The following is a 60,948-nucleotide window of genomic DNA, read 5'->3' as shown; positions in this document are numbered from 1 at the left end:
AGCTGCTTCTCCTGCACTGTGCGCACAGTTATCTGACTTGTAGATCAATGTCAAATGCAGTTACATGCATACAAGTTTGATAAGCAATACAGTAAAATGTGATTTTCCTGTGTTTTATACACACTACATGACCAAAAGTGTGTGGACACCTGTTCATCGAACATCTCATTCCAAAATCATGAGCATTAATATGGAGTTGGTCCCCCCCTTTTCTGCTGTAACAGCCTCCACTCTTCTGGGAAGGCTTTCCACTAGATGTTGGTACATTGCTGCAGGGACTTGCTTCAATTCAGCCACAAGAGCATTAGTGAGGTTGGGCACTGATATTGGGTGATTAGGCCTGGCTCGCAGTCAGCGTTCCAATTCATTCCAAAGGTGTTCTATAGGGTCGAGTTCAGGGCTCTGTGCAGGCCAGTCAAGTTCTTCCACACCGATCTAGACAAATACTTCCTGTATGGACCTCACTTTGTGCAAGGGGGCATTGTCATACTGAAACAGGAAAGGGCCTTTTCCCCAAACTGTTGCCACAAAGTTGGAAGCACAGAATCGTCTAGAATGTAATTGTATGCTGTAGCGATAAGATTTCCCTTCACTGGAACGAAGGGGCCAAGCCGAACCATGAAAAACAGCCCAATACCATTATTCTTCCTCCACCGAAATGTATAGTAGGCACTATGCATTGGGGCAGGTAGCGTTCTCCTAGCATCCGCCAAACCCAGATTTGTCGGTTGGACTGCCAGATGGTCAAGGGTGATTCATCACTCTAGAGAACGTGTTTCCACTGTTCCTGAGCCCAATTGCGGCGAGCTTTACACCACTCCAGCCAACACATGGTGATCTTAGGCTTGTGTGAGGCTGCTTGGCCATGGAAACCCATTTCATAAAGCTCCCGACATTGCTATTTTACTGACTTTGCTTCCAGAGGAAGTTTGGAACTTGGTAGTGAGTGTTGCAACCGAGGACAGATGATTTTTACGTGCTATTTGCTTCAGCACTCGGCGGTCCCGCTCTGTGAGCATGTGTGGCCTACCACTTCGCGGCTGAGCTGTTGTTGCTAGACGTATCCACTTCACAATAACAGCACTTACAGTTGACCAGGTCAGCTCGGGCAGGGCAGAAATTCGACGAACTGACTTGTTGGAAAGGTGGCATCCTATGACGGTGCCACATTGAAAGTCGCTGAGCTTTACAGTAAGGCCATTTTACTGGCAATGTTTGTCTATAAAGATTGCATGGCTGTGTGCTCGATTTTATACACCGGTCAGCAATGAGTGTGGCTAAAATAGCCGAATCCACTAATTTGAAGGCGTGTCCTCATACTTTTGTATATACTGTGTATTTCCACACTATGAGGTTGGAATAATACAGTGAAATTGTGAAAATTATGATAATGCTCTTTTAGTGCATGTGCTGTTTGAAAAGACTGCCTGAAATTTCAGCCTGTTTTGGTGGGAGGGAGTTTTGGCCTTCCAAGTTAAGTTAGTAAATAGACCAATAAGAAAGAGTTCCAAACCTCTCTGCCAATAACAGCTAATTTCCAGTTTTCCCCTCTCCACTTAAACCACTCCAGGACAGACCTAGCAAAATTTTTGCTTGAGAATCTGCTCTTTGCTCTGAAGCTATTTTTGATAATTTTTTTAAATTGAGAAACAATCACAGTTACATGCTGACCAAACCGGACGTCCGCATGTTGATGTTGTACCCCCCACACCAGACACGATCAGGTAACGCAGGTTGAAATATCAAAACAAACTCTGAACCAATTATATACATTTGGGGACAGGTCGAAAAGCATTTAACATTTATGGCAATTTAGCTAGCTAGCTTGCGGTTGCTAGCAAATTTTTCCTGGGATATAAACATTGGGTTGTTATTTTACCTGAAATGCACAAGGTCCTCTACTCCGACAATTAATCCACAGATAAAACGGTAAACCGAATCCCTTTCTCGTCATCTCTCCTCCTTCCTCAGGCTTCTTTTTTACTTCTTTGGACTTTATATGGCGGTTGGCAACCAACTTTAACGTGCATTACTACAACCAACTGGAGTGTGGACGTCAGTTAATCTTTCAATCACCCATGTGGGTATATGCTCCTAAACACCAATGAGGAGATGGGAGAGGCCAAACTTGCAGCGCGTTGAGCAGTGTGGGTGCAATGATTGAATAACATGTGTTCATTTATTTTGCAACGCTCGCGGTGTGGTCAACATGTTACCCATTAATTATTTGATAGAGAAAAAGAAATCACTGCATTGGAACTTTAAAGCATAGAGAAATAATTTATTGAAGTTTTATGATATTTTTGGCATTACCCAGGCCTAATACACCAGGTTTCCATGCAACCATTTCATGCAGATGAATTACCTGATGCATGAAAAAAGTTGAAACTGGGCTGATGGAAATGCCGGTACAATTGTATAAATGTTGACAGACAATTTGTTCGTTAGACAGGGTATGATCTTTTTGTGTTGGTAAAACTAATTATGCTGGGAAACACTTTATGCGCAAGTATTGATATAATAACCACAATATTGAAGTGAACTTGGAGTCACTCAATGATACGTTTTGTGGTCCTCCCTCCCACTACAACTCGGGAAAGCATACAGTTTATTAGGCTACAGGTTAAATCATTTATGATGAATTTCACAGGGTGGTGAAAATGCACGATGATGAGCTTGATGCTCCTTTCCAATAAATCTCAAGGGTCTTATTCTGGTAACATGATGATCGATGCATGGCTGCAGTTTGACAAATAAAAATAATTATCCATAATGTAGGTGTCCTGTATCTGCGAAATGTTGGATAGAGTGCAGGTGCCAAGACCAGAGTGGGCACATTTGTGATAGAATTCAACAGTTTTTGTGACAAAACCATCCGTAGAGTTGAAAATGCGAGAGAAACCCATTCAACTTGTATTTTTTATTCGCTACATGGGAATTTAACCACAAGTTTTTTTTATGGGCACTAGTCAGCACGCACAGCCATTTATTCACAATAAGTCAGTTTGATTTCCCTCATTAAAATGCAAATCAATTTATAACATTTTTGACATGCATTTTTCTGGATTTTTTTGTTGTTATTCTCTCTCACTGGTCAAATAAACCTACCATTACAATTATAGACTGATAATTTCTTTGTCAGTGGGCAAACGTACAAAATCAGCAGGGGATCAAATACTTTTTTCCCACACTGTAGATGTCCTAACCGACTTGCCAAAACTATAGCTTGTTAACAAGAAATTTGTGGAGTGGTTGAAAAACGAGTTTTAATGACTCCAACCTAAGTGTATGTAAACTTCTGACTTCAACTGTGTATAAAGCCTTACCGCTTGCTGTGCAATACGAGTAGTATTTAGATTTCAATGACAATTTTTAATAAATGTATGAATATTCAAATATATACCATTTTTGATTTGGCTAATTTCGCATATATATATATATATTGTTGAACATAACATACTATACGGGCATATCAAAGTACCAGACTGGGATCTCTGATACCTTTGGAGTGATGATCCAATTTGTAAGCATTACCAATAGGGTGAATGTGAAAATGGATTCAAATTGGTCTCTTCTGTTGGTGATTTGTAGGATTTGCAATGATGAAAGTAAAAAGAGGGCTGTGATTGCCTATTATGCCAATTTCTCTGTATAAAATGGGTCTTAACTATAAAACTACCACTTATCCCACTCTGGAACTTTGATATGCCCGTGGAGTATATTATGTTCAATAATTTGGTGAAAAATTTGCTAATATATATTTGTCAATATTTGTTTTATTTAAATCCAAATACTATTTATATTACAGAGCAAGCAGTAAAACTTCATATAACAAACCAATTTTGTCTTTGTAGTACCTACAGATGAAACATTATGGGGTCTTAAAGGTTGAGTAAATTCTGTCCACAAAAGTCCCCACATTTGTATTATATGTAAATAGTTTGATTAATTAATGCCATAATGTAGCCATTTTGTTAGATACTTCTCCATATTAGCTGAAATATAATTTTTTCAAAGCCATTTTAGCTGTCACACTAGCTGTTCGGTCCAAAACAGCTTTGCACATGGTCTCCCTCCAAAGCATGAGTTGCTAGGCAACCTCCATGCACCTTTCTGGGCAGGCCTGGTCCCTCTGTGGCTAAAGCCAGTGTGAAAAAAGGTGCTAATAAATATTTGTGTTGTAAAATGAGAAATACTGCACTGACCCACAAAACAAATTTGCTAGATTCAGGATAGTGTTGTTAGAAAAGCAAGGAAAGTGAACGACAAAACGCCATGTAGTTTTATTGGAATTTTCAGCTGTTGGCAAGTAATAAATCTGCTAGCTTCTGAAATGAGACATGGTTAAGGCCAAAATGTAAAATGTTCCAACTTCAATTAATGATTAGTCAATTATGGTATAAGATACAAATGGGATCGTTCTTTGGTTTCTGCTACAAGACCATGGTGCTTGCCTACGGAGCTGTGAGGGGAACGGCACCTCCGTACCTTCAGGCTCTGATCAGGCCCTACACCCAAACAAGGGCACTGCGTTCATCCACCTCTGGCCTGCTGGCCCCCCTACCTCTGCGGAAGCACAGTTGCCGCTCAGCCCAGTCAAAACTGTTCGCTGCTCTGGCACCCCAATGGTGGAACAAGCTCCCTCACGACGCCAGGACAGCGGAGTCAATCACCACCTTCCGTAGACACCTGAAACCCCACCTCTTTAAGGAATACCTGGGATAGGATATAGTAATCCTTCTAACCCCCCCACCCCACCAATTTGTAAGTCGCTCTGGATAAGAGCGTCTGCTAAATGACGTAAATGTAAATGTAAAATTTTAAAATCCAATAAGTCAGGGTCTTGTTTTGTTCTAGTTTCGTGAGGAATCCCACCAAAGCTATCTGACCAGTCCAAATACAAAATCTTTAGAAAACTCAGTAAACCATGAAAACAAGTTTTGCTTTCTGTTAAAAGTTTTAATGTAATTCTGAAATACATTTGATATGACAATTTTACATACTTTTTTTTCTCATAACAAGTTATTTTTTTTTTGCCTCTTTTTGTAGCCATTTTATATTAAAGCTCAAAGCAAAAAAATAACATGATGATTGTTGAACCAGGCAAGACAGTAGGCTCAACAATACATTTCAGGGGAAGGGACTGGGGCAGCGGTGGGCAACTCCATTCATGGAGACCTGTACAGGCTTTTGTTTCACCAGTGTTCAGGGCTTATTCTATCATTCTATTCCTTCTTCAATTTTATTGTAAATCATTATGTGCAAATAACCAAAAGTCTCTAATGCCTGCACTCACTGCAGCTCTCCAGGTCCGGAGTTGCCCATCCCTGGACTGAGGGTTCCCCACCCAGACCTTTTAGCATCCCTGTGGTTTGTTTGGACTGGTGGACAGACCTCTATGGTTTGGTGACGGACAGCAGTGTTGTAAACACGTCTATGCCACGTTTCCTTGCCTTCCTTGAGTAAGTCCAGACCACTAAAATGACTCACTGCAATGCTGTGGTTCTCCAGCCCAATGTCCCTCAGCAATCTAAGCAGTCATGTCCTGGTCCCTCATCTCTTACATGTCTATAGGGCGGTGGAAGGGAGGGGAACATGTTGACATTTACCGTCTTTGTTATCCTCAAAACCTTCAAGGAGAAATCAAAGAAAAGTCCAAAAGGCTAAAATGTGTCAATGACATTTGACGGCACTATACTAAGGTTATTAGAATGATGCCTTCCATCGAGTTAATGCATTAGAGATTCGTTAAAAATATATTGCAGATAGTGGATGCTCTGACAACCGTACAAGATATCAGAGAGGAGGAGGAGATTGAAAGTGGTCTTTCTGTGGAGGGATTCTGTGATACACATATCAACAGGGCTGAATGGTACAGTACTGCTGTGTGTTGCCTGAATGGAGATTTGCTATGACGATGCTATGACCTTTTTAGCTTATCTATTGCCATGATATGACAGCATCTTTGCCCTTGTTCCACACATACTGGGTGATCGATATCAAAATGACTGGTAACGACGTGGGCATTGTTGAAAAGAGACATGTAGCTATTCTAGTGTTCCTCAATGACAAGCATCTTTCTCCCGATAGGTATGGTCCGTCTTTACATGTCTCTATTGCAGTTGCAGACCATTGGAAAGAGAGAGGATAGCTGGTTAAAAAGCCTATCCCATAAGTGGGAAACAATACAGCTTTCTCTGTTCATTTCATAAGCCTATTATGGAACACTCCTGATCCCTTACGCATCTCTGGCGCACCTACTCTATGACCACATCTCCGTTGTATTGGACTAATCAAAATAAGCAGCAAAGCCACTACTGTGAAGTATCAGCTAATGTATTGAAATGAATGACATGTTTAGAAGCCAATGCAGATGACATTATTATGAAAACATATTCCAGTCACAGATACAGTATGGGACAGGTGCTCTTGTACAATAGCGGCAAGGGCTCGTCATGTCAACTAAAGTTTCAGAACATCACCACTTGACTTCCATTCAAAGATGTACTGTTTTGATAGAATTCGAACGGAATATCAACATTGACTTGTATAGTGATAGGAACGGCAACAAAATAGCACCAGGTTATGGAACAACTACACCTAACTTAAAACAGAAAAAAAAGGTAGACATTTCGAGGGACAATAGCAGACATGACAACCAATACAGCAACAAAAATATAACATGAACAAAAGTGTTTATCTGTCTTACAGTCACTCCCCAGCAAATAACCATCAACAACCCCAATGTAAACAACATTCAACACTTCATCATTGACCACCATTTGCCATTTTATTAATGGACAGCCCAAGTTAATTTGCATTTACGAACATTTAAAAATTCATATTGACGGGAGAAATATAACAGAGAAGGAAAAGTGCTGAAGAACGTCGGCCCCTGGCTCTTTATACGGACCCAAAATGCCATACATTCATGTCTGAGCCCCATGTCTGGAGGAATAGTCCTATGTTTGTCGCTACATAAGCAGAATGTGAAGAATGGAGAGAACACAAACGTACAGAGCACACTACATGGTGAGGTTTCTACAGACAACGGTGAAGAAGAGTACAAAATAAGGAGGGGCATCCTTTTTATTTTTTTACACTTAAAGGCTGCTCAATAATATACATTACGGGATTTATACATTTTAACCAAAAACATTTCTACTTGCCTGTTTTTTTAATCTTTTTTTTCCAGTTTTCTTAGTGTGCTTTTTTTGTGTTAAAAATACATATTTTCACATGAAAGGCTTGTAGTACATGAAAAAGGATCACACTATAATACAACAGTTTAGAGATATGACTAATTCCACTGATATGAAGAAGAAAGGCTTAAAACAAGAGGAGCCACACTTCACTGAAGGAAATATAACTGCAGTCATCTATTCTCGTAGGGGATCCGTTTTAAATACACCAAACCAAAGCCACCGATTAACAGAGGAATAAAGAGGGCTCAGCACCAGACTATTGGTGAGAAACAATGTACTTGTAGTCTTCCAATCATGTGCGTGTAGAACCACCTGTTCCAATGCCTATAGCTCTTTGAATTAAAATGGCAGCATTTGTTGTTCTGAGAGTATATGTGCATTTTGTAGGGTTTTGAGGTCAAACCCATTTAGGATAGATGCAAATAACGACATGTTAGGAGAAACAAACTGCCAACACCCAAACCTAGAAGTTATTATATTGACCTTTCTCATGGTGTGAAAAAACATACGTAAAATATGTTTGCAATGATCGAGGTTGTTATAAACAATGTCTGTGTAACTTATTTAAAGCAAACCAAAAAATTGTAAACAACTAATAAAATTGGTTTATTCAATATATATTTGGGAAAATGATATCTTTTCAGATCCATCTAAAAATGTTTTATCTTTTTGAAACAAACAAATCTAACATCTATATTTAGGGAAAACTTTGGGGTCATGGAAAAAAACCTGTTGTAAAACTATCAAATCCAACTAGCTTATTTGCAAAAAAGGTTCATTTTCGAATGAACTTCAAAATCAAAGTCGATATATCAACTATCAATAATAATAATCATCATAATAATGAACACAGGTCAACTCCATTATTAAATGGAATTCTTTATTAAATCATTTACGTCAAAGCAGGTGTTTGCACAAGGGCTTCTATTTCAAATGATTTGTGGTCAAAAATAATTTCTAATGTAGACTACAGACTAAAAAACTAAGTGGCCAAAGGAGGTATCGACGGACTTAAAATACAAAATAAAACTTGAAGTGAGAGTTCAGACACTCTTCAATGACAGACAACTCAGTGAAATAAAAAATACTTTATAAACAATTATTTGCTAGGCAACTAGATCTTTACCTCTCTGAACAAAATACAAGCCCCACTGGATTTGAAGTGCCTGAGGTCTGTTTTCTTGCAAGGTGGATAAAGAGGTCCCACTTTTAACGGCAAGCTCTTTAGAATGTACTTACATCGGCAAGAGAAGAAAATTGCTTTCTCATTCCGTCTTGCAACGTCTCACTCATCAATATGATGAGCGACAATTCACAAACTCCAAAAAATATATATTTTTCAGTTCTATAGGTTAAAAAAACTAAAATAAAAAACAAACAAAAAGACCATCCATCCCGGATATACTGCGAATGCAGAGAGACTGAACTGCACAGAGTTAAGTTAGTAGCACCTGCATAGGATCCTTCCTGGAACTCCACTGTGACCTCTGACCATTGGGGAAATGCTGGACTGAGGTGTCCGTGGAGGTGCCTGTAGGGGTCCTGACTGCAGCGTGTGGAGGGGGGCAGGCGCTATGAGGACCCACTCCCGCTGGCCTGGACCTCTGGACCCTCTAGGGAGAGGAGAGACAGGCCTGGTGAGTGATTGTCATTGGACTGTTGTTTTAAATTACATTCTTGGACTTTTTGAATGGGCCAGATGTAGCTTGAATCAAATAAGACAAAATCCAAGACAATTGACAACATCCAATGAAAAAGTACAAAAGTAAAAAGTCCCATTCAAAGATGCCCCGATAACTTCCTTGGACCCCCAGATACCTTCTTTGGCACATCAGTGGGGGTGTCCAAGATCACTTACTTGGACTGTAAAATATGTTTGTTTGACAGTTAGGGGGCATGTCCAGGCGACCTTTTTGAACCCCGAGATAACTTTTATGGACCATCGATAGGGGTCTTCCAGATCACTTCCTTGGAACACCAGATAACACTTTTGGACTATCATTTTGTCCAGATATCATCAATTCACTTTTTTGAATAAATCACAGTAAGGGGTGTGATGAAAATTGTTATGTTTGTGCTTTTCTATTTACCAATTTCTATGTTCTATGTTTGTGCTTTTCTATAAACCAATTTCTGTGTTCATGCAAGTGACTGATTGAACGAATTTCGCAGTACGCCCAGAAACTTGTTTAGAGAAAGGGATATCTCTGTTTCAAGGTCTCAGCTTAGAGAGAAGCCTCGCTATCCAGTTGGGGTGTGCGAGGAAAATCGGTGGTACATATTATGAAGCGTGAGGGAAATTCCCGTCTGACCTAAAGATGACGAGACCCACCCAGACCAGACCCTTACTGTGAGCTGCCCAGGAGGAAACACATCATCGGCCCACAATTGAGGGATGGCAACTGATTTCAGTAAGTCAATTTAAAATGTATAAAAGTGAGAGAAAAAAAATCTATGAAATCAAGGCGAGTAACCCATAAAAAGATACCCATAATCTTCTAGAGAGAAGAATATTCAGTAGTTTTATGAGAAGACTAGTGTGAGGGCGTAACAATATCATGGAATGCCCCGCTGACAGCTGTCTGCAGGCATTTAGAAGAAACGTCTACCGCCACTACGAAATAACAAGATATTATTGAATACGGGGTGTTATTTATATGTATAGCAAGTAGTGACAAGAGAACCATTGAAGATGCACATGGGGTGTGTTTGGGAATAGTAATAACTGAATATGGATGTGAAAGTGTGATTGTTAGTAGAGGTCGACCGATTATGATTTTTCAATGCCAATACCGATCATTGGAGGGCCAAAAAAGCCGATGCCGATTAATCAGCCGATTTTTTTTTTTTTTTTTAAATGTATTTATTTATAATAATGATAATTACAACAATACTGAATGAACACTTATTTTAACTTAATATAATACATCAATAAAATCAATTTAGCCTCAAATAAATAATGAAAGATGTTCAATTTGGTTTAAATAATGCAAAACAAAGTGTTGGAGAAGAAAGTAAAAGTGCAATATGTGCCATGTAAAAAAGCTAAGGTTTAAGTTCGTTGCTCAGAACATGGGAACATATGAAAGTTGGTGGTTCCTTTTAACATGAGTCTTCAATATTCCCAGGTAAGTTTTAGGTTGTAGTTATTATAGGAATTATAGGACTATTTCTCTCTATACGATTTGTATTTCATATACCTTTGACTATTGGATGTTCTTATAGGCACATTAGTATTGCCAGTGTAACAGTATAGCATCCGTCCCTCTCCTCGCTCCTACCTGGGCTTGAACCAGGAACACATCGACAACAGCCACCCTCGAAGCAGCGTTACCCATGCAGAGGAGGGGAATCAACTACTCCAAGTCTCAGAGTGATTGACGTTTGAAACGCTATTTGCACGCACCCCGCTAACTAGCTAGCCATTTCACATCGGTTACACCAGCCTCAGCTTGGGAGTTGACAGGCTTGAAGGGGTGGGTATAATTTGTGGAACGTTCCAACAGGAATCTGTTCCAAAAAACGTAAAGTAAAAGGTTGCCAACCAACAACGCATACAAAGTAGCAACGCATACAAACCTAGCTAACTAGCTGCCAGATAGGCATCAACTCACCACGTAGCTTATTCTTAATGTTTGTCTATAGGCAACCAGAGTGAGGACAGACATTTTTCGGAATAAACGTGATGAGTGAAAAACGCAATGAAATAGACCACTCACTACCCGGTATCTTATTCTGCCGCTATACAACTTTGTATGCGTTGTTTTTTGGCAACCTTGTTATTTACGAAGTTTTTGGAATAGATTCCTGTTGGAACGTTCCACAAATTATACCCACCCGGTTTGAAGTCATAAACAGCTTGAAACACAGCGAAGAGCTGCTGGCAAAACGCACGAAAGTGCTGTCTGAATGAATGCTTACGAGTTATGTTATGTCAATGTTATGTCATAATTACGTAAAATTCTGGTAAATTAGTTCGCAACGAGCCAGGCGGCCCAAACTGTTGCATATACCCTGACTCTGCGTGCAATGAACGCTAGAGATGTGACACAATTTCATGTTAGCAGGCAATATTAACTAAATATGGAGGTTTAAAAATATATACTTGTTTATTGATTTTAAAGAAAGGCATTGATGTTTATGGTTAGGTATATTGGTGCAACAACAGTGCTTTTTTCGCAAATGCGCTTGTTAAATCAACACCCGTTTGGCGAAATAGGCTATGATTCAATGATAAATTAACAGGCACTGCATCGATTATATGAAATGCAGGACACGTTAGATAAACTTGTAATATCATCAACCATGTGTAGTTAAATCTTAACATAATCACTAGTTATCTTATAAAAAACTATCAGTTTAATGCTAGCTAGCAACTTACCTTGGCTTCTTACTGCCCTCACGTAACAGGTAGTCAGCCTGCCATGCAGGCTCCTCGTGCGTTGGATTGGATTAGTAACCGGAAGGTTGCAAAAACGAATCCCCCCTGAACAAGGCAGTTAACCCCCATTCCTAGGCCGTCATTGAAAATAAGAATGTGTTCTTAATCTGACTTGCCTAGTTAAATAAAGGTGTAAACCCCCCCCCACCCCCCCAAAAAAAACTAATAAAATAAAATAAAAAATATTTTAAAAAATTGGCAAATCGGTGGCCAAAAATACTGATTACCGATTGTTATGAAAACTTGAAATCGGCCCTAATTAATCAGCCATTCCGATTAATCGGTCGACCTCTAATTGTGAGATATGACATATTAAGCTGATTGAAAATTGGATAATACATGGATTTAAATTATTACTATTAAAATTGGAATAAGGATTATAAGATTGAAATGTGGATATTAAGCTGATGGAAATTTGGCTGATTGAAATTTGGATTATACATGGACTTAAATTATTACTATTAAGATTGGAATAAGGATTATAAGACTGAAATGTGGATATCAAGCTGATTTGAAATTTGGATAACAAGATTTGAGATTGAAATATAGCTATAAATTATTGAGTGATTGAGAGCTGTCAGGGGACTAGCTCATGTGTGAAAGAGATGAATGAATGCCCCAACCAGCTCTGTGAGCTGAGTTTTTTTATCTATAACGTTATCTAGGGCTCTGTCCACCACCGCTGTTGGATCTACAGGTAAAGGATAACATGTCTCATAAATCTCATCGGTAACATGTCTCAGTAGTGACGAGGATAACATCTCTCAGTAGATAACATGTCTCATTAGTAACGAAGACAACATGTTATCCTTGTTACTAATGAGACATGTCTCTGAGGATAACATGACTTTAGATTACATGAGGATAACATGACTCATCCGTGGAGTTTGATGGTATAACGTTATTATGTGTGTGGAGATATGAAAGAAGAGAGTATTATTTCCGAATAAGCTGTTAAATAGAACACTAGTGAATATTTAAACTCCTATATGAATATAACACTAGTGTAGAGGAGGAACTTGCGATGTAACACAAATGTATAATGGGTTATTAGAGAAAGAGAATATTTGTTTAATGGGTTACTAGAGATCTGATGAAGTAACAATAGAAAAAATAATAACATTTAACTTGCACAGCCACACGTAGACGTACATAAGTGGTGTAAAAAGTATTCTGCGAAATGTTCAGAGTGGTCCCTTTATGGATCATTTGAGTTATGATAAGGTTAAAGCATTGTACAGGACTTGACTTACCCCTAACAAACAAAAAACTAGAAATAGAACCAATTAAAGTTGAACATGATTTTCTGTTAACTAAACAATTTATTGTACTCCTGGAGTTTTCCTTGATATCCAAAACGATGAGATATTAAACCAATGAGTAAGCAGGCAAATTGAGGAGTGGGGGTCTGAGACTGTCTCCCAATCTATTTTGTCTCAGGTGCCAGAAACCTTATGGATAGAACATTCCAATGACAGTGGATTGATAGGCAGTGCTAGCCCAGTTATAATAACGGTTTCTCTCTCTCCTTCTGAATTGACCGATGTATTTTATAAATTTGGCACATTACATATGAATCTTAAAATAATCGATATTTAATAAGTGTGAAGCAAAAAGTGAACATCCAACAGAAATTTGAAATAAATATTAAGAGTAACATTGTTAGTGTAGACTAAAATGAAAACAATGCCTTCCAATAAGGAGAAATGTATGTTTGTTTTGTTTTCAACCTTGCAGAATGTTGTTTGAGAGTGATCCGTGTGTATTAGTAGCAGAAGATTGAGAAGGTCTTCCTATTGGGAGTAAGGGAGTCTAGTTGAAGGAAACATTGAGACTAATGAAAGTAACAAAGTGAATGGTAATTGGCTTACAGATAGACCTCTAATGATGCAATATCTTAGTAATTTTATTGAGCATTGGGACTGATTAAATTAGAGGCCGCTCACTCTTAAATGCCTGGTTCTATGCTCTCTCATCTATGCTCTCGTTCTATGCTCTCTGTTTGGGTTAGAGATAACCTTCCTGTGGAACAATAGATAGCTTTCAGTATACACTGAACTGAAACAGGCTGTAAGCGAGACAATGGGGAAATTAGGGACAGTTTGTACAGAACTGTATGTCAAAGCAACAAGTCAAAATGACTGATTACAAGAGAGGGGCTTTGGGATTGTTTACTTTAGAAAGCGTCTATTCGATGTGTCTGAAGTATAATTCTGTATACGACTGATGGAAAGTCCGATACCAAGTTTTTTTTCTCTTCATGTTTATCAATGATTCTGTATCTCTCACTTTGAAAGGCTTGCTAAGGCAAGTGCCTTAGAAGAGCAGTTTAAGGTTCCCGGATCCAGCTGTTAAGGGAGCTCCCAAATGAAGTAAGGCCTGGCCATTTTGTTTATTTTTAACCTACGATTTTTACCACACACACCTGTTAATGAATATTTGTTAGTGGTTAATAATCTGTTTGATTTATTGTATGGGGTCTTTTTATTTTGAGCTGGTTTTTGATATAAATATGAACTTGATTGAACAAAACATGCATGCATTGTATAACATAATGTCCTAGGGTTGTCATCTGATGAAGATCATCAAAGGTTAGTGCTGCATTTAGCTATCTTCTGGGTTTTTGTGACATTATATGCTAGCTTGAAAAATGGGTGTCTGATTATTTCTGGCTGGGTACTCTGCTGACATAATCTAATGTTTTGCTTTCGCTGTAAAGCCTTTTTGAAATCGGACAGTGTGGTTAGATTAACGAGAGTCTTGTCTTTAAAATGCTGTAAAATAGTCATATGTTTGAAAAATGGAAGTTTTCGGATTTTAGAGGAATTTGTATTTCGCGCCACGCCCATCATTGGATATTGGAGCAGGTGTTCCGCTAGCGGAACATCTAGATGTAAGAGGTTTTAAGCAAACATTAATTATGAATGATGAATAAGCTGAATCATGCAAATATAAGTATGTAAGGGAACTAACGGGACTGCCCCGTTAGAGCTCCTGACAGACGTTCAAGTTTGTTGCAACCTCTCCAGCGCGCTGACAAACAATTCTTTTGATTCTTTTAAGATTGACTGAGTGTCCCTGTGTAAGAATTTTCACGACAGAGGTCTTCAGATCCGTTTGGGGTGATTAGATCAGTTAGGGTAACAGTTAGATTAAAAGGGTTCTATAGTTTACCTGTGATGTTGGCAGTGGGTGTGAGCGATTCGTCCTCATCACTATCCTCCTCGTTAGACTGGGGGTGAGGGATGTGGCCGTCTGGAATGGGGACCCGGGGCTCTGGCTCCTGGTCTGAGCGGCTCCGCAGTGCCAGGATACGGTGATGCAGCGCTGCGTACAGCTGACCCGTGTCCTTAGAGCTCGCCTGGAACAGTCACATAACTAACACATCAGTACTATACAGAATGTCCTGGCAGTGTTAGATATACTCAACTCATCTATTACCATGTAATTACAGTGTAATTACTAGAGATGGGCAAAATATTTTACTATTCAAATAACATGACATTTTTTTAGATATCCGGAAAGTCGAAATTCAATCTTGGACCTTTCTGAATGACGCAAATGCACATGGCAGAAGTAAACAGCGGATATCTGCTTTTCTCCAAAGGTTTGGCTTGCAGCAACAGAGATAAGAAGTCTGATGATAGATGATAGAACTTATTCTGTTACAAAAAGGTTATCTGGTTAGTGTTTTGCATTGATCTATGTCAGATATTGTGGAAACTCTGTTAGGCGAGTGCCTGTAATAGCTATTTGAAGTGGGGAAAATTGCATACCGATGTCAGGGCAGCCTGGAGGGATAAATGCGCAGCAGTAGCTCAAAGTACCATTCAAAAAACAACATTCAAAAGTTAGTTTTATTAAATTAAGAATTTCAAATGTTATGGTATATCCTTGTAGATAAAAATGTCAAATGGATACATTTATTTAGACAAAGCTTTTTCATTGTCAAAATAGGTCTACAATTTTTTTCTCCTAAGAAGAACACTCAAGTAATCACACTAACGTCCGTTCGCATATTGGGATATTCCAATAACCGTGCGCATCCTTAGTAATTACTATGTAATAAGTAATATCGTCTTACTCGTACCGATATGAGGAAGACCTTGACCCCCTGGTCCTCAGTGTCCATAGCTGTGATGCGGACGCTCTTCTCGCTGGCTTTGTCTGTCTGCATTTGGGGCCACAGCTTGGTGTTGAGGATCAGACGCAAACTGCCCTGGGTCCTCATCACTACAGGGCCAGAACAGCACAAACTCAGGTCATACACAATGCATATAATAACCAATGTAATACATTCAAACGGGAGTTGCGTTTTGACATGATTTGATTCAAGTGTTATACCACTGCAATGACTGTACCTAGCCTGGACTGTAACGATCCCTCCTCTGTGGAGGCCATATCATTAAGCCTCAGTAGACCTCTGCCTCTCTCCACCCAAGACTGAGATGCTTTGTCAAACACAAACAACTTGCATTGGACCTGAGAAAAAAATAAGAACATTCCATTGTCAGATGAATGTTAATTGACGATTTCAGCCTATTTCCAACCCTGTCTGAGGTGACATGTAAACACAAAACTACTGTGGGTAACTTTACATCAACAACTGCTAAATGTTCTGGTGAAGTAAATTGAACGTTACTATAAATACACTAACATTGAACAACAACTAGAGCTTGTGCATACCTGTAGTACATTACTCTCCGACTCCTCTCCAGTTCTGACCTCTACCTTCTCTAACAAGCACTTCTTGGCTGTGGCTTTGGTGTAGGCCGCTGCCGACTCCTCCAAAGACTCTGTCACATTGGTATCTGCAAAGAGAACAACAAACCCATTTGAAAATGAACAGCGAACAAGGAGGACACGTTGGACACCTGAAAATAAGCCCGTCTCTCCTTTCTTGGATTGCCATTATTATATGGGCATAGTAACATGAATGTATGCATCTTATTTTCTCTGCCCACCTTTGTCGGGGCTGCTGTCCAGTGAGGGTGGCTCACATGGCGGGGTGGCAGGGGGATCTCTGCTGCTCTCTGCTGCCTGCTCACATTTCAGCGGACTCTGCAAAACAACAATGTGATACAACATGTTTTAACATAACTTTGTGGATCCTGTCTTTAGTTGGCAGGGGAACAAACGATAGAAAAAACGACAGAGATAACAGTTGAGTAGATTAGCCTCACAAAACAACACGTCTCACCAGGACACGATCCGACATGTTCTGTCCAAACACAAACTTAGCCCCGTCGTCGGTGTTGTTCTCAGCCTTCTGTAAGCTGGGTGGGAAACATACAGCGGAAAGGATGTTATATTAATAACATTATCAAATGGTGATAAAGTATTAGCCTAATAAAAGTGATAACTGATCATATCCATTGGAGCCAGAATCCATGCGAGACTAACCTGGGAGTGCTTCTGTACTGTAGGAAATAATTGGTTTCCCCTGATTCTGCTGACAGAGAGACTTTCTTTTCACTGCTTCCCTCAACCTAGACGAATGGGGGAAAAAAGGTACTGATCAGACAAATAATAACAAAAAGAACATAAAACTCACATAAAGCATGCAAGGCCACAAGAGGCTGCTATATTTAAGCAATAAGGCCCGAGGAAGTGTGGTTTATGACCAATATGCCACGGCTAAGGGCTGTTCTTATGCACGACGCAACGTGGAGTACCTGAATACAGCCCTTATATTGGCCATATGCCACAAACCCCCGAGGTGCCTTATTGCTATTATAAACTGTTTACCAACGTAATTAGAGCAGTAAAAATAAATGTTTTGTCATACCCATGGTATAAGGTCTGATATACCACGGCTGTCAGCCAAATCAGCATTCAGGGCCAGAACTACCCAGTTTATAATTTGATTTACCCACACCTCAATGGCGTGTTGTTAGGTATGAGGCAAAGCCCAGAGTATCTTTCAAATGTATTCCATATGACATGCACTTTAGTTAACTATTCAAGCCACCTTGGCTCGGTCTTTGACATTCTGACCAAATACAAATGTGGATTCCACAGGAGGATCTGTTCTCTCTCCATTCCTGCTCTCATCGCTCTCGCTTTTCTTCTCCTAGAAAGATGAGAGCAGCGAGACACATTCATGGAAATTCCATGCTAAATGTCCAAGAATAAAACCTTCCTTGTGTCCTGTTGTGTTCTCTGTTGTTGTTAGGAGCTTGATAACTATATAGGTTATTATAGGCCACTGTGGAGCCCTTCCAATCAGGAAACATGTAGCTAGCGTGGCACCCTTTGACCACTCAGCTTACCTGTGACTTGGCCATATTGTCTGTGGAGCCATCACAGTTCTCTGTGTTGTTCTGGGTGACTGGCAGACCCTCGGACGATCTGTTCACTCCATTCGTACCACTGTTCAAACCTATGAGGACCACAAGAGGAGAGTCAGGGACATTTCAGAAATGGCTAGATTTCTCTCAACAGATGTTTTGTCCAAGCACATTGAGATGAAAGAAAGCTGGAGGAGAATGGCCATCGCAGAACAGAAGGAAGTAGCAGAGCTGTTTGTCTGAGAGGATCTGAAGACTTTGAGGTTAAGCTTTCCTCAGTGTACCTACCGGTCAGGGTTAGTGATTTGCTAGGCGGAGGGGCCTGCAGTACTGCGGGTCGTAGTACGCTGCGGTGCTGCTCCTTGGGCTTCTGGCTCGGGACGCCTGCAACACATTATACTTGGCCTAAATATAAGGCTCTGGACAGACCAATGCCAGACAAACAAGGGCCATCTTCTTTCCAACTTATTGTGATGTTTTGTACATTGCTTTTGTGACTGAGTCTGTGTGCTGAAACCCCCGAAACACATTTCATATTTCACTCAATGGACAATAAAGCCTCTCTGAAATTGACAGGGGAGAGCAGCCACCTGCACGAGGAGCCTGTCCATGGATCAGGGTGGGAGGCTTCAGGCGAAACCCAACCGTCTTCTCCTCTGTTGACATCAGAGAAAGATGGAGAAAGAGAGGGAATATGAGATGGAAGTTAGGCCAGAACTTTGATTAAGGAGAAAAAGCAATCCATTCTTGTCATGATTCTTCAAGGGTCATTCTCCTTATCATACAAATACCAAGTAAATTAAAAAGGAGATCTTAAGACAACTATTCAGGAACTCACCAGGTTCTGAATCTGAATTATTTCCTGTCGGGGACTGACAGAAACTGGATGGCATGAACACATTGTTCTTAGAAACTGCAAGAGACAATGAGAAATAACATGAGTACAGACCCTTTCTCTACACACTAACAAAATAATATTTTAATTCAACAAAACGTACAATTACCTGAATGTGCGGGTGGGAATTGTGTTAGTGATGATGTTCTTTCTCTCTTGGCCGGGGGACAGTAACTACTCTCATCTTTATCAGAGTCTAGAGGAGACAGAATCAGCAAAGATTAGCAAAGTAACTACAATACAGTAATATAAGATGGACGTGTCATTTTTCCAAAGAACCATAACCTGCTAGGTTATCCTCCTCATCCTTACCTTCTCCATCCTCAGCACTGGACCCTTCTGCTGATCTCTGTTATGGGTATGACAGAAAAAGAGAGAGAGGAAGAAACAGACAGTCAGACACAGGAAACTGAGTGAATTATCCAGCCAGTGTGAAGCCAAGTCTGACTCATAGTGTGCCGTCACACTTCCAATTTTCAGCAGAGGTGTGAAAAGAGTCTCTCACCTTCTGTGCTTTATCTTCCTGGAACACAAACACAGGTGGGGCTATGGCAGGTTTCTCTGCAAGAGAAATCAGATGTCACTGTTGAAGATATAATTTCGCACATCTTTGGGCAAAAGCTTAAAGGGAAAATCCACTCAAAATCTAAAATCTAGTCGAAGGTCCCCCGGTACAAGTTGAAAAAAATGTAAGGAAGTATACAGCACCAGTCAAAAGTTTGGACACACCTACTCATTCAAGGGTTTTTCCTTATTTTTACTATTTTCTACATTTTTGAATAATAGTGAAGACATAAAAACAATGAAATAACACATGGAATCATGTAGTAACCAAAAGTGTAAAACAAATCAAAATATATGTTATATTTGAGATTCTTCAAAGTAGCCACCCTTTGCCTTGATGAAAGCTTTGCACACGCTTGGCATTCTCTCAACCAGCTTCACCTGGAATGCTTTTCCAACAGTCTTGAAGGAGTTCTCACATATGCTGAGCACTTGTTGGCTGCTTTTCCTTCACTCTGCGGTCCAACTCATCCCAAACCATCTCAATTGGGTTGAGGTCGGGTGACTGTGGAGGCCAGGTCATCTGATGCAGCACTCCATCACTCTCCTTCTTGGTTAAATAGCCCTTACACAGCCTGGAGGTGTGGTTGGTCCATCTGTTGAAAAACAAATGAGAGTCCCACTAAGCACAAACCAGGCGGGATGGCGTGTCGTTGCAGATGGCTGTGGTAGCCATGCTGGTCACCTACTCTGCATCTCACAAAGACATGGCGATTGGAACCAAGAATGTCAAATTTGGACTCATCATACTAAAGGACAGCTTTCCACCGGTCTAATGTCCATTGCTCGTGTTTCTTGGCACAAGCAAGTTTCTTCTTATTGGCATCCTTTAGTAGTGGTTTCTTTGCAGCAATTCGACCATGAAGGCCTGATTCATGCAGTATCGTCTAAACAGTTGATGTTGAGATGTGTCTGTTACTTGCTCTCTGTGAATTATTTATTTGGGCTGCAATCTGAGGCTGGTAACTCTAATGAACTTATCCACTGCAGCAGAGGTAACTCTGTCTTCCGTTCCTGTTGCGTTCCTCATGAGCCAGTTTCATCATAACGTTTGATGGTTTTTGACATTTTCCGGATTGACTGACCTTCATGTCTTAAAGTAATGATGGACTGTTGTTTCTCTTCACTGATTTGAGCTGTTCTTGCCATAATATGGACTTGGTCTTTTACCAAATAGGGCTATCCTCTGTATACCACCCCTACCTTGTCACAATACAACTGGATTGGCTCAAATGCATTAAGGAAAGACATTGCACAAATTAACTTTTAACAAGGCACACCTGTTAATTGAAATTCATCCCAGGTGACTAAATCAAATCAAATCAAATTTATTTATATAGCCCTTCGTACATCAGCTGAAATCTCAAAGTGCTGTACAGAAACCCAGCCTAAAACCCCAAACAGCAAGCAATGCATGTGAAAGAAGCACAGTGGCTGGGAAAAACTCCCTAGGAAAAACTCCTGAGAAAGGCCAAAAACCTAGGAAGAAACCTAGAGAGGAACCAGGCTATGAGGGGTGGCCAGTCCTCTTCTGGCTGTGCCGGGTGGATATTATAACAGAACATGGTCAAGATGTTAAAATGTTCGTAAATGACCAGCATGGTCAAATAATAATAATCATAGTAATTGTCGAGGGTGCAACAAGCACGTCCGGTGAAACAGGTCAGGGTTCCGTAGCCGCAGGCAGAACAGTTGAAACTGGAGCAGCAGCATGGCCAGGTGGACTGGGGACAGCAAGGAGTCATCATGCCAGGTAGTCCTGACTACCTCATGAAGCTGGTTAAGAGAATGCCAAGAGTGTGCAAAGCTGTCATCAAGGCAAAGTTTGGCTACTTTTTAGAATCTTAAATATATTTATATTTGTGTAAAACTTTTTTGGTTACTACATGATTCCATATGTGTTATTTCATAGTAAAAATAAAGATAGACCCTTGCATGAGTAGGTGTCCAATCTTTTGACTGGTACTGTATATGGAGAATGTTTAGTGCCAAAAATACATATCATTATTATTATTTTTTAATTTTTTTATTGGGTTTCCTGTTTATCATCTCTCGCAAACAAAGGACACAAATTTCCTTTGATTTTTTGGGGCGGACATCTGTTCCATTTAGTGAATCTGTTATTCAATGCTTTTGTATGGGCTAAAAGCAATAAGACCAAATAACATTTCTCATCAAATATTTATTTCTTTTGATACTTCAAGAGGTCTTAAAATTCTAAATCAAATAGCTAAATGATCCTTGGTATGACCTTAAAACAATTCCATATAGCTTAGTAGAACCCCCTACCCCAGGCATAAACAGGGCGTACACTGTAACGGATTAACCTTTATGATGACGTCTCTTGACATTGTCCATAAAACCCCTCTAATTCTATTCATGAGCCTTCTCTGTACTCCTAAATTACAAATATTACCAATTAGGCTTGGGCGGTATACCGTATACCGGGGTATTTAGAAAAGACACGGAATGGTTTTTCAATAGCGTCAAAACTATTTCCTTGGAAGATTTTTTAATCCATTTGAATATTTGTAGCTACTTTTTAAAATACTTTGCAGTCAATGTTTGTAATACGTTAGGAGATAAAGAACATTGTGTTCTTAACTTCACCTGTCACATTATTAAAAGGCTTACGGTAGTCCCCAGTCATGTGGTGTTTGTCTACAAGCACACAATGACGAAAGACCGGAGCCTTGTAAGTCACTCACTGGTGATCTACAATATACATACACAAAAGTATGTGGACAGTGGACACCCTTCAAATTAGTGGATTTATCAACACCCGTTGCCGACAGGTGTATAAAAATCGAGTACACATCCATGCAATATCCATAAACAATCGCCTTAATGAAGAGCTCAGTGACTTTCAACGTGGCATCGTCATAGGATGCCAACAAGTCAGTTCGTAAAATTTCTGCCCTACTATAACTTCCCCGGTTAACTGTAAGTGCTGTTATCGCGAAGTGAAAACATCTAGGAGCAACAACAGCTCAGCCGCAAAGTGGTAGGCCACACAAGCTCACAGAACGTGACCGCCGAGTGTTGAAGCGCATAGCATGTACAAATTGTCTGTCCTTAGTTGCAACTCTCCCTACTCAGTTCCAAACTGCCCCTGAAAGCAACGTCAGTGCAAGAACTGTTTATCGGGAGCTTCATGAAATGGGTTTACATTGTCGAGCAGCCACACACAAGCTTAAGATCACCTTTCGTAATGCCGAGCGTTGACTGGAGTGGTGTAAAGCTCGCCGCCATTGGACTCTGGAGCAGTGTAAACACTTTCTCTGGAGTGATGAATCACGCGTCATCATCTGGCATTCCGACGGACGAATCTGGGATTGACAGATACCAGGAGAACGCTACCTGACCCAATGCATAGTGCCAACTGTAAAGTTTGGTGGAGGAGGAATAATGTAACGGGGCTGTTTCTCATGGTTCGTGGATCGGGCTATTTCTAGTGAACGAAAATCTTAACACTACAACATACAACATTCTAAACGAATCTGTGCTTCCAACTTTGTGGCAACAAAGCATGACAATGCCCCCGTTCACGAAGCGAGGTCCATACAGAAATGGTTTGTTGAGATCGGTGTGGAGAACTTGACTGGCCTGCACAAAGCCCTGACCTCAACCCCATCGAACACCTTTGGGATGAATTAGAACGCTGATTGCGAGCCAGGCCTAAACACCCAGCATTAGTGCCCGACCTCACTAATGCTCGTGGCTGAATGGAAGCAAGTACCCGCAGCAATGTTCCAACATTTGGTGGAAAGCCTCCCCAGAAGAGTGGAGGCTGTTATTGAAGCAAAGGGGTGACCAACTCCATATTAATGCCCATGATTTTGGAATGAGATATTCGACGAGCAGGTGTCCACATACTTTCAGTCATGTAGTGTAATTACAGTATGCAATTCACAACAAAATGTTTGCCAGTTAGATATCTTATAACTATTGAGTTAACTGTCTAAAATGTGCTGAATGCTCTGCAGTTGTGCATTTGGTTTGCTAATACTTGTATAGTTTAGGTCAGAAACTGTTCGCAATGCGCTCTTTAGCATTTAGACAGCATTCTCTATGGGATTTTACATGTACTTGTTAGCATTGCTAACCTTCAGATAACAGAGTATCAGTGGGGTTTGAAAACAGTGCCGGTATTACCGAAGATCCCAGGATGGCACAACGTCGGTATGAAGGTATGACAATATGGATACCGCCCAAGCCTAAATTAAATTCTACAGAGCTGACAAAGACCCGCAGGTTAGGCCAAGGCGAAAAAGTAAAATGTGCACTTGCTTCACCTCTCCCAGAACACCACTAACCTCAGGGCTCAGGCATCCCAGTCAGTGTAAATAGACTCCCCTGTCACTGTCAGTACCCACTCAGCTTTGATAGTACCCCAGCCAGGACCAAATAAATCTTCTCCCCAGGCTATAACTAGAACTCTCTAGTCATGAGACTTCCCTGAATAAGAGGCTCTAGCCACTAACCCCAGTCCAGCTGGAATAGCCTTCTACAGCTGAGGGAGATGTGCCAGTTGTGATCGGGTAGGATGAGTGGAGGACTGCCAGCCCCAGCAGATGGATCTGAAGGATGATATCAACCCTAGAATGACTCACTGCTGCTAAAATTTGCCCTTGACTATTTTTAGGGTAAGCCACGTGGATGGGATCTGATTGCGAGGATGTGTGTATGACTTTATATAATTTGACCGCCTACGGGTGCTTCGCATTTTTAGGGATCCGGGTCAACATGATGAAACTACACTGGGGTTGACCCAATAAATCAGGCAATAAATATATAGAAACAAAACTAAAGGAGCTATGGTGAAGGTGATATGGCCATGAGGAGAAACATTTCTGAACGAAAGGGTGGCAAAGACATGACCTTTTTTAGAAGGCTGGGCAGGCAAATGCGCTAGCTACTGACACTGAACAGTAAAAGCAGATATAAAAGATAGCTTTTCAATATATAGACCTAGTAGCTTGAAGGTTTATGTAGTCAGTCATCCCCAGCTGAGGCACAAGGCTTTGTGATGACTTAGCATTGCTCATGTGCCCTCGAGGTGTGAAAGACATGCATAAATGCTTGCCAGAGATGGTGGATTCACACTGAAAAGTATTTGACTTCTGCATAAATACAGTGTTTTACTGATGCCTCCAACCACACCACTGCTATTCTCTGTGATACGGCAATGAAACATTCCCCCTTTTTATAAAAACCAGAAGGAAAATAAATGGATTTGCCTTGTCACAAAAGGCCCTTAGACTATGAGATTAAGGAAGTGGATCAAAGACTGCACTTCCTTGATTTAATCTAAATTTGAAACAATGCCGAGTTACACTCGATATAGCCTACACACTGGTCTATACTTGTCAGAAAGGCTATAGACTACATTTCAAACTAGGCTAGTTCTTTCAGTCTCTTGACATTGACAGAGGAATGTCTGTTAAGTTAAAGTAAAGGCTACAATGCAACTCAATCTACTTCATGTAGCCTATAGCATAAGTTCTTTATCATGAGAGAGTAGCTTGCCTAAAAATAAGTGAGGTGACGCTGGCTTATTACATCACCAGAATTCAGGTGCCGGACTAAATAAAAGTCCACAACATTGCAACCAAACTACCTTCAATGAGGCAAAAAGGATTTGGAAGGCGAAATAAATCACAAAGATCCACCTCGCACCAAAACATTGTCTCATTAAAGGTAGATTGAGTGCAAACTGGTTGTTTCTGGGTCCCTTACATACTCAGCATAGATCCCCTCACCTTTGTCCTCATCAACGCTGTCAATTCTGATCCCTACCTCTGGCTCTAACTATCACAAGCTGAACATCTCATACTATTCCTGCTAAGAACAGAAGGAAAATCAGAAGTGTTTCAGTAAGGGGAACAAGTTGTCAAGACCAAAACAACTGATTCCTCTTGTCATTCGATTGAAATTGGAAACTGGTGATAATGAATGATGTGTGATAGGCAGGCACGTCTCCTATGACCTCACGCATCGTAAGTAACAGCGGACGAAATGAGAAAGGAACCCAGGACACAGAAGAGAAGCTAGAGGGGTTTTTACGTTAAAATGGAATTGGGGTTCTAGTGTCTTTCAATGGCGCAGCTGTCAAACAGACTAACTCCAGACCCCTCTACAGTGACATTCTGGAGAGAGAAAAAAGTGTCTACATGCATTAATCTCATTAGTCTTCGATTCACATAATGTCTAAGCCTCTTACTTTGGGGATAGCTGCACAACTTCACATTTTCATTCAATCTTAAACATTTGAATGAACATTTGAATGAATCAGCATACAACGAAGAAAAGTTATTACAGCACGCAAATTGTTATTTTTGGTGGTGAAATCAGGAAAAATAAGTCCAGAGTAAAGAGCCATTTGAAGGTTTGAACTTTCGGTAGCTGTGCCTTAGCTCTATGTACAGCTCTATGTACCGTGATAGCTACTGTTCAATACGATTTCTTTCTGTATTGGCATCATTCTACGTATATACAATTGGATTGATTTGAAACTGTATAAAATTCATTAAAATGCATCTAACTAAGTACTTTGCAAATCCTATTACGCAACTAGGCTATCTAGTTCTGGTATAGTATAGCTATGCATTGAACTCGCAACATTGTAGGCTGTACCTCAATGGGATAGACACCTGTAACATCGAGCAATGACAAGATCCAGTTGTCTGAAAACAGCCCCGCCATGCAAAAAAAAACTAGCCAAGCTGGGACGTGTTTTAACGATAACTACCTAATGTAGGCGTTTTGAACATAGAAGGCACACTGTAGATAGCTACATGGTGATAGTGGGAGGTTTAAAAAGGCTATTCGATAAGAGCAGAATTCCACCCGGTGTGTTTCCCATGTGACCCAGACAGAGCCCTAAATGTATATTGTTTGTGCTTCCATGTGCTTGATTTCTAAAATTGGAACACACATACATAGATTTACAAAAATGCAGTTAAATCGGAAGGTATTGTTCGCTCGCTACAGATGCGATATTTTCACGTCTGACAACTGCCCCTCCCCCGGTTGTGCCACACGGTCCGGCCTGCCGCCCCCCACTCCTCCCCCACGTAAAATATAGCAAAGGCCGGGACTCTTAACATTTGCTGTTTAGTCAAATCGCTGCCACCACATCGCGCTGCTGGCGAAACGGAGCATTCCCTGCACATCTGCTGACAGTCCCGTCGCTGTCTGAACTACATGCACTCACTGTGGTGATTCATTAGATTTGTTTATATTTCCCCCCCAACGAGCAGTTCCTTACCTTCGTTTGCCAGGTCCGCCATTTTACTTCCTCACTGACACCCACAATACTCAGCGGTAGACATGCGTGTATGGCTGGGCTAGCAAAATGTTACCACCACTAGAGGGAGTCATGTTCACACAATGTAAGCATAAATGAAACATCACGTTTGAATTAAATTGAAAATATTTTATTAATTTGACAATAAAGCATCATGTTTTCTGTCTATTTCAAAGTAACAATTATCTCTCAAATAGAGAAAAAAATAACAAAAATAAAAATAAAAACGTCGTATTGTATTGCAAAAAGTGAGCCATTGCTTTGACAGATTTACAAGTTCAAGGCCTATACTAGTCAGTTAAAAAAAACTACAGTTCCTCCCTTAGTGGTATCAAACCATAATTTATTCACAATTTATGGAACACAATGAAATCCCTATTATCCTACAATCATTTGAATGTTATTTAAGCAAAGGCCCTGGAGGCATACTTGCAAACAGAAAAAAGTTTAAAACGGGCCTTTGCTTAAAAAGCAAGTTTCTCAAAATGTGCATTGGCGAATTAAAATCGTTGATGTAGTTGCACGTGATAAAACGCTACACGTTAGCTGTTCCCATTACATAACCTGACACATTTAGCCCTATGCTAACCTGAGCAGCTGGCAGTGATTATTTCCTGTAACAAACTCTGCATCAGCCTATCAACGTTACCAACCAATGGCATTTCTTAAAATAGGTCAAAATGGCCACCGGAAGGATATTTTAAACCTCCAAATTCTGCTTGGTATGTTTCAAGTATAGTGCCCCAATTGTACATGATGCATCCTTGACTACGCTACTAATATTAGACACATTTCAAAAGGCACGTTTTCGCACATCCGTTTCACACACACAAATGTACAAAGTGTATCATATATTGTTAAAAAAGTTGAAGAGCCTTATGGACTTGTCAAATAGCTGTCATGTACCGTCATTATTCGGTCCTGGTGGCACACACTGTTGACGCTAAAATGACAGTGCTCATAAGCCATGGGTTCAAGCCCACCTTGCGTCATGCGTGACGAAGTGGATGATTATAATAATGCATATAAAACGTAAGTGTAGCCTACACATATATTAGTGCTGAGGGATGTGTTTTTAGGTCGGTTCGGTTTCAGGTTTGATTCTGAAAAAATAATCACTTTTTCGATTTCGGTTTCCATAATTTTTATGTTTGTGGGTTGAATTCTGTAACACAGAATAAAACAATTAATACAAGTCCCATGATGGTAGTGACTGCCCATTACTGCTTATCACTTATCAACATTACTTTAATACAATATTTGTTTTATTTGATAAATCTGCATTTCAAAAGGGGGAAAATAAACTCATGAGATTCAAACCCTTGCCACAGGCTATCTACGACTGGGAAAATGTATTTTGAGCAGTCATCCAACTCGGAATTCCAAGTCGGGAACTCTAGCCTCTTTCTAGAGCTTTGACTTTCCGACCTGTTGATAGATCACTGATGTCATGATTCAACCTCATTCCCCCCAACTCCCAGAGTTCCCAGTTGTCTTGAAAGCACCAATAGTGTTTGATCACGTGCAACTACGCCAACGATTTTAATTGGTTGACGCATTTTGAGATGGAGGAAGTATGGCCCCCCTGTGTCTAAATAGCTTCCCATTCAATGACTGGGAACACTGCATAGAAGAAAGCCCTTATATTAGTCCTTCAGTAAATCATTTGGACTCAGTCTCACTGGCAGAGGTAAAGAGTAATTAGCCTATTCCTGGTCACCCACAAGCTCATAATGTGGTTTTTGTCTGTACAGACAGTAATGCTGAATGATGAACACCACATCAAAGAATATGGAGAACAAGCCAAGTCCTGCCTTTGTGGGATCCCCAAAGATGAGCTTCCATTCATCTAGGAAACAATAGAAAAAAAATCATGAAACCCTGACGTAGTCCATCAATTAATTCAGCAAGTGATGTATGTCACAATTCTGTTTAAGATCGATGGCATTAATCTGAAAAAACAAAACGCATCACTATTTCAATGTACTTTTATAACCTTTTTAATACATTGTTTAAATAAATATTTTCCTTTTCTGTATGTTTTTGTAGTTATTATTTATGTTATGACTTCTTTGTTATGATTTGTCTCTTCTCCCAGCCACAGGGAAAGAGATGGGTGGGTGGGTTGGCAGGGCTCGTGGGTGGGTGGACATGAAAAGGAAATCTTGTATTATGAATATTGTGACACTGTGTCGCGTTAATGTGCAGGAATAATTGTAAAAAAGTCATATACATACACACACACATATATATATATACACACACACATATATACACACACACACACATATATATATATATATATATACATACATACATACATATAACACCTTACCAGTCAAAAGTTTGGACACCTACTCATTGAAGGGTTTTTCTTTATTTTTACTATGTTCTACATTGTAGAATAATAGTGAAGACATCAAAACTATTAAATAATACATATGAAATCATGTAACCAAAAAAAGTGTTTGAGATTCTTCAAAGTAGCCAACCTTTGCCTTTGACAGCTTTGCACAGTCTTGGCATTATCTTAACCAGCTTTTAATATTTTTATTTTTTATAAAATGTACCCTTTATTTAACTAGGCAAGTCAGTTAAGAACAAATTGTTATTTACAATGACGGCCTACACCGGCAAAACACGAACAATGCTGGGCCAATTGTGCACCACCCTATGGGACTCCCAATCAGGGCCGGGTGTGATACAACCTGGAATTGAATGAGGTAGTCACCTTGAATGCATTAACAGGTGTGCCTTGTTAAAGGTTAACTTGTGGAATTTCTTTCCTTCTTAATGTGTTTGAGCCAATCAGTTGTGTTGTGACAAGGTAGGGTGGTATACAGAAGATAACCCTATTTGGTAAAAGACCAAGTCCATATTATGGCAAGAACAGCTCAACTAAGCAAAGAGAAATGACAGTCCATCATTACTTAAGACATGAAGGTCAGTAAATACAGAAAATTTCAATAACTTTTAAAGTTTCTTCAACAGCAGTTGCAAAAACCATCAAGCGCTATGATGAAACTGGCTCTCATGAGGACCGCCACAGGAAAGGAAGACCCAGAGTTACCTCTGCTACAGAAGTTCATAAGAGTTACCAGCCTCAGAAAATGCAGCCCAAAAAAAGTAAGACACAAATCTCAAAAACTGTTCAGAGGAGACTTCGTGAATCAGGCCTTTATGGTCGAATTGCTGAAAAGAAACCACTACTAAAGGACAACAATAAGAAGAAGAGACTTGCTAGGGCCAAGAAACACGAGCAATGTACGTTAGATCGGTGGAAATCTGTCCTTTGGTCTGATGAGTCCAAATTTGAGATTTTTGGTTCCAACCACTGTGTCTGTGAGACAGAGTAGGTGAAATGATGATCTCCGCATGTGTAGTTTCCACCGTGAAGCATGGAGGTGGTGTGATGGTGTGGGGGGTGCTTTGCTGGTGACATTGTCGGTGATTTCTTCAGAATTCAAGGCACACTTAACCAGCATGACTACGACAGCATTCTGCAGCGATACACCATCCCATCTGGTTTGCGCTAGTGGGACTATCATTTATTTATTTTTTTCCAACAGGACAATGACCCAACACACCTCCGGACTGTGTCAGGGCTATTTGACAAGGAAGGAGAGTGATGGTGCTGCATCAGATGACCTGGCCTCAACCCAAATGAGATGGTTTGGGATGAGTTGGACCGCAGAGTGAAGGAAAAGCAGCCAACAAGTGCTCAGCATATTTGCGAACTCCTTTAAGACTGTTGGAAAAGCATTCCTCATGAAGCTGGTTGAGAGAATGCCAAGAGTGTGCTAAGCTGTCAAAGGCAAAGGGTGGCTACTTTGAAGAATCTAAAATGTATTTAGAATTACTTATTAAAAATAAAAACAGATATCTTTTTACATAGTTATTCAGACACTTTGCTATGAGACTCAATTGAGCTCAGGTGCATCCTATTTCCATTCTTCATCCTTAATATGTTTCTACTTGATTTGAATTTACCACAGGTGCATCCTATTTCCATTGATTGGACATGATTTGGAAAGGCACAGACACCTCTCGATATAAGGTTCCACAGTTGACAGTGCATGTCAGAGCAAAAACCAAGCCATGAGGTTGAAGGAATTGTCTGTAGAGCTCTGAGACAGGATTGTGTCAGGGCACAGATCTGGGATGGGTACCAAAACGTTTCAGCAGCATTGAAGGTCCCCAAGAACACAGTGGCCTCCATTATTCTTAAATGGAAGAAGTTTGGAACCACCAAGACTCTACCTAGAGCTGGCCAAACTGAGCAATCGGGGTAGAAGGGCTTTGGTCAGGGAGGTGACCAAAAACCCGAGTCACTCTGACAGAGCTCCAGAGTTAATCTGTGGGAGAACCTTCCAGAAGAACAACCGTCTCTGGAGCCATACACCAATCAGGCCTTTACGGTAGAGTGGCCAGATGGAAGACACTCCTCAGTAAAAGGCAAATGACAGCCCGCTTGGAGTTTGCCAAAAGGCATCTAATGGACTCTCAGACCATGAGAAACAAGATTCTCTGGTCTGATGAAACCAAGACTTTGGCCTGAATGCCAAGCATCACGTCTGGAGGAAACCAGGCAGCGCTCATCACCTGCCCAATACCATCCCTACGGTGAAGCATGGTGGTGGCAGCATCATGCTGTGGGGATGTTTTTCAGCAGCAGGGACTGGGAGACTAGTCAGGATCGAGGGAAAGATGAACTGAGCAAATTACAGACAGATCCTTGATGAAAACCTGCTCCAGATCGCTCAGGACCTCAGACTGGGTCGAAGGTTCACCTTCCAACAGGACAACGACCCTAAGCACACAGCCTAGACCACGCAGGAGTGGCAGCGGAACAAGTTTCTGAATGTCCTTGAGTGGCCCAGCCAGAGCCCGGACTTGAACCTGATCGAACATCTCTGGAGAAGACCTGAAAATAGCTGTGCAGCGATGCTCCACATCCAACCTGACAGAGCATGAGAGGATCTGCAGAGAAGAATGGGAGAAACTCTCCAAATACAGGTGTGCCAAGTTTGTACCATCATACCCAAGAAGACTCAAGGCTGCAATCGCTGCCAAAGGTGCTTCAGCAAAGTACTGAACAATGGGTTTGAATACTTATGTAAATGTGATATTTCAGTTTGAATATTTAATACATTTGCAAAAATTTCTTAACCTGTTTTTGATTTTCCATTATGGGGTATTGTGTGTAGATTGATGTGGGGGGAAAAAACAGATTTAATCTATTTTAGAATAAGGCTGTAACATAACAAAATGTGGAAAAAGTGAAGGGGTCTTAATACTTTCCAAATGCACTGTATACACACACAATGAATGACTATAAACAATTAATGACAACAATAAAAATGTTAAATGCCTGCAACTGAAGACACGTTTAGAATTTTTGGGACTGTCCTGTAAATATTTTCACTGACTAATTATTGCCTGTTCTACTGAGGCATGTGGACATTAGTGTACTACAGGAAGCGTGGGCAGCCTTACCATTGTTATACGACTGAAGGAACATCTGAACGAGACTGAAGCTGCCTCCTGTGAAGTCCAGCAACACATTGCCAATGCTCCACCCCTCTGTGCTTTGTCTTTGGTAGTTCATGTAGACCTGAGGACACACAGAGTGTGTGATCATGAAAATCAATAGTATCATACATTTCCAACTGAGGCGCAACAACATCTACTGTAACAAATGCTAATTGCATAAGCGAAAACCATCCGATATGCAGTAAAATATTGTGAAATCCATACCTGTGGGATGTATTTGACGAGGGTGACACCTAGCTTGATGTAAGAGAAATAGTAGAGATATTCCAGCCAGGTGATCTTACGGGCCACAGCAACAAAGAGGGTGACCAGGGCAAACGTCCAACCAATCACCAGAAGGCCAATAGCGATCTTGGACACCTTCTGCCCTCCTCTCTGCAACACAGGAACACAGTAATCACTTTCAAAAATGCTTTTAACTATCAATGTTTCTTTGAGGCCTTGACAAAAATGATTTCCTTCCAACAAAAAAAAAAAAACACAAAGGATCAGATGAATATCTGTCTTTGCCAACAATCAAAACATAAGCTAATCATTATTTGGCCAGCCAACATCTGTCTCCTGTTTATAACCAAGGGGGACATCTAGGAAGTCACTAAAGACTGGGCTATTGTTACTCACTTCATAGATGACACACTGAGAGACATATACAAGAGTCAGCACAACTGCATGGAGACTGAAGAACACATCGTTGGCATCCACTGGGTTTACACCATTTGGATTTATCTTCAAAAACTCTTCCTGTAAATAAAAAAAACACACTGTATAACCATATGGAGTAAAAACTGAGTCAATAGGACCATAGAATACTATCCAGCGCAAATCCCCATTGGTATCAATGCATGACTGACAACATTTGCAGAGTTGTGTATGCAGATCTCAGGTCAGGATTCGTCCCAATTTGTTACACCGTTTGTGAGGGCATGCAAGCGGTTACCTTCGTGTACGGAACCCAGAAGAGGCCTACATTGAAGACACTGTAGGCAATGAATCCTGTCAAGTTGAGTGCCAGAAAATCAAAGTTCAGCCCCACCACACTGTCAAACAGACAAAGTCAGTCAGAAACCCTATCCAAAAGTCCTTTAGCTCTAAATCCTGTGATGCAGAGGATTTTGAAAAAAGTCCAAGTGTCAGAGGCACTACCTTTTTCTTCTCCAGTTCTCATATACTTGAGGGTAGAATGATATAGACCATGCTAGGAAGTAAATCCAACCAATTACTTGGTTAATGATATCAACGATGTTGCTTCTAATGACCAAGAAACGGATTCGGGTCTTATGGCTGGAAAACATAAATGAGAGACTTTTAGTACATTATGTTGGTTTAAAAATCAGTCTGAAAGTGAGAAATGTTCATGGAGTTGAAATTCACTGACAGAAACCCTGTACAGCTCACCTTGCAATGCCAGTGTTGTTGCTGTATAAATAGGCTGTCACCTGACCCACATGTTCTGCATGAACCTCAAAAGTGCTTGATGTGGCGTTTGCAGGCAACTCTACCTGGAGATCAGAAATACAGAACATATAAAGTCGGAAATACTGCACTTAAATAATAATATATAAAAAGTTACTGTAAACAATTGTTACATTCAGACATAATATGCATTTATGCTTCCAACGTAAGTGCTAGTATTTATTTTACACACAGTGGCCATTGTAGTTCATTTAAATATGATAGATGCATTAATAATCAATTACATGGTTATTGGTTCTTGCTCTTCAGTTAGTTTGAATGAAACAAAATGCATACCTGCTGAGGCAGTTGAAGTATTGAGGTAACATTTGCGGAGGAGTCGGTGAAGTTAAAAATAATGAGTGCTGAGACATTCTGAGGAGAGCTGCAAAAATAAAGAAATGCCAAACACTGCATCACAACAAATATATCTAATACTGATAAAAACTGGTAGTAGATAACCAGCTAGAAGCATAGTTACCTAGGCGTTATGGTGATATTGGCTGAACCTTTCTCCTCCAGATTTACAGTGGCTGGAGCAGATAGGGATACACTCCCATCTGCTGAAGGAATATGACATTTCAGTATTCAAATAGGGGGATGTTTAAATGTAAAGATATTAAATCAGAGCTTATGTTGGTTGGACAAGGACAAACTCACCACATGTAATGACCGTACAGAGTGTTATGAACAAGAATAACAGAAAGTTCTTATCTGCCATCTTGAGGGATAGCTGAACTCGAAAGTGCAAATGAAGAAGAGATGACAGATTTGTATGAGGGACAAACAATCTGCATTAAGCAACATATGCCTCCATACAAATCCATAATTACAACAGAAATGTGCCATATAAATCACGGTAAAAAAGCTTCGTCTTAACAACAATAGTTAGCTAGTTCAACACAGTATCTAACTAATCCTGAAATCAACTAATTATACTCTACCGCAGCTGAGCAGTCCTTTGGTTTCCTCTGCTTCCGTGAGTTTGCGCTAATGTCAGGTCATATGACTTGGCTCGTCTGTAGGCTATGACGCGTTGTCTAGGGTGCGTTCAAGACTTTCAATGTTGGGGGATGTTTAACGCGCAGTTAAAGCAATCCTAAAGAGGGTGTTCTACTAAGCTGACATATGGAATTGTTTTAAGATGGCCATACCAAGGATCATTTAGCTATTCGATTTGGAATTTTAGGACCTCCAAATAATTTGATGAAACATTGAATTTTGCCTTACTGGTTTTATTCCATAGAAACACATTAAGTAACAGATTCATACATGGGAAAACAGACAGCCAAAAAATAAATCAAACAGAAGTTTGTTTTAAAGTGTCTGTCCTATATCTGAGAGATGTTAAAAAGATTCAAATGAGATTTTTTATCCATTTGTAACCCTTTTTTTTGGTGGTGCACTAAACTACTTCCATATATACTTCCTTAGATTTTTGTTACTTGTACCGAGCCAGGGTCAGCGTTATGGACGGGCCATAGGGGGCCTGGCCCACCCAACCGTACCACCTTGCCCGTCCACATAAAATATTTCAATATTGATCATTAATTTGACCGAGACACTCGCAGAACAAAAAATCTCAGATAAAGCATCCGAGCGAGCGAAACAGCACCCCTCTGTCTCAGTATGTGTAGACCATACATCTGATATTGTCTGGACAAAAGGAGTATCGCATTTCATACTTTTTTTGGCCACACAGCATCGGCTACATAGCAAGACAGAGGGACACTGTTTCGCTTGCTAGTTTCAGCAGAGGATGATGTGAAGCGAGAGGGCTCAATCTCACCAAAATCTGTCCTGAATAAGCCCAACGTGTTTGTGGGCATAATGCAGACCTAAGCTTGTCGCCCGAATTCCTGCCTTTGGGACAACGACTTGCATTATTAGGGCGTAAACATGAGCATTTTGTCATTATATAAGCCTAGAGATCTCTGGTTTCAGCCACTTGCAAATTAGAAAGGAAATTTAGCGGGTACACATTGCACTTTTCAGATGCTGGCTTCCCCTAAAGTAAATTGTTTTCTCCAAAATTATAAGATTACTCCTGTCTAAATAAAATCATTCAAAATACTTTACCAGAGAGCTTGACTTAGCTGTGGATTGTTTCAGAGGCCTATGCCTATTTGGGAAGCCCAGTAATTTGGGTAGCGCCCGTAGCAAAAGACCTAGCTGATTATCAAGTTGCGGCTGGCCGCTGTCTGTCGCCAATTCTTGCACATTCATTGTTTCATTGTGTGAATTGTTTGCCCTTTGTTTATTTTATAAATTCCCCATTACATATGTAGCCAGTAGGTCTAGTAAATGTACTGTTAATCCCCGTCATTTGGTTACATTAATTTCTGTTAATGCATGAATTAGGCATTTACCGTTGTCATTCTTGAAGTGGAGACATTATTTGCAGAGTTGGGTTTGTCATGCTCCTTCTTCACCACACTGTCTGTGTGGGTGAACCTACAATGACTCTGCACATTCACGCATGCTCACATACTACTGACAAACACACACTCGCTGCTGCCATAATTCATTATTTGAATATAGTGTTTCATATTATCATTCGGTAGTGCTATATTGTTAATTACAATTATTATCAGTATTTATCCTGCTACTTCAGGCTATTTACATAAATTTTTTAACTACATTAACTCTAGAGAACAATCAATTTCCTTCACTATGGAAAATAACATTAACTCTATACAATTCTTTGATGTACATCTTACAAATGGACAATCTAAGTACTACAATAGATAAAATAGGCACACAGCTGATAGTTTTCACCTTCTCCCCCTAAAAAGAGGTTAACCAGTCAGCCAACTTCATAGACTGCGTCATGTCGGTGACACAGAAATATAAACAAAACATGTAAAGTGTTGGTTCCATGGTTTGTGAGCTGAAAAATAATCCCAGAAATGTTCCATACACACAAAAAGATTAATTCCTCAAATGTTGTGCACAAAAGTGTTTACGTCCCTGTTACACAACGCCACAGATTTGATGTCTTAAGTTGAGGGAGCGTGCAATTAGCATTCTGACTGCAGGAATGTCCACCAGAGTTGTTGCCAGAAATTTTAATGATAATTTATCTACCATAAGCCGCCTCTGTCGTTTTAGAGAATATGGCAGTACATCCACCCGGCCTAACAACCGCAGACCACGTGTAACCACACCAGTCCAGGACCTCCACATCTGGCTTCTTCACCTGGGGGATCATCTGAGACCAGCCACCCAGACAGCTGATGAAACTGAGGAGTATTTCTGGTCTGTAATAAATCCCTTTAGTGGGGAAAAACCTCATTCTGAGTGGGTGGGCCTGGCTCTCACATGGGTGGGCCCAAGCCCTCCCAGGCCCACTCATGGCTGAGCCCCTGCCCTGTCATGTGAAACCCATATAGTAGGACCTAATGAATTTATTTTGTTATGTTCCCTAGCAAGAAAACCAAAAACGTCACTCAAACAGAAGGGGGAAGTAACAAAGTCAATGACAACAACCAAAACAGGTGGGGTTTAAGGAGGGGTTCTGAAATACACTCATGGTCCACTGAAAGTTGACTACAAAAACTGGAACCTAAAAGACACCCACCATTAGCGCCCACTAAATTTGCCCAAGAAGAGGCAAACAAAATAAAACCAACACCAAACTTAAAGACAGAAACAAACCAAAAAGTGGAGCAAAACGAAATCAGATAAAGGAATGTTTGTCTAGAGAAAGAGAGAGAGAAAAATAATAATAATAATAAAATAGGGCGCACCAACTAAAGGTGTTGACCCTCCACATCTCTCAAGACGACTGAAGCACTGGGCCAGCCACTCTTAAATAGCACCTGGGCCAGAACAGGTGAAACACCTTCCTTCGCCTTCTAGGACCTATGAGATAAAGTCATGTATAACTTGCACAACTAAAGGAGTTGTTTATATGTTACAGTGCTTTTGCAATAAGATTTATATCGGAAAAACATCTTGCGCCTTGAAACTACGCATTGGAGAACATAAATCCACTATCAGACATCAAGATATCACCTCGCCAGAGACACTTTATAGAACAAAATTGCATTGATACGGGATCTAAAAAGATAATCCACTACACAGAGGTGATTATGACACCAAATTACTCCAAAGAGAAGCCATGTGGATATATAAATTAAATTCTGTATCTCCATATGGTTTAAAACCTCTTAAGGATCCGCCCCTTTTTTTTTTACAATTTTGAACTAAAATGACATACCCAAATCTTAGTGCCTGTAGCTCAGGCCCTGAAGCAAGGATATGCATATTATTGATACCATTTGAAAGGAAACACTTTGAAGTTTGTGGAAATGTGGAATGTAGGAGAATATAACACATTAGAGCTGGTAAAAGATAATACAAAGATAAAACAAACCGTACATTTTTTTTCTTTTGTGCCATCATCTTTGAAATGCAAGCGAAAGGGCATAATGAATTATTCTAGCCCAGGTGCAACTTAGACTCTGAATAGATATGCAAGATTTCACTGGATCACTCTAAAACTTTGCACATATAGTGGCATATGTGCAAAGTTTTCGAGTGATCCAGTGAAATCTTGCATATCTTTACAAAATGTTGTATCAAATCAAATTTTATTTGTCACAAACACATGGTTAGCAGATGTTAATGTGAGTGTAGCGAAATGCTTGTGCTTCTAGTTCCGACCATGCAGTAATATCTAACAAGTAATCTAACCTAACAATTTCACAACAACTACCTTATACACACACGTGTAAAGGAATTAATAAGATTATGTACATAAAAATATATGAATTAGTGATGGCCGAACGGCATAGGCAAGATGCAGTAGATGGTATAGAGTACAGTATATGCATATGAGATGAGTAATGTAGGGTATGTAAACATTATATAAAGTGGCCATGTTTAAAGTGGCTAGTGATACATTTATTACATCAAATTTTCCATTATTAAAGCGGCTAGAGTTGAGTCAGTATGTTGGCAGCAGCCACTCAATGTTAGTGATGGCTGTTTAACAGTCTGATGGCCTTGAGATAGAAGCTGTTTTTCTGTCTCTCGGTTCCCGCTTTGATGCACCTGTACTGACCTCACCTTCTGGATGATAGCGGGGTGAACAGGCAGTGGCTCGGGTGGTTGTTGTCCTTTTTGGCCTTCCTGTGACATCGGGTGGTGTAGGTGTCCTGTAGGGCAGGTAGTTTGCCCCCGGTGATGCGTTGTGCAGACCTCACTACCCTCTGGAGAGCCTTACGTTTGTGGGGGGAGCAGTTGCCATACCAGGCGGTGATACAGCCTGACAGGATACTCTCGATTGTGCATGTGTAAAAGTTTGTGAGTGTTTTGGTGACAAGCCGAATTTCTTCAGCCTCCTAAGGTTGAAGAGGCGCTGCTGCACCTTCTTTACCACGCTGTCTGTGTATGTGGACCATTTCAGTTTGTCCGTGATGTGTACGCCGAGGAACTTAAAACTTTCCACCCTCTCCACTACTGTCCTGTCGACTTGGATGGGGGCTGCTCCCTCTGCTGTTTCCTGAAGACCACGATCATCTCCTTTGTTTTGTTGACGTTGAGTGTGAGGTTATTTTCCTGACACCACACTCCGAGGGCCCTCACCTCCTCCCTGTAGGCTGTCTCGTCGTTGATGGTAATCAAGCCTACCACTGTAGTGTCGTCTGCAAACTTGATGATTGAGTTGGAGGCGTGCATGGTCACGCGGTCATGGGTGAACAGGGAGTACAGGAGAGGGCTGAGAACGCACCCTTGTGGGGTCCCAGTGTTGAGGATCAGCGGGGTGGAGATGTTGTTACCTACCCTCATCACGTCGGGGTGGCCCGTCAGGAAGTCCAGGACCCAGTTGCACAGGGTGGGGTCGAGACCCAGGTTCTCAAGCTTAATGATGAGTTTGGAGGGTACTATGGTGTTAAATGCTGAGCTGTAGTCGATGAACAGCATTCTTACATAGGTATTCCTCTTGTCCAGATGGGTTAGGGCAGTGTGCAGTGTGATGGCGATTGCGTCGTCTGTGGACCTATTGGGGCGGTAAGCAAATTGAAGTGGGTCTAGGGTGTCAGGTAGGGGGGAAGTGATATGGTCCTTGACTAGTCTCTCAAAGCACTTCATGATGATGGAAGTGAGTGCTACGGGGCGGTAGCCATTTAACTCAGTTACCTTAGCTTTCTTGGGAACAGGAACAATGGTGGCCCTCTTGAAGCATGTGGGAACAGCAGACTGCGATAAGGATTGATTGAATATGTCTGTAAACACACCAGCCAGCTGGTCTGCGCATGCTCTGAGGACGCGGCTAAGGATGCTGTCTGGGCCTGCATCCTTGCGAGGGTTAACACGTTTAAATGTTTTACTCACGTTGGCTGCAGTGAAGGAGAGCGCGCAGGTTTTGGTAGCGGGCCGTGTCAGTGGCACTGTATTGTCCTCGATGCGAGCAAAGAAGTTGTTTAGTTTGTCTGGGAGCAAGACATCGGGGTCCGCGACGGGGCTGGTTTTTCTTTTGTAGTCCGTGATTGACTGTAGACCCTGCCACATACCTCTCGTGTCTGAGCCATTGAATTGCGACTCTACTTTGGTCTCTATACTGACGCTTAGCTTGTTTGATTGCCTTGCGGAGGGAATAGCTACACTGTTTGTATTCGGTCATGTGTCTCGCCACCTTGCCCTGATTAAAAGCAGTGGTTTGCGCTTTCAGTTTTGTGCGAATGCTGCCATAAATCCACGGTTTCTGGTTGGGGAATGTTTTAATAGACGCTGTGGGTACAACATCACTGATGCACTTCCTAATAAACTCGCTCACCGAATCAGCGTATTCATCAATGTTGTTGTTCGACGCTATGCGGAACATATCCCAGTCCACGTGATCGAAGCAATCTTGAAGCGTGGAATCCGATTGGTTGGACCAGCGTTGAACAGACCTGAGCACGGGTGCTTCCTGTTTAAGTTTCTGTCTATAGGCTGGGAGCAACAAAATGGAGTCGTGGTCAGCTTTTCCAAAAGGAGGGCGGGGGAGGGCCTTATATGCGTCGCGGAAGTTAGAATAACAATGATCCAGGGTTTTTCCAGCCCCGGTCGCACAATCGATATGCTGTTAACATTTAGGGAGCCTTGTTTTCAAATTAGCCTTGTTAAAATCCCCAGCTACAATAAATGCAGCCTCATGATATGTGGTTTCCAATTTACATAGAGTCAAATGAAGTTTGTTCAGGACCGTCAATGTGTCTGCTTGGGGGGGAATATACACGACTGTGATTATGATTGAAGAGAATTCTCTTGGTAGATAATGCGGTCGGCATTTGATTGTGAGGAATTCTAGGTCAGGTGAACAAAAGGACTTGAGTTCCTGTATGTTGTTATGATCACACCACGTCTCGTTAATCATAAGGCATACAGCCCCGCCCTTCTTCTTACCAGAGAGATGCTTGTTTCTGTCGGCGCGATGCGTGAAGCAACCAGGTGGCTGTACCGATTCCGATAGCGTGTCTCGAGTGAGCCATGTTTCCGTGAAACAAAGAACGTTACAGTCTCTGATGTCTCTCTGGAAGGCAACCCTTGCTCGGATTTCGTCTACCTTGTTGTCAAGAGACTGGACATTAGCGAGTAGTATGCTCGGGAGTGGTGCGCGATGTGCCCGTCTACGGAGCCTGACCAGAAGACCACTCCGTCTGCCCCTTCTACGGCGCCGATGTTTTGGGTCGCCTACTGGGATCCGATCCATTGTCCTGGGTGGTGAGCCAAACAGAGGATCCGCTTTGGGAAAGTCGTATTCCTGGTCGTAATGTTGGTGAGTTGACGTTGCTCTTATATCCAATAGTTCCTCCCAACTGTATGTAATAAAACCTAAGATTTCCTGGGGTAACAATGTAAGAAATAACACATAAAAAAAACTAAATACTGCATAGTTTCCTAGGAACGCGAAGCGAGGCGGCCATCTCTGTCGGCGCCGGATGTGCCTAATTGGTTTATCCATACATTTTCAAGTTCATAATTGTGCACTCTCCTCAAACAATAGCATGGTATTCTTTCACTCTAATAGCTACTGTAAATTGGACGGTGCAGTTAGATTAACAAGAACTTATGCTTTCTGCCCATATCAGATATGCCAACAAAAAAAATCTCTTAAAACCTCATGCTAATCACATTAGCCTACGTTAGCTCAACTGTCCCGCAGACGGGACACCGATCCTGAAGAAGTTTTAAAGGAAGAACTACATTTCCTCTCCTTCAAATAGGCCAAATTTAGACTGTAAATAGAGTCCCACAGCGGAGGTGTCATGAAAGTCCCCTTGTCACCTTGTCCAAGAGAGACCTACATGGTTATCAAAACTTCATGCCAGGGTAAGCCTACATGAAACACAGCCCTTATTTTAAGTGTTCCTAAAATCGTCTATGGGAAAAATGAATGGTGAAAAAACGATTGGAACCGTTTCCCTGTTCAACAGCTAGGTTTTATGGGTATTATGACTCATACTATGATACTTTATATAAGAACACAGTCCATATCAGATTTTGCATATTGTTTATGAGTCAGTCCCACATATTTATGAACGGCTGAGCCTGATGTTCTTTATGGTAAGCTACAGTGCATTCGGAGAAAGTATTCAGACCCCTTGACTTTTTCCGCATTTTGTTATGTTACAGCCTTATTCTAAAATGGATTAAATAAAAATATTTCCTCATCAATCTACATACAATACCCCATCATGAAAAAGCAAAAACAGGTTTAATGAAAATTCATTAAAAATAAAAAAAAAGAAATACCCAATTTACATAACTATTCAGACCCTTTGCTATGAGACTCGAACGAATTGTCCGTAGAGCTCCGAGACAGGATTGTGTCGAGGCACAGATCTGGGGAAGGGTACCAAAAAATGTCAGTAGCATTGAAGTTCCCCAAGAACATAGTGGCCACCAACATTCTCAAATAGAAAAAGTTTGGAACCGCCTAGACTCTTTCTAGTGCTGGCCGCCCGGTCAAACTGAGCATTCCGGGGAGAAGGACCTTGGTCAGGGAGGTGACCTGATGGTCACTCTGAAATAGCTCCAGAGTTCCTCTGTGGAGATGGGAGAACCTTCCAGAAGGACAACCATTTCTGCAGCACTCCACCAATCAGGCCTTTATGGTAGAGTGGCCAGACAAAAGCCAATCCTCAGTAAAAGGTACACGACAGCGCGCTTGGAGTTTGCCAAAAGGCACATAGAGACTCTCAGACCATGAGAAACAAGATTCTCTGCTCTGATGAAAACAAGATGGAACTCTTCGGCCTGAATGCCAAAAGTCTGGAGGAAACCTGGCACAATCCCTATGGTGAAGCATGTTGGCTGCAGCATCATGCTGTTGGAATGTTTTTCAGCGGCAAGGACTGGGAGACAAGTCAGGATCAAAGTACTGAGAGATCCTTGATGAAAACCTGCTCCAGAGCGCTCAGCACCTCAGACTGGGGCAAAGGTTCACCTTCCAATAGGACAACGACCTTAAGCACACAGCCAAGACAACGCAGGAGTGGCTTCGGGACAAGTCTCTGAATGTACATGAAGGGCCCAGCCAGAGCCCAGACTTGAACACGATCGAACATCTCTGGAGAGACCTGAAAATAGCTGTGCAGAGATGCTCCCCATCCAACCTGACAGAGCTTGAGAGGATCTGCAAAGAAGAATGGGAGAAACTCCCCAAATACAGGTGTGCCAAGATTGTAGCGTCATAACCAAGAAGACTCGAGGCTGTAATCACTGCCAAAGGTGCTTCAACAAAGTACTGAGTAAAGGGTCTGATGACTTATGTAAATGTACAGTACCAGTCAAAAGTATGGACACTCCTACTCATTCAAGGGTTTTTCTTTATTTTTATATTGTAGAATAATAGTGAAGACATCACAATTATGAAATAACACATATGGAATCATGCAGTAATTAAAAAAGTGTTAAACAAATCAAAAAATATTTTAGATTTTAGATTCTTCACCGTAGCCACCTTTTGCCATGATGACAGCGTTGCACACTCTTAGCATTCTCTCAACCAGCTTCATGAGGAATGCTTTTCCAACAGTCTTGAAGGAGCTCCCACATATGCTGAGCACTTACTGGCTGCTTTTCCTTCACTCTGCGGTCCAACTCATCCCAAACCCTCTTAATTGGGTTGAGGTCGTCGATTGTGGCGGTCAGGTCATCTGATGCAGCATCTTATTACTTACACCGCCTGGAGGTGTGTTTTGGGTCATTGTCCTATTGAAGAACAAATGTTAGCCCCACTAAGCGCAAACCAGATGGGATGGCGTATCACTGCAGAATGCGGTCATAGCCATGCTGGTTAAGTGTGCCTTGCATACTAAGTAAATCACTGACAGTGTCACCAGCAAAGCACCATCACATCAAATCAAATTGTATTGGTCACATACACATGGTTTGCAGATGTTATTGTGAGTGTAGTGAAATGCTCCACCTCCATACTTCATTGTGGGAACCACACATGCGGAGATCATCTGTTCACCCGCCCTACATCTCACAAAGACACATCAGTTGGAACCAAAATTCTCAAATTTGGACTCATCAGACCAAAGCACAGATTTCCATATCCATTGCTTGTGTTTCTTGGCCCAAGCAAATCTCTTATTATTATTGGTGTCCTTTAGTGGTGGTTTCTTTGCAGCAATTTGACCATGAAGGCCTGATTCACGCAGTCTCCTCTGAACAGTTGATTTTGAGATGTGTCTGTTACTTGAACTCTGTGAAGCATTTATTTGGGCTGCAATTTCTGAGGCTGGTAACTCTAATGAACTTATCCTCGGCAGCAGAGATAACTCTTGGGTCTTCTTTTCCTGTGGTGCTCCTCATGAGAGCCAGTTTCATCACAGCGCTTGATGGTTTTTGCGACTGCACTTGAAGAAACTTTGAAAGTTCTTGAAATCTTCAATATTGACTGACCTTCATGTTTTAAGTAATGATGGACTGTCGTTTCTCTTTCCTTATTTGAACTGTTCTTGCCATAATATGGACTTAGTCTTTTACCAAATAAGGCTATCTTCTGTACACTACCCTACCTTGTCACAAACTGATTGGCAAATGCATTAAAAAGGGAAGAAAAATCCACAAATTAACAAGGCACACCTGTTAATTGAAATGCATTCTAGGTGACTACCTCATGAAGCTGTTTGAGAGAATGCCAAGAGCGTGCAAAGCTGTCATCAAGGCAAAGGGTGGCTACTTTGAAGAATCTCAAATATAAAATATATTTTGATTTGTTTAACACTTTTTTGGTTACTGCATGATTCCATATGTGTTATTTCATAGTTTTGATGTCTTCACTATTATTCTACAATGTAGAAAATTGTCAAAATAAAGGAAAACCCTGGATTATTATATAAATGTGCAAAAATGGCTAAAAACCTGTTTTTTCTTTGTCATTATGGGGTATTGTGTGTAAAAACAATTTAATCAATTTTAGAATAAGGCTGTAATGTAACAAAATGCGGAAAAAGTCAATGGGTCTGAATACTTTCCGAATGCACTGTATCTCATAAATTGATATAGTGTATCCAAGTGAGCAGACACCTAAGTCAAGCTATTCATGAATTTCCCTTCGTGCCCGCTCCTTACCTTATAATTCTGTATTTCTTTGTAACTAACTTGTATACAGGTAGACAAGAAAAGCCACATCCCTGATTGGCAGATGAGTGGCAACTCTGATTAGAAGCACCTGCAGCTCGTCGGTTGTTCCCTACAAATGCTGTTTTGAATTAAAAGAGAATTGTACAAATAGAGAAAAAGTTGGTGAAGCAACAGCTGTGCTGGAATGAAAACACAAACTCTCGCATCTTTCACAGCAAAGAGATAGGGAGTCCGGGGGATGACTGGAGGAGCAATAGCGGAAGCGAAAGTATTGTGTGATTCTCTTGGCACAAGTACAGTTGGTGAGAATGAGTGGATGATGGTAAAGAAAAGTGAAGGGAAAAGAGCTGAAGTTGGAAATGCAGTTCATGGTTGGAGTGCGATTCATGAGCAAGGATGTTTTTTTTCGGTGATCCGTTTGCGGTCTCAAAGATGGTGAAGGACGAATTGGGTAAAGTGGAATCGATTCGAGTGACCAGGAGCGGTATGATACTGGTTTCGTGTGTGTCAACGGAGCAAAAGGAGAAAGCTCTGTGGCTCAACAAGATGGCGGCGTATGATGTGGAAAGTTATGACTTTCAGAGTAGGGCACCAGTTAAAGGGGTCATCTCTGGTGTTTCGTTGGACATAGCGGCTGTGTGGTCTGATTGAATCGAATGACAGATGGAAGGAAGGAGCAAAATCTATCAGTTTTACATTCCTTTGATGAAGTGGTTTCCCAACTTACAGTTGAAGTCAGAAGTTTACATACACCTTAGCCAAATACATTTAAACTCAGTTTTTCACAATTCCTGACATTAAATCATAGTAAAAATTCCCTATATCTTAGGTCAGTTAGGATCACCACTTTATTTTAAGAATGTGAAATGTCAGAATAATAGTAGAGAGAATGATTTATTTCAGCTTTTATTTATTTCATCACATTCCCAGTGGGTCAGAAGTTTACATACACTCAATTAGTATTTGGTAGCATTGCCTTTAAATTGTTTAACTTGGGTCAAACGCTTCAGGTAGCCTTCCACAAGCTTCCCACAATAAGTTGGGTGAATTTTGGCCCATTCCTCTTGACAGAGCTGGTGTAACTGAGTCAGGTTTGTAGGCCTCCTTGCTCGCACACGCTTTTTCAGTTCTGCCCACAAATTTTCTGCAGGATTGAGGTCAGGGCTGTGTGATGGCCACTCCAAATACCTTGACTTTGTTGTCCTTAAGCCATTTTGCCACAACTTTCGAAATTTGCTTGGGGTCATTGTCCATTTGGAAGACCCATTTGCGAACAAGCTTTAACTTCCTGACTGATGTTTGAGATGTTGCTTCAATATACCCACATAATTGTCCTCCTCATGATGCCATCTATTTTGTTTAGTGCACCAGTCCCTCCTGCAGCAAAGCACCCCCACAACATGATGCTGCCACCCCCGTGCTTCACGGTTGGGATGGTGTTCTTCGGATTTGCAAGCCTCCCCCTTTTTCCTCCAAACATAATGATGGTCATTATGGCCAAGCATGTCTATTTTTGTTTCATCAGACCAGAGGACATTTCTCCAAAAAGTACGATCTTTATCCCCATGTGCAGTTGCAAACCGTAGTCTGGCTTTTTTATGGCGGTTTTGGAGCAGTGGCTTCTTCCTTGCTGAGCGGCCTTTCAGGCTATGACGATATAGGACTCGTTTTACTGTGGATATAGACACTTTTGTACCTGTTTCCTCCAGTATCTTCACAAGGTCCTTTGCTGTGGTTCTGGGATTGATTTGCACTTTTTGCACCAAAGTACGTTCATCTCTAGGAGACAGATGGTGTTTATACTTGCGTACTATTGTTGGTACAGATGAACGTGGTACCTTCAGGCATTTGGAAATTGCTCCCAAGGATGAACCAGACTTGTGGTGGTCTACAATTTTTTTCTGAGGTCTTGGCATATTTCTTTTGATTTTCCCATGATGTCAAGCAAAGAGGCACTGTTTGAAGGTAGGCCTTGAAATACATCCACAGGTACACCTCCAATTGGCTCAAATTATGTCAATTAGCCTATCAGAAGCTTCTAAAGCCATGACATTATTTTCTGGAATTTTCCAAGCTGTTTAAAGGCACAGTCAACTTAGTGTATGTAAACTTCTGACCCACTGGAATTGTGATACAGTGAATTATAAGTGAAATAATCTGTCTGTAAACAATTGTTGGAAAATTTACTTGTGTTATGCACAAAGTAGATGTCCTAACCAACTTGCCAAAAGTATAGTTTGTTAGCAAGAAATTTGTGGGGTGGTTGAAAAACAAGTTTTAATGACTCCAACATAAGTGTTTGTAAGCTTCCGACTTCAACTGTATATAAAACTTGGGTATGTGAGATATGAGGGGAGACCGTATGAACAGAAGCCGTTGCAGTGTTACAGTTGTAAAAAGTTTGGACACGTGGCAAGTGTTTGTGAAAGGAATAAATATGTAGTACTATAGTTGAAGAGTCAGATGAAGTGTGTTGTTGTAATTGTGATGGGAATCACATTCCCGAGGTCCCGGTGTGCCATGTATGGATGACGGAGGTGGTAGTAGCTAGGTTCATGGCCATCCAGCAGGTCTCCTATATGGAGGCAGTGAAAATAGCTGAAGGAGTGAGCAGAGAGGAGATGGTAGTGGATGTCCCACAGTCTGCAGTGAATGCCATGCAGGAGAAGGATCCCGACATACTAATAGTGAAGAAGGTGGACTTTGTTGCGTTTATAGAGCAAGTGATAAATTGCACTAGTCAAACTAATAACAAATCTTAGAAGCTTTGTGAAGGCGGCAAATAGATTTCTGGATCTCCAGGACTTTACAGCCAAAATGTTACAGGGAGTACTGTATCAATCAATCAAATGTATTTATAAAGCCCTTATTACATCAGCTGATGTCACAAAGTGCTGTACAGAAACCCAGCCTAAAACCACAAACAGCAAGCAATGCAGATGTAGAAGCACGGTGGCTAGGAAAAACTCCCTAGAAAGGCCAGAACCTAGGAAGAAATCTAGAGAGGAACCAGGCTCTGGGGGGTGGCCAGTCCTCTTCTGGCTGTGCCGGGTGGAGATTATAACAGAACATGACCAAGATTTCAAACGTTGATAATAATAATAATAATCACAGTGGTTGTAGAGGGTGCAACAGGACAGCACCTCAGGGGTAAATGTCAGGAGTAAATGTCAGCCGATCATTCAGAGTTGTGCGGTAGAGAGAGAGTCCAAAACAGCAGGTCCGGGACAAGGTGGCACGTCCAGTGAACAGGTCAGGGTTCCATAGCCGCAGGCAGAACACTTGAAACTGGAGCAGCAGCATGACCAGGTGGACTGGGGACAGCAAGGAGTCATCAGGCCAGGTAGTCCTGAGGCATGGTCCTAGAGCTCAGGTCCTCTGTGAGAAGAGAGAGAAAGAGAGAAAAGAGAGCGAGAGATAATTAGAGGGAGCATACTTAAATTCACACAGGACACCGGATGAGACAGGAGAAATACTCCAGATATAACAGACTAACCCTAGCACCCCCGACACAAACTATTGCAGCATAAATACTGGAGGCTGAGACAGCAGCAGTCCGGAGACACTGTGGCCCTGTCCGACGATACCCCCGGATAGGGCCAAACAGGCAGGATATAACCCCACACCCCTTTGCCAAAGCACAGCCCTCACACCACTAGAGGGATATCTTCAACCACCAACCTACTACCCTGAGACAAGGCCGAGTATAGCCCACGAAGATATCCCCCACGGCATGAACCCGAGGAGGGCGCCAACCCGGACAGGAAGATCCCCCCCTCCCAGGTTACTGAGCCTGTGTAGGGATCTGAATAGTACCGTTTTTTGTTTGAAATTCATGGTAGTGGCGTGAATTTGGTTTGTGTTTATTTTTATTGTTTTTGGTAATTAGTATGATTTGTTCATGCCCCCCCAAAAATGTTTTTTATTACCCCGTACAGCACTTTGAGTGTACTCTGCCAATAAACCTCAGAGAAGAAGAAGATAATCATACCTACACACTGTAGAAGGCTGCAATGCCGAAAACGGCGTACGCTATCCTTGATACAGTAAAAAAAATAAAAATAATTAAGTAAGCTTTATGCAACATATTTTTGAGTGCGGACCCATTACACTTTTTCTTTGTCTGAAATCGCAGGTTTTACATACCAGCCAAGCTTCTGGGAGAGCGCGATGGTCCCCTTTTTATTACATGTACATTCCTTCCTCAATCACTCCAGTTACCAGTACCCCTGCACATTGTAATAACGATACTGGCACTGCACTGACATGTACAAGACCTGTAGGTGTAACGGGCGTCGTAAGGATTGGACCAAGGTGCAGCGGGAACGTGTATACTCATCTTCTTTATTAAATCAAAAGAAGGAAAAACAAACAAATCACGTATACAAAACAACGAACGACACTAAACAGTCCTGTCAGGTGCACAAAACAGGAAACAACTACCCACAAACCCCCATAGCACAAACACCCCTATAGATAGGACCTTCAATCAAAGGCAACGAGGAACAGCTGCCTCCAATTGAAGGTCAATCAACAAACCCTAAACATAGAAATAGAAAGACTGAACATAGAAATACACTAACATAGAACATAGACCAAAAACCCCGGAACACTAAACAAACACCCCTCTTACATAAGCACATAGACAAACAAACCCTGAGACACTAAACAAACACCCCCTCTTACATAACACCCCCTGCCACGTCCTGACCAAACTACAATAACAAATAACCCCTTATACTGGTCAGGACGTGACAGTAGGGCTATTACATTTTCTTCTCTTTTTTTCTTCTCTCGCATTTCACATGTTTTATTTCAGATCTCTATTACTACATTTATTGTGCATTGTTCGGAAAGAGCTCGCAAGTTAAGCATTTCCCTGTACTGTTTTACGCATGTTTGTCACATTGGCATGAAGGATCGAGAGACAGGCGCAGAAAAGTGTAATAGTTTTTTTATTATACCTCAAATTACAGCGTGCCGTGTAAAAGCATGGGGAGGAAGACCAAATAAACACTAAACAAAACACAAGGTTGAAACCCAAACAAAAGAGCGAGGAGTACCTCAAATAAATAACAATCGTGCACAATGATTAACACACGGGACGAGACCCGTAATCATCTGCACAATCCACAAGGGCACGAAATCCCAAAACACACAACACAGGTACTCACACTCACCAACGGACATTGTAACAATAATCGACAAGACCATAGTGAACAAAGGGCACATATATACAAATACAATCAGTGGGAATAGGTGCCAGGTGTGCGCAATGAAAGTTCCGGGAGGGATCCTGTGCATTGCCAATAAAACTTGAAACCTGAAACACCTTCACTAAAAAGTAGCCTATACAGTCTCAATTTTCCAAATATATCTCATCCTGCAATGAAAGCAGAAACAGCAGAAATCTTAGGTACGTTTTCCTTTGGGATTAACACCAAAGCATGCCTATCCTTATAATAAAGTACATCCTGAACTGCAGTGCATTCAATAAATCATGACTGTAGGCCTGGGGCTCACTTGAAAGTGACCCCTATACTCTTGACAAGAAGATTAATAATTTTCCTGTAACAGCGTAACAGGATCATGTTACTTTATTTTCCCAACAGTTTTGTTATAATTTCTTTGGCAGTTTCTTACGTAACATTTAGTTTCACAGTAAACAGAAACTCATACATCTGAATTTACTGCCAAATGTTAAAAAATGTTTTAAATACACGTTGCTCCATGCTAAAGGTCATTAGGGCACAATTTTTTGGGCTAAGGATACCAACAACATTATTGGATGGCAACATATTTCCTTCCCACTGTGAGTTTTAATTGGCTATTTTGTCAGTCCTTTTTCAAAATATGTAAAGTGTTGACTTTTCAATGAATGCAAATGGATCATAGATTCCCATTTTCAAAGAAAAGTATCAAAGATGAACAAGACTGGGAGAATTAGAGCATATAACTGGCAGGAAGTCATATTTTCAAATTGAACAGAAGATATCTACATTTTATTGTGTCTCAATAACACTTTGCGAAAAGGAGTTACAAGTATTTTCCCAATGGCCATTTGACTGTGGGGAAGCTATTAAAATGAAATATGAATCAAGTTCAGGGACATCACATTGTGGCTTGTCTTGTCAATAGTTTTTTTTACAAGTAAGATGGTCTCAAAAGGAAACAGGTGCAATGATTTAAATCCATACTGATGGGACAATTGCATTTCAGAACTTTATTAAAGTCCCTAAGCAATGTTTTATTAATGTGCATCAACACAAAGAAAAACTGCTACCCAAGACATCATAGATACCATTTTCTTGCCTCAGCCGGTATGTATTGTTATGTAATATTAGACAATATTTGATTGCAATTCAATGCTTCCTATTAGCTTGTAATGAACTTGTGATTCAATGACGCTTCAACAGTAGAAGCTACTTTTGACATAATTGCTTGGATAAAGATCAGGCATCGGATCTTACATAAACACACAGGCTGGTATTCAATCAGTTGCAGACAGTGGGTTTCCAGACAGTGCTTTCAGTGCTGTTGTACAAAATATATTTAAGGAGGAGTCTGTGTGTGGTCCGCATTTTCTTGCTTCGAAGGATGTAGTTGATTTTAACAGTTGGTAAATGACTAAAACAAGTCCTGATCCTGTATACTGAGTGCTGGCCCGGCTCCCTGAACCTCAGATCATTCTCTGATAGGAAGGAGGGGCCCTCTGTAAGCCCTCCTGAGAAGGGAACAGTTCCACAGTATGTCACTCATCTTTTCACTCGACTGAGCGAAGAAAAACAGTTCAGTGGCATTCGATTGTGAATCTTGTTCAAATTGTACCTCTTCCCAGCAATTGTAAAACATACTGTGGTTGTCATGCAAGAGGAGGTGTGGCTGATTGAGGTAACAGGGTTGGTGGAGAGGTGAAGGTATCATGTAGCAGCTATAAAACAGCCAAGGGAACTCAACGAGGACATTTCTGCTGAGATACTTTGTAAGTTTTGAGGAGCTTATTTGCTGCATGTTCTGCTTTGTTGGTGTGTGTAGGCTTTTGTGTTGAGAGGTTGTCAGGACTGTTTATATGTTGACCTAGTGCGTGTTTATATCCTTGCCTAATGCTGAATTCATACTTCACTAACTTTCGGATTAATGTTGTAAACATTCTGTACTTTTGCATTTCCCTACTAATAAAAGACAGAAGTTTATACAGCTGGCTCAAGAGACAGAGTTTGGCTTTATCTCATTGGTTGTTGATTTATTAGAACATGGTCAGAGTTTCAGCCAAACAAATGATAGCTGGAGAAAACAGCTGAAGACATCTGGATCTGGTTGACTGGTACCAAGAAGGAAGTGTTTGTAATCAAGGGGTCAGCGTGGGGGTCTAGTATTGGGGTCTAGAATGGGAACATACTGGTATTGTAGATAGGGTGGTCTCAATACAAACATCACGTTTATGATGTGGAGGAGGTATTAAAAAGAGAAAGCTTCACTTGCTTTGCATTCTGTCCTGTTCTTGCAGCGGACCATACAGCAGCAGTGACACCATGAGGTTCCAGGCTCTGTTCTTTCTCCTGCTCCTGGCATGCATGTACCTCACTCTGGCTCAAGGTAGGCACCATTAAACAATCTAAGGAACAGTATTCATATTCTGTAGATTCATTATTATGAAGTTTATGTTCACTGAAATTGGTGTAACAGTGTAAAGCAAGCCTTTCATGTGTTTTGGTTAATTCTCAGTACTTCTTGTAATTTACTTCTTGTTGAAAATAAATCTACTGTACATAGTAGCCTACACTCCACATTTGTACACTTAATGCATTGTTGTGCCTGGAGACCTCATTGTACCTCTGGAATGGAGAAAAGTTGTTCTATGTATTTAAAGTTTTTAATACAAGCTTCCAATGGTCCATACTTTGCCCAGAAGAGGAATATTTGGCCACTCAAAATAATGTAGATAATTATTTATGGGAGAATTTTAGACTGATGTGTTGGGATGTCTGTCTCCCCCTCCTTTCAAAACATTGTCTCAAATCGCCTGGCACCAGATTTCACAACACTTTGACTTTGACGGTAGTTTACATAGCTCATATGCAACTTCAAGCAGCTTAAATATGAAGTCCCTTTGATGTTTCTCTTGCATACATCTGCAATACCTTAACTCATCTTTTTTTTTTTCAAATTACAGAAACTACTCAGTACACTATTTTGCTATTACAATTGCACAATTTAAACCATTTGCTACTGAAATATCCCTACATGACAGTATGTCATGGGTCAGCGCAATAAGAGTATAGAGAAGACTGTAACCATTTCACTTCCTCATGCTTGTTGTTAGGGTCGTATGAGAACTGCTGTCTGAGGCATGTTACTGGCCTGAAGAAGAGTACCAAGAGGAATGTTGTACGCTACAGGATACAGGAAACAGATGGAGGCTGCAACATCAAGGCCATTGTGTGAGTGTGTTGCAACATATCCTCACCTTCTGTCAGCCTGCCCTTTAACACTATTAAGTGTCCAAATAAAAAGAAAGCCACGCATAACAGTCAATCATTGTGACACTGGTAGGAAAATGTCCTCAAGTTATGTGTCAAGAGGACTTGTTGAAAGAGAAATATGAAATAGTTTGTTTTCCTTTTTTTCTCCTCATAGAATGTGAATCTAAAAAACAATACTGGCAATGAGTCTAATGAAAAAATAAATATATATATATGTATATATATATATCTCCCACCATGTGTCTAATATCCATAGGTTCATACTGAAGAAAGGGAAGACTGTTTGTGCCAATCCCAGCCACAAATGGGTACAGCATCTGAGGACTGTTGTCGATAAGGTACTACTCTCCCTCTTATAACTACATTACTTTGTAAATTCATGTATGTTTGACCATTTTCCAGTATCTAATTATGGCCTTTTTTCATCCATAGATTCCAGGGAATGAGGGGATGTAGTTGATCAGTTGCTTCGTTGGAGGATCTTTCAACCAGTGTATGCCAATTTCCAAAAATAGGACAGTCATATCATCCTGTAACTAGAATGTGAACTTCATTATATTACTCATTATATTACAGTTTGGCTTAATGAGTTTATATTACATGCTTTTGGGAGGATACCTGAGATTCAATGGTTTAGATGGCTGTTAGCATGAGGTGACTATCTGTGCCTGCTTGTAATGTGCCACGGCAGCTTAGCATTATTGTGTGAGGGGCGGAGGGGATGGGGCGGGAGGGTTATTCACTATCCTCATGGGTACCGGAAATCCCCCAAAAGTCCTCACAAGGATAGTCAATTAGGGAACATTTTCCCTCATGGTGACATTTCCCACATCCCCACGAGGACAAATGCTATTTTAAACTTAGGGGTTAGGTTTAGGTTCAGGGTTAGGGTTAGGTTTAGGGTTAGGGTTCAGGTTAGGGGTTAGGGAAAATAGGATTTTAAATGGAAATCAATTTTAGGTGGGGGGGGTGGGGCAGAATGCATTGAAAAGCTACAATTACTATTTTGTTAAACCTTGAGACACTACATGACAAAAAGTATGTGGACACCTGCTCTAGTCGAACATCTCATTCCAAAATCATGGCATTAATATGGAGTTGCCCCCCCCCTTTGCTGCTATAACAGCCTCCACTCTCCTGGGAAGGTTTTCCACTTTATGTTGGAACCTTGCTGCGGGGACTTGCTTCCATTCAGCCACAAGAACAAATGTGAGGTCGACATTGATGATGGGCGATTATGCCTGGCTCACAGTCGATGTTCCAATTCATCCCAAAGGTGTTCAATGGGGTTGAGGTCAGGGCTCTGTGTATGCCAGTCAAGTTCTTCCACACCGATCTCGACAAACCATTTCTGTATGGACCTCACTTTGTGCAAGGGGGCATTGGCATGCTAAAACAGGAAAGGGCCTTCCCCAAACTGTTGTCACAATGTTGGAAGCACATAATCATCTAGAATGTCATTGTTTGCTGTAGCTTTAAGATTTCCCTTCACTGGAACTAAGGGGCCTAGCCCGATCCATGAATAACAGCCCCAGACCATTATTCCTCCTCCACCAAACTTTACAGTTGGCACTATGCATTGGGACAGGTAGAGTTCTCCTGGCATCCGCCAAACCAAGATTCATCCGTCGGACTGCCAGATGATGATGCGTGATTCATCACTCCAGAGAACGCGTTTCCACTGCTCCAGTCCAATGGCGGTGAGCTTTACACCACTCCAGCTGCTTAACACTGCGCATGGTGATCTTAGGCAATTTGGAACTCGGTAGTGAGTGTTGTAACCGAGAACAGACCATTTTTACGCGCTGAGTGTTTCAGCACTCGGCGGTCGCGTTCTGTGAGCTTGTGTGGCCTACCCCTTTTACGGCTGAGCCGTTGTTGCTCCTAGACGTTTCCACTTCACAATAACAGCACTTAAAGTTGCCTGGGGTAGCTCTAGTAGGGCAGAAATTTCACGAACTGACTTGTTGGAAAGGTAGCATTCTATGACGGTGCCACGTTGAAAGTCATTGAGCTCTTCAGTAAGGCCATTCTACTGCCAAGGTTTGTCTTTGGAGATTGCATGGCTGTGTGCTCGATTGTATACACCTGTCAGCAACAGGCGTGGCTGAAATAGCAGAATCCACTCATTTGAAAGGGTGTCCACATACTTTTGTATATATAGTATATTTTTCTATCAGTACTATGTGTTAAAAGCAATATTTGTATAACTTCACATTTGTAATAAAGCAAAAAATTATAACAAGATGTTTATTAGCCTCATACATATTTATGTGTTTATCAATTTAGGTTTTGTTCACCTGTCCATATCAATAATCTCCCCTTCATACTTTTCATTTGTATGATTCTAAGGACAGCTCACTGCACACTTCCTGTACTTGAACTCTTTATACACATTTCATTGAAAAAAAGAAAACAGACAATTGCTTCACGCCACAAAGCTTTAGCCCATCTTATTGCCTTCAGCATGAACCTACATGAGTTCTTTGAAGCTTAGCAGTTGTAATGCCACATACTTACCTGAAATGTGATGTGATGGACAGAGAATCAATGACAGTTTATACATGCTCATTCTTGCTCCAGTTTCAATGTTACAGTGTGTGTGTGATGCCGCAGGAGAAATGTCTTTAGTAACGCCCAGGCTCCAATATGCTGCGGGGGACTAGGTTCCCATGGGAAGATGTATGATTACATGAAGAATAAATACAGTACATTTAGTTTGAAAGCACACAAACTTCTTTCCCAGGACAGGGCAAATCAAATCACAGTTTATTGGTTGCGTATACAGATTTGCAGATGTTTTCGCAGGTGCAGCGAAATGCTTGTGTTTCTAGCTCTAAAAGTGCTGTAATACCTATATACAAAACAATACACATAATCCCCCAAAAATGAAGAAATATCAGAACTAGCCATTTCAGAGTCCGGAATATAAATATATATTATAAACTGGGTGGTTCAATCCCTGAATGCTGATTGGCTGAAACATTTATTTTTACTACTCTAATTACGTTGGTAACCAGTTTATAATAGCAATAAGGCACCTCAGGGTTTTGTGATATATGGCCAAATATACCACGGCTAAGGGCTGTGTCCTAGTACTCCGCGTTGCGTCGTGCTAAGATCAGCCCTTAGCCGTGGTATATTGGCCATATACCACACCCCCTCTGGCCTTATTGCTTAATTATAGGCTCGGCTATATATAGTATGGCATTGGTTGAAGCTCAATGTTAATTTAATTCTGCACCTACAGTACATAGCTCACATTCTAGACGTCGTATTAAAACGAGACAATAGCGTCCATAAAGTGACCATTGGACTTAAAAAAGTTTGTTGGTGCAAAAGTTTTTATAAAAAAGTATAATTTATCGCTCACATGGGCTCACTTCTGTCAATTAAGAACAAACGATGAGCTAACTTTTTGTAGCATATATGATGTTAACATATTTTCAGCCAAATTTCAGAGTTCCAAAACCAGGAGCAGCCACAGCAGCTAGCTAGTAGCAGGCTATGAGCTATAATTAGCTAATTAACATCAGTCGGATGAGAAGCATGCTACAAGCAAAGGAAGCTTTTAGCATCTCCATACATACAAGCCGCATACAAACCACGGATTCGCGCCTTTGGAACATTTACATTTTAAAAAGTCAATAAATCAATTGAATATACACCATCATAATAAATCCATTATTTATTTTAGGCAGCTCTAAAGAAACGTTGTGATATGAAGAAAATGTATTTCAGAAGAACAGAATACGAGTTGGCCTACTGTATGTTATCTGGCTATGTGCCATGCCATAGTCTGTAGGCTTGTTCAACTTTAGTTGTGAATGACAGAAACCTTAGAATGTATTAGAAATCAAACCATATATGGGCTGCATGATGTCAGTGGTGTAAAGTACTTAAGTAAAAATACTTAAGTCGTTTTTTGAGGTATCTTTTCTTTACTTTACTATTTATGTTTTTGACAACTTTTACCTTTACTTCACTACATTCCTAAAGAAAATAATGTTATTTTTTCTCCTTATATTTTCCCTGACACCCAAAACTACTCGTTCCATTTTGAATGCTTAGCAGGACAGGAAAATGGTCTAATTCACGCACTTATCAAGAGAACATTCCTGGTCATCCCTACTGCCTCTGATCTGGCAGACTCACAAAAAACAAATGCTTTGTTTGTAAATTATGTCTGAATGTTTAACTGTTCCACTGGCTATCTGTAAATTTAAAAAACAAGATAATCGTGTCGTCTGGTTTGCTTAATATAAGACATTTTTAATGATTTATACTTTTACTTTTGATACTTAATAAGTACATTTAAAACTTTTACTCAAGTAGTATTTTACTGAGTGACTTTCACTTTTACGTGACTAATTTTCTTTTAAGGTATCTTTACTTTTACTCAATTATTAAAATGTGGTACTTTTTCTGCAAAAGAAGGCTTGCTCTGTTAGTTGCCTCAGGCAGCACACGCTCTGTCATCAAGTGATCATATTTTGACCCATCAGACTCTTCTCAATTTAATCTTGTCTTCAAGATCAGTTTCGATTTAAAATGGCCCATTATCAAATGGGCAGAACAAATATATATATAAGCCTTATGCACTTGAATAGCTAATAGGGGCAGCTTTCCTGCCAGTAGGCTGCTGTTATTTCACTCCACACATCAACCCCTGTTTGAGGAACATGAAGTCTCTCGCTGCACAACGTGATATTCCACCCAGATGTATTCATTAATTCATTATCAAACGCTCACTCAGCCAACTTATTCAATACTTTCAGAGTCACTTATAGGAACTGGTATCGTGCTTAATGTCCAGCAGCTGTTGATATTCATCCCCTCCCCTCTTTAAAGGGAAAATCCATATGTTTTGCATAAATGCAAATAGCCATGTCTATGAAGTAGTAGCCAGGGCCCGGTTTCCCGCTGGCAATGGAACTTAAGCTTACGAGTGTGTTAACGATGCATCGTTTCTATAATGGCTGAAGAACCAAAACACCACATAACTTTCAATAAGTGCATGGTTAGAGCATGTTTCAATACCGAAGGATCGAAAGAAAGGCAGCGCTGCTCTCTGATCAGCGTTCTCCATTCAAAGCTTACCTCAACATTAGATACTGATGACGGATCATTTCCTAGAACGAAATTATCACCTATGGCTACAAATATTGAGGCGGTTGATTCTAATGCTTAGCCTATGCACTAAATCGAATATTTGGCACATCATTGCGCACGTTGTTAGGCCTACACATGGAATTGAGGCAAAAGTTACAGACAGTAGGCTATATTAGCGGCGCAGAGAGTGGCTCGCGAGTGGCGCTGCATCTCAGTGTAAGAGGCAACGCTACAGTCACTGGTTCGAATCCAGGCTGAATCACATACGGCTGAGATTGGGAGTCCCATAGGGACGAGCACAATTGGCCCAGTATCTTTTGGGTTTGGTTGTCATTTTAAATAAGAATTTGTTCAAAGTGTTTTATGTATATATAAAATATATACACAGTTGAAGTAGGAAGTTTACATACACCTTAGCCAAGTACATTTAAACTCAGTTTTTCACAATTCCTGACATTTAATCCTAGTAAAAATGTCCTGTCTTAGGTCTGAATAATAGTAGAGAGAATTATTTATTTCAGATTTTGTTTGTTTCATCACATTCCCAGTTTACATACACTCAATTAATATTTGGTAGCATTGCCTTTAAATTGTTTAACTTGGGTCAAACGTTTTGGGTAACCTTCCACAAGCTTCCCACAATAAGTTGGGGGAATTATTACCCATTCCCCCTGACAGAGCTGGTGTAACTGAGTAAGGTTTGTAGGCCTCCTTGCTCGCACACGCTTTTTCAGATCTGCCAACAATTTTTCTATAGGATTGAGGTCAAGGCTTTGTGATGGCCACTCCAATACCTTGACTTTGTTGTCCTTAAGCCATTTTGCCACAACTTTGGAAGTATGCTTGGCGTCGTTGTCCATTTGGAAGACCCATTTGCGACCAAGCTTTAACTTTGACTGATGTTTTCAAATGTTGCTTCAATATATCCACAATTTTCCTTCCTTTTGATGCCATCTATTTTGTGAAGTGCACCAGTCCCTCCTGCACCAAAGCACCTCTACAACATGATGCTGCCACCCCCGTGCTGCATGGTTGGATGGTGTTCTACGTCTTGCAAGCCTCCCCCTTTATCCTCCAAACATAATGATGGTCATTATGGCCAAACAGTTCTATTTTTGTTTCATCAGACCAGAGGACATTTCTCCAAAGGTACGATCTTTGTCCCCATGTGCAGTTGCAAACTGTAGTCTGGCTTTTTTATGGCGGTTTTGGAGCAGTGGCTTCTTCCTTGCTGAGCGGCCTTTCAGGTTATGTCGATATAGGACTCGTTTTACTGTGGATATAGATACTTTTGTACCTGTTTCCTCCAGCATCTTCACAAGGTCCTTTGCTGTTGTTTCAGGATTGATTTGCACTTTTCGCACCACAGTACGTTCATCTCTAGGAGACAGAACGCGTCTCCTTCCTGAGCGGTATGACGGCTGCGTGATCCCATGGTGTTTATACTTGCGTACTATTGTTTGTACAGATGAACGTGGTACCTTCAGGCGTTTGGAAATTGCTCCCAAGGATGAACCAGACTTGTGGAGGTCTACAATTTTCTTTCTGAGGTCTTGGCATATTTCTTTTGATTTTCCCATGATGTCAAGCAAAGAGGCACTGAGTTTTAAAGTAGGCCTTGAAATACATCCACAGGTACACCTCCAATTGACTCAAATGATGTCAATTAACCTATCAGAAGCTTCCTAGCTGTTTAAAGGCACAGTCAACTTAGTGTATGTAAACTTCTGACCCACTGGAAAAATGACTTGTGTCATGCACAAAGTAGATGTCCTAACCGACCTGCCAAAACTATAGTTTGTTAACAATACATTTGTAGAGTGGTTGAAAAATGAGTTGTATTGACTCCAACCTAAGTGTATGTAAACTTCCGACTTAAACTGTATATATTAGCGAGTAGAACTCAATTGATTGAACATGATTGAATATAATGTAAATATATAGGCCTATGTAGGCTACTTTATCTTTTAATGCAGTCATTTTGGTTTTTATTTAAAGCATATTTGTACCCTTTGCTTGTTTATAACAATTGCAAAGACACTGGTAATTGCAAAG

The 60,948-nt window shown here is 40.9% G+C and overlaps 3 protein-coding genes across 5 annotated transcripts; 1 reads left to right on the top strand and 2 right to left on the bottom strand.

The window, feature by feature from the left end:
- Positions 1 to 8,640: 8,640 nt before the first annotated feature.
- Positions 8,641 to 26,737, bottom strand: LOC115158175 (ran-binding protein 3). Its single transcript, XM_029706800.1, has 16 exons — positions 26,666 to 26,737; positions 19,337 to 19,392; positions 19,144 to 19,180; positions 18,941 to 19,027; positions 18,775 to 18,849; positions 18,527 to 18,592; positions 18,225 to 18,320; positions 17,919 to 18,028; positions 17,050 to 17,135; positions 16,847 to 16,922; positions 16,611 to 16,707; positions 16,333 to 16,457; positions 16,008 to 16,128; positions 15,737 to 15,879; positions 14,821 to 15,007; positions 8,641 to 8,818 (listed from the first exon to the last, which is right to left on the bottom strand). Exons 1-16 carry the CDS (start codon positions 26,685 to 26,687, stop codon positions 8,778 to 8,780), a joined length of 1,425 nt encoding a protein of 474 aa, XP_029562660.1. The 5' UTR covers positions 26,688 to 26,737; the 3' UTR covers positions 8,641 to 8,777.
- An 81-nt stretch (positions 26,738 to 26,818) lies between these two features.
- Positions 26,819 to 34,733, bottom strand: LOC115158176 (cystinosin-like). Of its 3 annotated transcripts, none has more exons than XM_029706801.1 (11): positions 34,654 to 34,733; positions 34,370 to 34,442; positions 34,191 to 34,272; positions 34,007 to 34,094; positions 33,653 to 33,756; positions 33,401 to 33,538; positions 33,195 to 33,294; positions 32,879 to 32,998; positions 32,462 to 32,632; positions 32,201 to 32,318; positions 26,819 to 28,553 (listed from the first exon to the last, which is right to left on the bottom strand). In XM_029706801.1, the coding sequence occupies exons 2-11, from the start codon at positions 34,428 to 34,430 to the stop codon at positions 28,411 to 28,413; spliced, it is 1,125 nt and encodes a 374-aa protein (XP_029562661.1). In that variant the 5' UTR covers positions 34,431 to 34,442; positions 34,654 to 34,733; the 3' UTR covers positions 26,819 to 28,410. The 3 variants fall into 3 exon arrangements, with proteins under 3 accessions (XP_029562661.1, XP_029562663.1, XP_029562662.1); XM_029706803.1 differs by having other exon boundaries at positions 34,191 to 34,269; XM_029706802.1 differs by having other exon boundaries at positions 34,370 to 34,704.
- A 17,332-nt stretch (positions 34,734 to 52,065) lies between these two features.
- LOC115158174 (C-C motif chemokine 25) lies at positions 52,066 to 54,828 on the top strand. Its single transcript, XM_029706799.1, has 5 exons — positions 52,066 to 52,280; positions 52,806 to 52,894; positions 53,622 to 53,739; positions 54,038 to 54,119; positions 54,214 to 54,828. Exons 2-5 carry the CDS (start codon positions 52,831 to 52,833, stop codon positions 54,235 to 54,237), a joined length of 288 nt encoding a protein of 95 aa, XP_029562659.1. The 5' UTR covers positions 52,066 to 52,280; positions 52,806 to 52,830; the 3' UTR covers positions 54,238 to 54,828.
- Positions 54,829 to 60,948: the final 6,120 nt, after the last annotated feature.

Source organism: Salmo trutta, chromosome 22 (assembly GCF_901001165.1).
Source record: "Salmo trutta chromosome 22, fSalTru1.1, whole genome shotgun sequence".
In the NCBI taxonomy this organism is placed as follows: Eukaryota; Metazoa; Chordata; class Actinopteri; order Salmoniformes; family Salmonidae; genus Salmo; species Salmo trutta.
The sequence above is the reverse complement of the archived record's forward strand: the minus strand, read 5'-3'. Positions and strand labels throughout refer to the sequence as shown.

Coding starts and splice junctions, on each gene's coding strand:
- LOC115158174 (XM_029706799.1), top strand. CDS start 52,831: ATGAGGTTCCAGGCTCTGTTCTTTCTCCTGCTCCTGGCATGCATGTAC. Junction 52,895..53,621: donor GTACCTCACTCTGGCTCAAG/GTAGGCACCATT, acceptor GCTTGTTGTTAG/GGTCGTATGAGAACTGCTGT. Junction 54,120..54,213: donor TGAGGACTGTTGTCGATAAG/GTACTACTCTCC, acceptor TTTCATCCATAG/ATTCCAGGGAATGAGGGGAT.
- LOC115158176 (XM_029706801.1), bottom strand. CDS start 34,430: ATGGCAGATAAGAACTTTCTGTTATTCTTGTTCATAACACTCTGTACG. Junction 34,095..34,190: donor AATATCACCATAACGCCTAG/GTAACTATGCTT, acceptor TTATTTTTGCAG/CTCTCCTCAGAATGTCTCAG. Junction 28,554..32,200: donor CCTTCAGTCGTATAACAATG/GTAAGGCTGCCC, acceptor ATTGTTTCCTAG/ATGAATGGAAGCTCATCTTT.
- LOC115158175 (XM_029706800.1), bottom strand. CDS start 26,687: ATGGCGGACCTGGCAAACGAAG. Junction 19,181..19,336: donor AGGAAGATAAAGCACAGAAG/GTGAGAGACTCT, acceptor TACCCATAACAG/AGATCAGCAGAAGGGTCCAG. Junction 19,028..19,143: donor CAGTGCTGAGGATGGAGAAG/GTAAGGATGAGG, acceptor TGTCTCCTCTAG/ACTCTGATAAAGATGAGAGT.